The sequence below is a fragment of the Camellia sinensis genome, chromosome 9, assembly GCF_055761805.1.
Source record: "Camellia sinensis isolate YWXY chromosome 9, ASM5576180v1, whole genome shotgun sequence".
Classification (NCBI taxonomy): Eukaryota; Viridiplantae; Streptophyta; class Magnoliopsida; order Ericales; family Theaceae; genus Camellia; species Camellia sinensis.
In genome coordinates, this window is record NC_138969.1 from 51,755,533 (window position 1) to 51,827,621 (window position 72,089).

A 72,089-nucleotide genomic window follows, 5' to 3' on the forward strand; every position below is an offset into this window, starting at 1 on the left:
GATTAAATCTTTAGCGCTTGTCTTGGGTTGTTTAGTAGTTAAGGTTAATCAAATTGCTTGTTTTTTTTATTAACTGCAACTAAGGAGAGATAGGAAAATAGTTCCAACGGTGAATATTCAAAGTACGAATTAATATAATTTTGCATCAATGATCAGTTGAAAAATTCCGATGGTGAATGTTGACTTAGACCAAGTCTTATTCTTTTGATTGATTTCAAAACTTTAATTTGAATTGTTCCTCAGTTGTTCTTCTTAAATTTTTTTTTTTTATTCAAACCCTCATCTTTATTTACGTTGCATAAAAATTAGGATAAACACTCTCCATGGGAACGATCCTTACTTGCACAACTACATATATTTTGAGTGTAGGTTTTAAATTTGGTTGCCTACGACAGTACACCAGAAACCATTTTCAGGTGCTGGTGGTATGCTTCCTCTAAAGACATAGCTTGGGAAGACTCAGGAGTTGAAGGCTCCGTTTGTATTATTTTTTTATTTAAATGTTTGTTCAAGTCAAGGGCTTTACATGTATAGAGCTTATGACCCTCTTTTGTTGTAACCAAGTGATAACTTGGAAAGACGTACGCCCGTAGAGCATTTATTTTGTTGTTATTAACTTGTATTACATACTGTAGACTCAAGATGAACGTTTATGAATGTAACGCACGTAATCCTTTTTGTAATACGAACTCTGACGAATGAAAGTGTATCATTTCTATTATATTCTTAAATCTCATGGAATGGATTAGTTGTATTTTTTTTAGGGTGTGACAAATAGGTTTTTTTGGGCTTTTTGCCTTAAACGTGTTTGCCAAACAAGGCTTTGTAGCAAAAGTCACTGGACTGGACTATGCACAAAATGTTTTACTAACAAGTGTTCTTGAAATGTAAGAGAGAAAAAAAAAATTAAATTCAATACATTTTTTACTGAAATTTAATCACTATTTAACTTTTTTTTACTTCATTTTAAAATATTTTTCACTTCAATTTCAACAATGCCTTGTGAATTTGCTTAATTTTTTTTTAAAAAAAAAGAAGTATTTGGAAAAGTGGAAGAAATTAAAGGCTCAGTGGATCTGAAGATTCTTTTTTTTTTTTAACAGAGGTCAGCCTCAATCGGGCCATTTATTTACCTAATACCAACTCAAACTAGTATCATTGATGTTGTATATAATATTATCATTGATGTTATATATATATATATATATAGAGCAAGGATATATATATGTATATATATAGAACAAAAAGGAAGCAGTGAAAGAAAGAGAGACAGAGAGAGAGAGAGAGAGAGAGAGAGAGAGAGAAGAGCACAGAAAGAGAGCGAGAGATAGCAACGTGAGTACCGACGAGTCGACGACGACGACGAGAAGAGGCTAACAGTGGTGAGCCGATCGGCAAGCGAAGAAGAAACTAGCAGCGGCAGTGAGGATAGACGAACAATGGTGAGCCGATCGGCACAACAATGGCAATGAATCTATGTATGTGAATCGATGCAATGTTGTGCACATCAACGGCGATGTGTGTATGTGAATGAGATGAAATTGAAATGTGTGGGCATTAGGTTTAATTGAGGAATTATTGTGTGTGTGTGTGAATGAGATGAAATTGAAATGTGTGGGTATTAGGTTTAATTGAGGAATTATTGTGTGTGTGTGTGTGTGTAACAGGTGGATTTTTCTTTTTCTTTTTTTGAAACATAGGTGGGTCGGGTCGGTTAGACCTGCGAGTTGGGAAATTTCACTTGCCACCCGCGCCGACTCGCCAGTGCTGGGCCTCCCATCCGCCCCCAGGGTTGAAATTTTGCGCGGTTCGATGCTGTTCGGAGCGATTTGGTGCGGTTTTTGGCAGTATTATGCACAACCCTAGTTATCCATGTGGTCATAATCATGAAATTAACTTGCATCGTTGCATTTGGAGCAAAATATTATTTTAAAAATACAATTAATTGTAGTTATGCAAGCAAGATGGACCCAATTGGGGGAGATGGGTGACGACCTCCAAATTTCAAAACCCTTTTATTATAATAATAATAACATTAATTATTAAAAAAAACCTTTAAATTATATAAGTTGGCCTCCTATTAGAAAGATATATTTTCATCATACACCGTACAGTTTGGTGAACCATCAACCTAAACTGTAACGCCCTCAAAATAATAACATTAAACCCATCAGATAAGACATGCATTCACATATAAACTAACCACATTCCTTTATTTCATTGAATTTCATTATAAAAGTATTACATGTTAACATCATAACAAAATGCCCTACGGGCTTACAGCTTTCCAAGTTAACACTTGGTTACAACAAAAGAGTACTAACTCGATTACACATTAAGCCTTGGGCTTGAAGTTACATGTAATACATCAAAAGTTAAGCGACAAAAGTATGTCCGCCACTAGCCTCCCAGCTATGTCCTTGGAGGTGGCATGCTTCCTGCACCTGAAAATGATATTCCCATATAGGGTGAGCCACAGCCCAGTAGAAATACACTAAACCAACCATGGACAATGACTAAAACATTAGCAATTGATAGTTGGTCAACACTGATACAATCACATAAATTACATATTTATGTCAACGACTTACAAGTCCCAATTACATTTCATTTTCCCTTTTTCAACAGATAAGCATACTAGCTCTATCATCATTTCCACAGATACGTATAAATACTATATCTCACATTCAGATAAGCATAAAAACTATATCCACATTCTCAACAGATATGTATAACAACAATATCCACAGATAAGCATACAAGCTGTATCCACACTTCACAAAGATAAGCATATGAGCTCTATCTTCACTTCTCTAGACAAGCATATGAGCTGTGTCTACGGAGTTCATCCCCTATCTCCTCCCAATACCTATCCGGTTTAGAGGTACATCCCCTATCTTCCCCTAAACCGCGGAGTACATCCCCTATCTCCTCCTCTACACATAACGTATATAAACACATTGGTTCTATATACAATCACACAATACATACAATTAATGTATTCTATCAACCGTCAAGTTCCATGACACATTCCATTGATTAGTTTCCGTTTACCTAATCATCATGCATTGTCTACAACAATCTCGACTATCCTCCACCGATAGCCCAAAGCAGTTATTTCTAAAACAGAAAATAAATGCACAAATAGATATTCAATCAACATTTCATTTCCTCATTTCTCACCAATTAATTATCCCAATTAATTAAACAATGTAATTAGGCCATTTTCCATAATTACTATTTCAACCCTTAGGTCCCATTTTCATCAATGATTCAACAATCATTCCATTTTTTTTTATGCCAAACATGCATCTAGGTTTATTATGAATAAAACCCCAACTTTTGTAAAATTACACAAAAGCCCCAAACTTTCACAAAATTACCAAACTAAGCCCAACATCTCAAAATACCAAAATTTAAAGACAAAACCCATAGAGAGGAGTAGGTTATCCCTACCTCAAATTCGGAGTCCCAAAGGAGAAGACGACAAAACCCAACGTGCTCCAAAACCCGAGATTTTCAGATTAAAATGAAGCCCTCGACGATCAACAACTTTTTTGTAAAGGCCAAAGGTGAGTAAATCACTCCTACTAGATCAAAACCTAGAGAGAAGGTAGAGTCTAGAGTGAGAGGCTCAACAATGGTGATTTTGGAAAAGTAAGAGAGAGAAGAGAAAGTAAAAAGTGATTTGAAAAGTCACAATTTCGGGACTTAAACCCAGTCGTCCGCTCGAGCGTAAAACACCCCGCTCGAGCGGCCACTCACAGACTTCCGCTCGAGCGGCCAACCTCCCGCTCGAGCGCAGAATGCACTCGCCCAGCACTTTTGCAGAACCAGGCCTCCGCTCGAGCTCCCAACCCTACGCTCGAGCGGCACTCAGACAACCCCGCTCGAGCGGCCAATACCACGCTCGAGCGTACAACGTTGCACAGGAAAATACTGAATGGGTGTAATCTCCGCTCGAGCGCCAACACCTCCGCTCGAGCGTACAGGCCAAAATCTGGGCAACTAGTTTTGGTTTCTCAACTCAACCAACCTGTAACAAACTCGCCCAACACATCCTATAACTCAAATACAAAGTAAGAAAGGATGTAAACAAGATAATAAACAACTACCAACATCCACGGACACATGTCCGGATCACTATACAACAAGGGTAAACCCGGGATCGCTATAACCTCCCCCCCTTAAAGAATTTCGTCCCCGAAATTAAACACAAGTTTTCAAAAGCAAGTTTTCCTCCATTTTAGACAATGTTACATTTTAACATTCAACAATTCGACCCATTACCGGTCATCCCATCCCTTTAACAAGAGACATATCACAATATGTAAACAACATATGTACTTTCAACATGCACCAACATTATGCACTAACTTTCCAATGTCAACAATATATTCAACATATATAGTGTTACATCCAACTACCATATGAGGCAAGTTCCAAGACATGCTTCCAATAATCAAAACATTCTCAATGTTTCACAACTTAGGACATATATAAAAGCTCTTAAGTTCAACATAATGTAAAATTTAAATACATGATCACATATCAACAAACAAGTCCGGATATTTCTCACGGACTTCCAACTCACGTTCCCAAGTGGCTTCCTCCACTCCGTGATGTTTCCACAAGACTTTCACCAAAGGAATGGTCTTGCCACGCAGGACCTGATCCCGCCTATCCAAGACCCGAACCGGTCTCTCCTCATACGAGACATCCTCATCTACCTCTAAATCGCTCCAATCCAGCACATGTGATGGATCTGGCTCATACTTCCGAAGCATACTAACATGAAACACGTCATGCACTCCGGACAACTGCGGTGGTAAGGCTAATCGATAAGCAACCTCACCAATCCTCTCAAGGATCTCAAAAGGACCAATAAACCGAGGGGATAACTTCCCACTCTTCCCAAACCTCATCAGGCCTCGTCTAGGTGATATCTTCAGAAAGACATGATCACCTACCTCAAACGCCAAAGGCCTCCTCCTACGGTCGGCATAACTCTTTTGTCGACTCTGGGCTGTAACAAGCCTCTTACGGATAAGCTCAACTTTCTCCGTCGTCTCCCTAACTAACTCTGGACCCAACAAAGGTGCATCACCCACCTTGGCCCAACACACTGGAGACCTACACGGTCGGCCATACAAGGCCTCAAACGGTGCCATACCGATGCTAGACTGAAAACTATTGTTGTAGGCAAACTCTACCAATGGCAAGTGCCTCTCCCACGTCCCACTGAAGTCCAGGACACAACCCCGAAGCATATCCTCGAGGATCTGAATAGTACGCTCGGACTGCCCGTCAGTCTGAGGATGATAAGCCGTACTAAAGGTCAACTTAGTACCCAAGGCACTCTGCAAACTCTGCCACAACCTAGCAGTAAAACGAGGATCTCTATCTGAGACGATCGTCACTGGGACCCCGTGCAATCTCACTACGTCCCGAATATACAAATCGGCAAGATGATCTACCGAATCTCTCACGCGCATAGGAATAAAGTGCGCCGACTTAGTCAACCGGTCTACAACCACCCAAATAGCATCACTACCCCGCTGAGTCCTCGGAAGACCTACAACGAAGTCCATAGTGACATGCTCCCACTTCCACTCGGCAATAGGCAAGGGTTGCAACAAACCCGCTGGCCTCTGATGCTCGGCCTTCACTTGCTGGCAAGTAAGGCACTTCGATACGAAAACAGCCACATCTCTTTTCATACCCCGCCACCAAAACTGGCGACCCAAATCCTGATACATCTTAGTACCTCCCGGATGCACCGCAAGACGCGAATAATGAAACTCTCGGAGTACTTCCTCACGGCAAGCCTCCGGTACAAACAAACGGTCTCGGTATCTCACACTCAGGTCGGGATATACTGTCAAACCCTTCTCAACTTTCCCACTGGAGATCTTCTCTCGGAGGGATTCTACCTCAAGGTCACCTTTCTGTGCCTCCAACACTCTAATCACAAGTGTAGGTTGCGCAACAACGGAAAACAAGGCCGCAGCCTCGACAGATTCGCCCAGTAGCAAATCAAACTCGCCAAGTGCTCCCAACATCTCCCATTCCCGGATGGCTATACTAGCAACATCACTAATGGTCTTCCTACTAAGGGCATCGGCCACAACATTGGCCTTTCCCGGATGATAATGTAACTCAAAATCATAATCCTCGATGAACTCCATCCATCTCCTCTGCCTCAAATTCAAGTCTCTCTGTGTAAACAGATACTTCAAACTCTTATGATCCGAGAATACCTCGAACCTCTCACCATAAAGGTAGTGCCTCCAGATTTTCAAGGCAAAGATCACAGCTGCTAACTCTAGGTCGTGTGTGGGGTAATTCTTCTCGTGTACTTTCAACTGACGTGAGCCATAAGCTACCACTTTCCCCTCTTGCATCAACACACAACCCAAACCCTCTCGTGAGGCATCACAATAAACCGCATAACCCAACCCTCTCTCCGGAATAATCAACACCGGAGCGATGGTCAATCTAACTTTCAGCTCTTGGAACGACTTTTCACAAGTCTCACTCCACACAAACTTGACTCCCTTCCGAGTCAGTCTAGTCAACGGTGACGCTAACCTGGAGAAATCTTTCACAAACCGACGGTAATACCCAGCCAATCCCAGAAAACTGCGGATCTCAAACACACTCTTAGGCTGTGCCCAATCTTGCACTGCCTCAACCTTGGATGTATCAACAGACACCCCTTCCCCGGATACCACGTGGCCTAAGAATTTAACTTCCCTCAGCCAGAACTCACACTTCCCAAACTTGGCATACAGCCTATGGGCTCTAAGTAACTCAAGCACCACTCTCAAGTGTTCCTCGTGCTCCTCCTCAGAAGGCGAATAGATAAGGATGTCGTCCACAAAGACAACCACAAATCGGTCTAAGAACTCCCGGAAAATCCGGTTCATCAAGTCCATAAAGACTGCCGGTGCATTGGTAAGCCCAAATGGCATCACCAGAAACTCATAATGGCCATACCGCGTACGGAATGCCGTCTTAGGAATATCTTCCTCCCTGACCCTCAACTGATGGTAACCCGATCTCAAGTCTATCTTAGAGAAACAACGGGAACCCTTCAACTGGTCAAACAAATCATCTATACGGGGCATAGGATACTTATTCTTAACCGTAGCCCGATTCAACTTCCGGTAGTCTATACACAATCTCAAGGCACCATCTTTCTTTTTAACAAAGGGTGCCGGTGCTCCCCACGGTGAAACACTAGGGCGAACAAAGCCCTTATCGAGCAATTCCTGGAGCTGAACTTTCAACTCAACCAACTCTGCTGGAGCAAAACGGTAAGGTGCCATAGAAATCGGCGCCGTACCAGGCACTAAATCAATAGAGAACTCTATCTCTCGGTGAGGTGGCAAACTAACAAGATCTTCGGGAAAGACATCCGAATACTCACAAACCACCCTCGGTAACACAACCTGGGTCTCACCACTCTCACCACTCTCAAAGCTGGCAAGTAGACTACTAAGCTCACTTCGCCCTCGCGAATCATACCCCGGTGGCAAAACACTACCAACCCGGTCTCCCAAGAAATGGAACCACTCCCCGCTCAAGGTACATAATGTAACGCTCTGGCGGTAGCAATCAATAACAGCCCGGTATGACGATAACCAGTCCATACCCAAAATAACATCAAAACCCTTCATGGGCATGACAACAAACGGAAAAGGAAGCCTATAATCGGCGACCTCAATATCACATCCTCTAACACCTTGTTTCAGGATCAACTCACCGCCCAAAGGCGATACCACACAAATAGGAGATGCTAATTGTGCTAACTCCAATTCCAAAACCGATGCAAATGCAGCAGATACAAAAGAATGAGATGCACCCGTGTCTATCAACACATTAGCAACCGAGTTGCAAAACAGAAAAGTACCTCTCACTACTGATGGAGCTGGTACTAAATCCTGCGCGGTAACAGCATACACGCGCCCCGTAGGCCCCTGGTCTACCTGCTCACCTCTCGGAGCAAAAGACTGCTGCACAGACTGGGATGACGAAGCTCCCGGATTGGCCCTCGAGGCCTGCACAGACTGAGCTGGCTGAAAACCCTGCATCTGCCTAGAACCAGACGCTCCCGAAGTGGCACTCAACTGTGGGCAAAACCTCTTCATGTGCCCAGGTTGTCCACACTGATAACAAGTCAAGAGCTGCCCCCTGCCCAAACTCTGACTCTGCGGTCTAGCTGAAGAAGAAGCAGCTTTCTGACCCCCACCCTTCTGCGGGCAAACAGATACCTTGTGACCCAGCTGGCCACACTTATAACAGGTGAAATCCCCCTGACCACCTCTCTCGGAGCCTGCACTCGGCACTGGGAAGGTCGATCTAGCAACACCACCCTGCGACTGCTGAGGGTTATAACCCTTCTGTCTCCTGCCATCACTCTGACTATCCTGGCTCCTCTTGGAGCCTCTCTGACCCTCATCCTCCTCCTGCATCATAAGCTCCATATGAGTTGCAGCGTCCACTAGATGTTTATACTCTCGAATATAAGACCCACCAATTCTCAACTTGAGGCCCCGCCTCAACTTTCGCTCAAACTCATAGCAACGGCGTTCCTCAGACGCCACCAGTTCAGGTGCAAACCTAGACAGACTGGTAAAAGTAGCCTCAGACTCGGCCACTGACAAGCCCTGCTGATTAAGCCGGCTAAACTGATCCCTCAGCTTCTCCCTAGCTGCTGCTGATAAAAACCTCTCCTGAAAAGCATTCACAAACGCCTCCCAAGTACCACCAACACGAGCTTTCTCGTACTTCCACCATTGACCCGCATCTCCCTTCAGTTGGAAGGATGCCAAGGTCACTTTCAGTGCTCCGTCCTCGATGCCAAGCATCTCAAACGTCTTCGTTGTCTGTTCGAGCCATTCATCTGCCTTAAGCGGCTCTTTAGGATCCCCGATAAACTCGTCCGGATTACACCGGAAGAACTCCCTCTTCAAGAAGGAAGGCCCTGTCTCAGCTGCCTGATTCCCAGCTCTAAGAATACCCAAAGCTCCTGCTATCTCTCTGGCCAAGGCACCCATAGCCTGCTGACCTACTGGCTCGGCCACATTGGCCTGCCCAACTCCCTCCTGCACTGCCGGAATCTCACCCTGTAACGGTACTTCCTGCCTCGCAGGTCTACCACGCCTAGCACCTCTTCCTCGTCCTGACATCCTAATAAAGGCAACACAGAACGTTAGCACATTCATAAATGTGCCGAAACTAAACACTCACGTCCTAATGCATGGACAACTGTAATTCATTCCACATAAGCACATAAACACATAAGCACTTACGAACTTCATTTCCGGATAATGATAGTCCCGAGACGTTACTAGAGTTCCGGTTAGAAACAGCATTGATCAAGTGCTTTTCCAACAAGACTCCCAGAAACTCAAGGATCCAATCAACATCCCAGAAATTAAATCCCATACCCACATAGTCACATAAGCATGTTATCAAATAAGCACATAGCATATGGTACTACATCTAAGTCTCTATCAAGCGAGACAAACCCATTGTGATACTAATCATTTCCCACGTACCCAAAGTATTCGAACCCGGTACGCTCTGATACCAAGTTGTAACGCCCTCAAAATAATAACATTAAACCCATCAGATAAGACATGCATTCACATATAAACTAACCACATTCCTTTATTTCATTGAATTTCATTATAAAAGTATTACATGTTAACATCATAACAAAATGCCCTACGGGCTTACAGCTTTCCAAGTTAACACTTGGTTACAACAAAAGAGTACTAACTCGATTACACATTAAGCCTTGGGCTTGAAGTTACATGTAATACATCAAAAGTTAAGCGACAAAAGTATGTCCGCCACTAGCCTCCCAGCTATGTCCTTGGAGGTGGCATGCTTCCTGCACCTGAAAATGATATTCCCATATAGGGTGAGCCACAGCCTAGTAGAAATACACTAAACCAACCATGGACAATGACTAAAACATTAGCAATTGATAGTTGGTCAACACTGATACAATCACATAAATTACATATTTATGTCAACGACTTACAAGTCCCAATTACATTTCATTTTCCCTTTTTCAACAGATAAGCATACTAGCTCTATCATCATTTCCACAGATACGTATAAATACTATATCTCACATTCAGATAAGCATAAAAACTATATCCACATTCTCAACAGATATGTATAATAACAATATCCACAGATAAGCATACAAGCTGTATCCACACTTCACAAAGATAAGCATATGAGCTCTATCTTCACTTCTCTAGACAAGCATATGAGCTGTGTCTACGGAGTTCATCCCCTATCTCCTCCCAATACCTATCCGGTTTAGAGGTACATCCCCTATCTTCCCCTAAACCGCGGAGTACATCCCCTATCTCCTCCTCTACACATAACGTATATAAACACATTGGTTCTATATACAATCACACAATACATACAATTAATGTATTCTATCAACCGTCAAGTTCCATGACACATTCCATTGATTAGTTTCCGTTTACCTAATCATCATGCATTGTCTACAACAATCTCGACTATCCTCCACCGATAGCCCAAAGCAGTTATTTCTAAAACAGAAAATAAATGCACAAATGGATATTCAATCAACATTTCATTTCCTCATTTCTCACCAATTAATTATCCCAATTAATTAAACAATGTAATTAGGCCATTTTCCATAATTACTATTTCAACCCTTAGGTCCCATTTTCATCAATGATTCAACAATCATTCCATTTTTTTTTATGCCAAACATGCATCTAGGTTTATTATGAATAAAACCCCAACTTTTGTAAAATTACACAAAAGCCCCAAACTTTCACAAAATTACCAAACTAAGCCCAACATCTCAAAATACCAAAATTTAAAGACAAAACCCATAGAGAGGAGTAGGTTATCCCTACCTCAAATTCAGAGTCCCAAAGGAGAAGACGACAAAACCCAACGTGCTCCAAAACCCGAGATTTTCAGATTAAAATGAAGCCCTCGACGATCAACAACTTTTTTGTAAAGGCCAAAGGTAAGTAAATCACTCCTACTAGATCAAAACCTAGAGAGAAGGTAGAGTCTAGAGTGAGAGGCTCAACAATGGTGATTTTGGAAAAGTAAGAGAGAGAAGAGAAAGTAAAAAGTGATTTGAAAAGTCACAATTTCGGGACTTAAACCCAGTCGTCCGCTCGAGCGTAAAACACCCCGCTCGAGCGGCCACTCACAGACTTCCGCTCGAGCGGCCAACCTCCCGCTCGAGCGCAGAATGCACTCGCCCAGCACTTTTGCAGAACCAGGCCTCCGCTCGAGCTCCCAACCCTACGCTCGAGCGGCACTCAGACAACCCCGCTCGAGCGGCCAATACCACGCTCGAGCGTACAACGCTGCACAGGAAAATACTGAATGGGTGTAATCTCCGCTCGAGCGCCAACACCTCCGCTCGAGCGTACAGGCCAAAATCTGGGCAACTAGTTTTGGTTTCTCAACTCAACCAACCTGTAACAAACCCGCCCAACACATCCTATAACTCAAATACAAAGTAAGAAAGGATGTAAACAAGATAATAAACAACTACCAACATCCACGGACACATGTCCGGATCACTATACAACAAGGGTAAACCCGGGATCGCTATATAAACTATGATAAAAGCTTCCAACTTAAACTATCCCAACTTAAACAATTCACTTTTTTTTTTTTTTCTTTTTCCGATATGTGATTATCAAATAAAAGTTAGCCAATGGAGATCTTCCTAATTGTTTAAAATTAAGAAAATTAGAATGGGATATTGAAACCCTCACAAGGCTCTTCATTAAATGTGATGGGAGTATAAGATTTTTTTTATATGAGTAAAACAACTCATTTTTTTCTCTTCTTTTTCCGATGTGGGATTATCAAATAAAAATAATTATTTAAAATTAAGAAAATTAAAAAAATTAGAATGAGGGTTTGGAGCTGCTAGAAGGTTTCTCACTAAAAGGTTCATTTTCTTCATATATAGATTATTATTATATTATATTATATAAGCAAAATGAGATTTTTTAGTGAAAAACTTTATGATCAATATCTCATACTATTTTTTTTTTAATTTTCTTATTTTTAAACAATTAAGATCATTTATAGATATAGATAGATAGAGTGGGGTGCTCCTTGTTCATCCTCAACCCCCAACCCCCCCCCCCCTCAAAAAAAAAAAATCACCCTCAAAATGTTTATTTATTTTTAATATGGTTTGACTATTATGGCTCAATTTGGCAAGAAGTTAAAAAAGTCAGTTTTTTAATTTTTTTTAGCTAAAAAAGTTAGCTTTTTAGTTTTTTTAGTTAAAAAAGTCAGCTTGTTTACTCAGAAGAAGTCAATTTTTTGCCAAAAAAATTACTAAAAAAATCAAAAAACTAAAAAGCCATCTTTTTACCAACTTTCCAAAACATTCCTATATGTATTTTTAAACAAAACAGAACTTCAACTATCAATGAAAAAGTGATAGTACATTCAACCAAAAAAAATAAATAAAAAATGATTAAGTACAATTTTGTTTTTTTTTTTTTTTTTTTTTTTTTTTTTTTTTTTTACACAATATTAAGAGCCGTAGGTGGTGCATTAAATTTTTCAAAAATGCTAGATTTCAAGAAAGAGAAAAAATTTAATGAAATTTTTAGAAATAATCTAGTGTGGTAGGTAACAAAATAAATATTAATTTTTTTTTTACCGTAATATAGATATGTTTTAATTTCGAAGTCTTAGTTTGTAAATAGTATAAATTTTGATAGTATTTTATGATTGATAAGTTGTAGCATAGTGTATATAATTGCATAATATATAATAAAATACCACAAACTAATTCAATAGTGGAGAATCTTTATGATTATCTTCCACAAATTTTTTTCTCTAGTGTAGTATGGCTATATTCTATTTTCTTTTATTTGATAGAGTTTCATAGTCAACATATATCTTGTTCAATAGATTTCGATCAGAAAAGTTCAGAAATAGTTTTTTTTTTCCCTTAAAAGGGCATATATAAAAAGGTATGAAATTTTGCAATTTTAGTTTAGTAAATAAAAATATTTTAATAATCGTAATGTACAGTGTATGCGATGTCAAATTATAAGTTAATAATCGTGTCAAAATCTTATTGGTAAGGATAAAATCTCAAATATTAATTCAAAACTCCAAGCATATGGGGCTTGATGCAATGTTCTCAAATTGGTACCATGAAGTAAAATTGAAAAAGAGATTCAGTGAAGGAGTTCCCAGTTTAACAGTCTAGTTAAATGGAATCAAATAATGACATTATAATTATTTCATAAATATATTTTAAAAATACAAAAGTAAAATATAAGTACTAGAATTACAAGTAAAATTATATATATATATATATATATATATATTACAAGAAGGAATTTTTGTATAGTATTTATTAATAATATTTTATATTGTCACAATCCAAAAAAAAAATGTCATCAATTTTGATTTTGGAGTAAATGAAACTTCTAATAATTTCTGAACCAATTATTTAAAAATTGGAGCAGACCAATTAATTGAACCAGTCGACTTTACCAACTATTCTAAGAAATAGCCGAGTCAAACCATCAAAACAATTCTTAGCCTAAAATCAGAGAAATTAATTAGGGATGACAATTTATTTTCCAACCTGCATCCTCCATCCGGTGTGAATTTTGATGAAGTGAGCAGGGACAGCTTTTGCTTTTTTGGGTTCGTTTGGTTAGTGGGTTGATTTTTTAATTTTTTTAATTTCTTTAGTCTAAGATTAAAAAGTTTAATTTGAGAAGGATTTTTGATTTTTTTGATTTTTTTGTGAGAGAAAGAATGTAATAATTATGGTTGAATATGATATTTTATCTTATTAGACTAAAAAACTTATTTTATTTTTTGTGATTATTTTAACCCGAAAAACTTCAAAATCAACTTGCCAAACGGAGACTTTATCTCGTTCTACTCCACGCTAGCATCAATTATATTTATTAAATATATATGAATATAATATATAATATCTAATTTATGTTTTTCATACATAATATTATATAAACATTAATCTCTATTGTTATTTATAGTTTTAAAATGGTAATGTTACTTAAACCTAAAAATTAAACCGACTCTCAAACTCAATGATGTGGCATAGCTTTAAAATATTTAAAATAGTGCTTTCTTTTATATATTGTCTAATTATCAACTAATCATCTTACTTATTGTTGGAGAAAATACCAGAAACTAAACAATATTATTGATAAATGATGCAAAGAAAATGAGATACAAATAGATCAGGCTGAGGCACGGATATCTCGTTTTCTTTAAGGAGATCAAGCCCACTGCGGTAGGAAGAATCCAAATACCGATGCAGCAGTCACAATACTATGACTTGTCCCCTCCAGGATACAACAGCCCGACCACTTGTCGTATGGTTCAGGCCAACTCTGCACAAGATGGTGAACCCAAAGCTCCACTAATAAAACACCCTTCTTTGCTAGTAATCTCTCTTGTATAGAAAATAGCTTAATCTCTATAGATAGAAAATAGTAGACTATATATATAGGCTATAAGGACCTTACAGTTACACCAAAAATAATGACCATCAACCAAGAAAATGGTTACATCAAAATAATGACCATTAACCAGGTTCATAAATTCTATTAAACCTCTATTTATGACCAAGAGGTTACCAAAGTAATAAAACCCCATTAATGAAAAAGATAAATCAATAAATAAATATAAGATATTAAAATGGTCCAACAATCCCCCACTCATTTTAATATCAACAAGGATAAAAATAAAAATAAGAGAGATTACCAAACAAAGATAGATTAGTATGCATCATGAAGGTGTGCTCTGCATTGAACCTTCATTAGTGAAACAGCAACCTCTACTCCAGAGTCAGTAGTGGTCTCAGACTTGAATTATGACTGCTTAGGGGAAATAAAGTATTACTGCTCACACATAATAGTCCAGGTGTTGACATGAGCTTTCATAGCCAGCACATTACGGCCTTGTGCTAATCCCAGTTTTCATGAGCATATTTGAGAATAAGCCTAGTTCTCATAGAAAGCGGCCCCACTTTCATGCTCACATAGGTGAAATCTGTCAAGTATGTTCCTGTAATTTACACACCCCACTCAACAAGAGCTACAGAATTTCATTAAGAGTATAAAAACTCAACCCTCCAACATTACAGGACAAATGCACTTACATCATAGGGATGGATAACAAAATATTAAAGAGTGCATTTTTACAACCACCATATGATTCGTTCTTCCCATTGAACCTAGTTACAGGATCTCTGGTCCCTAGGTTGGGTATCCTCATACATGGTTTTTTATTTTATAGGCTTCAAACCCATCCCCCTCGATGTATTCCAGACCCTATCTCTCGCCAAGGCCTTGGTTAATGGATCCGCAAGATTATCACAAGATCTTACATAATTCACAGTTATGATGCCATTACTCAAATAGGATCTCACATTACTGTGTTTCCTTCTAATAGGTCTGGATTTACCATTATAAAAATGATTGTTCACTCTACTAATAACAACAGTGCTATCACAACGAATTAACACAGGAGGAATTGGTTTTTCCCAAAAAGGAATTTCATATAACAAATCTCTCAACCAATTCGCTTCCTCACATGCTGAAGCTAATGCTATAAGCTCAGCTTCCATTATAGAATTAGCAATTATCGTCTGTTTTTTAGACTTCCAACATATAGCACCACCACCCAAGGTAAAAATAAAACCCGAGGTAGAGAGAGAATCACCTGACAAAGTGTTCCAATCGGCATCACTATATCCCTCAAGTACCGCAGGATACTTGTTATAAAACAAACCATAATTTTTTGTTCCAAATAAATATCTCATAATTCTTCCCATGGCTAGCCAATGATCTCGACTTGGTTTGCTAGTAAACCTGCTAAGTACTCCAACAGCATATGCAATGTCAGGTCTAGTACAGTCAGTAGCATATCTCAAACTACCAATCATACTAGCATATTCCTTTTGATTAATCACTTCTTTTTCATTTGTTACAACAGATAAGTGTATGCTTGCATCAAAAGGAGTAGCAACATATTTACAGTCTAGAAAATTATATTTCTTTAACATTTTCTCAACATAATGCGACTGATCAAGAAAAATGCCATCCTCAGTCTTGGTAACTTTAATTCCCAAAATAAAATTAGCTTCACCAAGATCTTTCATATCAAAGTGGCTATTAAGCATATTTTTAGTCTCATTTATAATATGCAAATTAGAGCCAAAGATAAGTAGATCATCCACATATAGACTAATAATCACATGTGCATTCTCACAAGTTTTATAATATATGCACTTATCACATTCATTAGTCTTATAGCCATTCTCAAGCATGCAGGAATCAAATTTCTCATGCCACTGTTTAGGAGCTTGTTTTAAACCATAAAGGGATTTAGTTAGCTTACACACTTTGCTTTCTTGGCCAGGCTCCACAAAGCCTTCAGGTTGGTCCATGTAAATCTCCTCATCTAGATCTCCATTTAAAAATGCTGTTTTTACATCCATTTGATGAATTTTTAAATCATGAATTGCAGCCACTGCAATCAACAGTCTAATGGATGTTACTTTAGTAACCGGAGAAAAAGTATCAAAGAAATCAAGATCAACTTGTTGCTTAAAACCTTTAGCGACAAGCCTCGCTTTATATTTATCTATAGTTCCATCCGGTTTAAGTTTTTTACGAATGACCCATTTACATCCAATAGTTTTACAACCTGGAGGTAAATCCACTAACTTCCATGTTTTATTTGAAAGTAGTGAGTCTATCTCATCATTTACAGCCTCTCTCCAGAAAATAGCATCAGGTGATAATAAAGCTTCTTGTACCGTATGAGGAATTTCTTCCACATTGTAAAGATAATAGTCAGGGCCAAAATCTTTTTCAACTCTAGCTCGTTTACTTCTTCTTGGTTGAATTTGAAAATTTTCTTTTTCTTGAAAAACTTGAGAAGGAGTAGAAGAGCTAAAAATATTTTCAGATATTATTTGACCCCCACTATTTCTAGATTTGAAAGGAAATTTATTTTCATGAAAAATAGCATCACCTGATTCAAAAATAATATTATTTTCCATATCAAAAAATCTATAAGCTGTACTATGCAACGCATATCCAAGAAAAGCACAAGTGGTAGCTCGTTCACCCAATTTAGGTCGTTTAGGATCTGCAAGCCTCACAAAAGCTAAGATAAATCAATAAATAAATATAAGATATTAAAATGGTCCAACAATTATATATATACAAAACAGATCTAAAAAATAGACTTATATATTATTATTTTAAATACAAAATTAATCACTCTTGTCTCACCCCAAATGCAAGATAGAAGCGAAGCATAGAGGATCTGGACTCACCGTGTTGTCATTCCTAAGCCTCCGTTTGGGAAGTGAGTTGGCTTTTTGGCTATTTTAGCCTGGTTTGGGAAGGATTTTTTGGCCTTTTTGACTTTTTTTGTGAGAGAGGATTGTAATGATTATGGGTTGGATTTGATGTTTTATTTTTTGTGGCTAAAATAGCCTATTTTGTTTTTTGTGACTAAAATAGCCTATTTTGTTTTTTGTGGCTATTTTAGCCAAAAAAACCTGACTTTTTTCTTCCTAAACGGAGCCTAAGTTGGACGACACTTCTTTTTGTTCTCCTCTTAATTTTTTTTTATATATTATTTTTCAATAAAAAGTGATTTTAAAGTGATTCTATATTTTTTGTATTACCATTTAATAATAATTTATTATTTACTTTTCTATGCATATGCGATAAGATAATTTTATCTAAATAGAAAGATTCATTCTAACTATAGAGATAGAATTTATTGTTTATTTGTGATATGAACAATGTTGTAGACCATTAATTTGTTATCATTAATCTCATCACTAGTAAAAATATTCACCACCGTTAAATTATATATATAAAAAAATATCACATACTTATTAAGTAATAAAAAATTTTCATAAAACATATTTTTTTTTATGATCTAAGTATTATTCAAACTGTCGCTATTGTTCTTTCTTTGTCTATCAGGCTGGCAAAGTTACACCTTTTATTTATTAGCGTAATGCTAAAATCCAAAAGTTCTAGACTTTTATCAAATTATTTATATGGACGAGATTCATTTGGATCCCACGTGAAGAAAAACTAAAACTATTATTTTATAATACATTTTTCCATTATCTACACCGATCATTCTCAAGTCTATATTATTATAGCTAGCTAGCTATTTTAATCATCTCTAATTCATTAGGCATATAATATTTGTTAGTTAAAATATCTAATATGATTTATATTTTTCAATTCTAATATATTAGACATATATGATTAGGCATTTTGACTCAACTTACATTCACTAATTAGAGCATCTCCAACCCACTACGCATATAATACTTGTTACTTAAAATGCCTAATGTGACTCACTTTTTTCAACTCCAATGCACTAGGCATATAATTAGACATTTTGGCTTAACTCACATTCACTAAATACATGTAGCTAACCTTCAAGATTAGGCAAAATGTATTTAATCATTAAGATAATTTCCCTCAATCTTTGTTGCTGACGTGACATTCTATAAAGTTAATAGTATTTAGATGAATAGCTAAAATAAAAAACATGATTAAAATAGAACCATGAAACAGTTAACAGATAAAATAAAATATATATTTTATAATAATATTTAGATAGGTAAAATAACTATTACCATTGAAGATATTCATCTAACTAGTCTTTAAAATTAAGCAAAATATATTTTTTTCAATTGCCAAAAATGTATTTTTTATATTTTATAGTAATTTTTTTCAATTACTACCTTAGTGGTGGATTAACGATGACAAATTAATGGTCTAGATCATTGCTCTTTTTCGTGATATTTTTTTCCTTTGACGCCTAGCGTTACTCAGTCACTCTCCCATATCCAGGGCTCCTCTCTCCTGTCTCTCTCCACCTCCTCCTCGCTTGTCTCTCTTCAACCACTCCCATTCCCTTTCTCTCGGTACCGCCAACCACCACCGCCTCCTCAATCTTCTCCGCCGCGTTTCTCAGCCCCTATCTCTTCCTCATTTGTCGCAGACCACCGCCTCTATCTGCCTCCTTCGTCGCAGACCACCACCTCTCTTTCCTCCGCCGCTGTCTCCCATTCGCCTCTGCATCTCTCTCTCTTCGCCTCCGCCGCCGCAGTGCCGACTAACCACCATCACCGCCGTCCCTTTCGTCTTTCTCTTTCCTTCTGGATCTATCGCCGTGCTTCCTCGCCGTCGAGCCGTCGCAGGAGATTTGTAGATCGACCTCAGATCCATAGATCTGCAGAAGTAACCCAGGTCACACAGTTCTTCCTCCAATTGCTTTTGCTACCCTAGGTTTTAATTTTGCATTTTAGCATACAAATTTGTATATAAAAACATGTTTGAATATGTTTTTGTGTATTCAGATTTAAATGGGGAATTTTATATTTGTGTAAATTGATGACTTATTTGTGTTTGATGAATTGTGAATTGTTCTTGTTGTTGATCGATTTTGATCCTACAGAAGGAAAGGATTTGATTGGTAAAGGATTTGATTATATGAATGTGTTTGTAAAAGAAAATTGATTTCAATATTAGCTGTTGATTGTTGTTTAACACAGAGATGAGGGATGAGTACGTAGTCTGGCCAGAGAAAATGAACAAATTTCTCTTGCCATGACACAGAAAATTAAATCAGAGAGAATTTCTCTGGTTTGTAAGTAAATGCCATTGATGTAAAGCCCTCTCTCTCACTCTCTGGGCCACTGTAATGGTGAATATACAGGTATTCCAAATGGAGCACAGTGAATTGCTTTGTATTTGTGAAGTTTAGTTTCAAAAATTAACAGTTTTGTTTAGAGAAATTTTCAATTTTCTCTGGTTTGATTCCAGAATAATTCTCTGCACGCAATCAAATATTTTGTGAGTTACTTTTCTCACTCCACTTCACTCCAAATACTCTCTCTTTTTTGTCCTTATTACATGTAGTTACATCAATACCTTTCATACAAAATATGCCTCTTGAAAAAAAAAATTAAAATTCCAAAATATTAATATAACTATATAATAAAAAAAATTAAAAATAAATTTAAAACAAAGTGGAGCTCCCTATTTTATATCTACCATTATTGTTTTAATGATACTATATGCACCAATTAGTGTACTAATTAGCGTATCAATTGATTATGTGACATAATTTAAGAAATTTTTGATATTTGTAATTTGTATAATGAGTGGAGTCAATAATAAAGTCATAATTAGTGTTGGTACACTAGTTAATATATTAATTAGTGCATGTAGCACCACCATTACTGTTTTAATAAATGTGACGTTAATAACGGTCGGAGGAATGAGGTCACTGAGCTGAAATATATTCAAACTACATTTGTGATCCCAACTTGTTGTGTCTTTGGAAGAGGAGAACTTCTTGTCTTATACAGGTTCACCCCCCCCCCCCCCTCTCTCTCTCTCTCTCTCTCTGGCTCTGTCTTTGGGCTTGAAAATGTTCTTTGAAATGTTGTGTATCTGTAACTTATTAGTGCTGTTAATTTCAGATTCAAGAAGACTCAAGTCTTGTGGAAAATGCAAATCCAACAATACAATCATCACAAATTCCCAAACTTGCTAATCATGCTTCGATAATAGTTATAATTTGGAATGTTCTTAGGAGACAGATCTTCAAGAATCTATAATTAGGACACAGATCTTTAAAGATTGCTTTCAATTGACTCATTCTTAGCCCTTACAATTCTGCATATTACAAATAAATTGAATTCCAAAAGTTAGAAACAAGCCATGTGAAATACTATTTATTGAATGGGGGTAAAAGAATCATAAATGTAATATATTACTAAGATCAAGCAATAGATTTTCTTGAATGTCCTTGAAAATCTTACCTTGATATTAATTTTACTTGTTGAACTTTATTTTTTATTTTATTGTGGATTGTTGAACTTGCTCATGTCAAATTTTGTAAATCTGAATTTTCCCAAATTATTTATTTGTTGGATCTCTTGTGTTTGGTTGAATTATTAGATTTAATTTAAATGAATATATGCTAACTTGTCACATAATTTTCTTATGCTCTTGGATTCTAACAATCCCATGATATATCCTATCTAAAATCTGTCCCTTTAATTCATATATGATGAATCAAGAAAAAAAAATTAAGTCCAAATTCTGAGAATTCCAACAAATCTAGCTAGTTTCATACACATTCTGCAATGACCATATCACAAACCCTTGTGCACTTTGGCCTAAAAGAGGCACCGAACAACAGTTCCAATCCAAATACATCACTAGTGAGTGATTTGAAAATTGTGTATTTCAATCCTAGATGTAGTAATTGTGGTTGTCATTGTATTTTAGTAAATCCATTTTGGTCAATCCTTATTAGTACTTCACTGAAATATAAAAATATAATAGTAATCCATCATAACTAACTTTCTAAAATGCTAATTGGTTTCTTCTAAAGACATTTCTTGTTCTGCTTTGTTATGTTTATCTCTAAACTGGCTACTTGTTTTATTGATTTGGCTATCATTATGTTACTTGTGTTCTTACTTATATTCACATGCCCAAGTATTATTATTTACCTTTTGCTTTCTGCATATAATGGCTGTAGTTGATTTGAGGAGACTGATTTCAAACATTTTTTCATTGTTTTTGGAGTTTTGTTGTTAATTAGAAGGTTCTCTAACATTTTGTGTTCTATAGCTCTTACATGAGGTGTACGGTGCATCTATATTTGTGTGCATAAGATCAAATGTTCATGGATCTACCAATTTATAAGATACTTCCATGTTTTGTCATCAATTAGTGGATATTAAATAATATGTACTCAAGATATTTCAGTGACTGTTCTAAACCAAACAAAATGTGATTAGTCTAGTCTAGTCTAGTAAGCTCTCTCTATCACCAATAAGAAAAGGTTGGTTGTATGCAAAGTCATCCCAATATATATATATGTATACCTACACAAATTTGCTAGCATATATAAACTAAAATTACTTGTTTTTTAACCATTCCATACACAGAAATCACTTAAAGTATTAAGTGATAAATCCAATTTGAAAATATTGGCGGTGTTTGGTAACAATTTTTGTTGGGTTTTTGTTGATTTTTTTCACTAAAAGACAAACTTTTTGTGAAACCAAAAAAGACAAATCCAAATAAAATATCACATCCAACCCCATAATCATTTCACTTTTTCTCTTACAAACATCTCATCCAACCACAAAAAAACCCAACTATCTTCTCAAACACAAAAATTTTTTTCTCCAATGATATCTTACAACTAAAAACACCTACACAAAAACCCACTTCCCAAACACCCACATTATATTAGTGAGTGAATTTATTATAATTTGTTTTTCATAATAATTATAATATTGTATTTTGTGAGTAATTTCCATTTGACTTTTATAGTTGACATAAATTATAGTTCTTAAGATACACATATATCATAATTTTTGAGATAAATTTTGGACTCGATGGGTAACATTATTAATTTATTCAAAAAAATTTTGACATAGGCAATTGAATGTAAAATTGATCAACTTCAGCTTAAAATTTATTTATCTAGAGGCGATATAACTCGTATAGTTATTTATAAACAATCCATACATTTGGTAAACAACCATCTAGTACTTTTAAATATTTCACCACTTCAATTGTTTTTTAAATTTTTTCTGTAAAACTTCATTTTTATACTACTAATACTACAACGTAATGATTGGTTCACTGGAATGAAACTAAATAGAAAGGAATGGTTATTCCTTAGCCTCTCTCTATAGAATGACTATTCTCTCATAATAATAAGAAATGATTTTATTTGTAATATATATTTTTATAATTTTTTTAGTGAACCAAATGTGAGAATGGACATTATGTGGAATGATTATTTCATCCACTACATTGCAATGAACCAAACATGAGCTAAAATTATTTGGGGTCCCTCTTTCTTAGATAGAATTCCATAGCCCAAGGTGGCCATGCCCTCCCTGCCTCAGGACCGGCCCTGGTTGTATGGTTTCTAACTTTGGTGAAAGAGTTAGCAAGGTTTGGGATAGTGACCCATTGGTTAATAGATCAGTAAAATGGGGCATAGAAATTGTGGTCTTGTTCATTATTTTGGAATTTGGGACCACATTGTTGTTCAAATTAGCTCCAACTTGGAAGGTCAATCTATTGGGAAGTTAGGATTCAAAGTAACTTTTTGTTATTCTTGTATCATCTTCAATTAGAATGTAATCGCATGATTTTTGAGAATAGTGTGGGTGTAAGGTTTGAATGCTCATGATGTAAAGATGTTTGTAGCAGTCCTTAATTGGGCCTTTTTGGTTGAGTTTGTTTTGATCATAGTATTGATTTCTGTCATAGGACTTACCATTTTCCGGTTTTCTCAAAGGATGTTCCTCTACTGTGGCTGCGCTTCTTTTTTAAATCTTTGTTGTTCCAATAAACTCGTCTTCTTACAGAGCAATCAATTCAACACATACATACATACATACATACATACATACATATATATATATAATATAATAAATATGATAATGTTTATGCACGTAGCAGATATTGGATAATATTAGCTGAAAACCATGCAAAGTTCATCGCTTTCATTTTTGTTGTTTCAATAAATTTCTTAGACTGGAGATTATAATATGTATAGAGATGATACTATATATGTATTGTCGATGTTGGATAATATGAGCTGTGAAACATGGAACAAAGTCCATCTTTCATAATTTAGATGTCCTAAATATATCTAGCATATATATTTTGTAGAGTATTATTAAGCACGTTATTGTCTTACAGTTTGTAGAAAGGAAATTTCAGATGTATCGGGAGTTTGGACCCATAAACAAACAAACAAAAACAAAAGAAAACCTGAACTTCCATGTCTGCCTATTTGCATATCAATTCTGTGAAGTTTAAAGGCACTTGAATTGCATTTCATCTTTTTATTTTTCATCATTACTGATTACAGTATCTAGAATGAAGTGCTTGTATGTTTTTCGAATGTAGTCAAAGTAAGTGGGGAACATGCAATATTTGATGTTGCCAACTTGCTATGGTACTGTTTTGTTTCTTCTGGTTTTTCATTACCCTGGCAAATACCAAATCTATGTTCTTTTTTGTCTCCGTTGTGTTGAAATTTATGATTAAAATTTTTTAACATAAAAAATTATGCAGTGGGATTTATTACATCAGCAATGTCTCCGAGTACAGTTGCAGAGAGGAAAAGAGAGTTATTCAAACTGCTGAAAGATAAAGAAGTCCCAAGGATTGTTCTGTTTGGGGAATCTGGAGTTGGAAAAACATGGACAGCCAGAGAGATGAGTCTTCTCGCAAAAAATAAGGGAGTAATTGACATTGCTCTCTGGGTATTTCTCAACAGACAACATGACAGGGCCTCTCTTTGTGACAGTATGGCTCATCAGTTATCCTTACTTTCCACCACCCGGGAGGCAGAAGTTGAGGATAAAAATGAGGAATCAGAGAACCCCAGAGACTTGCAACATCAAATAGAAGCAACAGTCGCAGGAAAGAAGCTGCTTCTAGTTTTGGATGACGAGGGAAATAAAATGAGCGCACAAGAGATAATGTCTGAATTGGAAACACTGTTGAATGTCAACCTACAAAATCACAAAATTCTAATCACTAAAAGAATCAATAGAATCAATTCTCAGGAGATCATTGGGTCAAAGATTGAGGTAAAGCCCTTGTCAAAGGACGAGTCATTGTCCTTATTGCAAAAACATGTTAGGACTGGAGTTTACGAGGTTCCAGGCATTAGAGCTTTAGCTGGAGCTTTATTCGAAAAGACTGAAAATTTGACTAAAAATTTTCCTGCCGCAATTGTCTTGTTGGCAAAAGCATTCAATTATTTTGCTCAACAAGATAATGGGTTGCAGAAGCTGAAACGTTCTCTGGAGGAAGCATCTGGCAATGACATCTACAACATCACACATTTACTACGCAGTGGGTATGATTTGCTGCCAAACAGTGTTTTAATTGACTGCTTTTGCAGTGGTAGCCACTTCTTTCGCGATTGTCGGCGCATTCATTATAATGAATTGATAGCTTATTGGATGATGGAAGGATATTTTGGTCAAATCAATTGTATGGAAGAGGCTTATGAGAGAGGACATCAAGTTTTGATGGAGCTTATAGATTGTCAGATTCTGAAAATAGTGGAGGCTGATTGTGTTACAATGGAAGGACTAGCTCTGAATTTGGATGATATTGTAATGGAAAGGGCAATAACGAACTTCGATGACTGTTACCGTTGTGGTTTTGGGGGCACAGCCAGTCTGGGATTAGCTAATGTGTTTGGGTATGGGAATTGGCAGGGCCTTGGGAGAATCACACAGAAGGATGGTGGGATGAAAACACTGCAGAGTCGCAAACAAGGTCAGAAATTCTCTACACTACTGCTTGATGGGAATTTTCTGAGCAGGGAATTTCCTCGTAGTTTCTTTCAGTCCAACCAAGAACTGCAAGTTCTTGCCCTTTTTAACCCTCCATTGAAGACATTTTCTCCTTCCTCATCTATGATGCACGAACTTTTCATACTTGTGCTCAGAGGCTGTTCTTTCATGGAAAAGATTGACCAGGTAGAGTTCACCCTAAAATTTGAAAAATTAACTGTTCTTGAGATATCAGGTCCAAACTCCTTGACGACAATCCCTGATGAGTTTTTTAAGCACCTGCCCCAACTTCGGAGCCTCAACCTATCTGCACTTCAAATTGAGTCGTTACCCTCATCTCTTTATGAACTTAGTGAACTAAGCTGGCTCATCCTAAGAGACTGTTCTCGCTTGAAAACTCTGAAAAGTTTGAGAAACTTTAAAAACCTCACGGTGCTAGATCTTTCTGGTGCTACATCTTTGGAAAATATCCAAGACAAAACTTTTTCGCAAAATGGGAAACTTCAAATGCTTAATTTTTCCAAAACAAAGATTAAAAGCATACCATTGATTAAGAATCTTAAATATCTCACGCATCTCTTGCTAAGTGGCTGCCCAGAGTTGGTTCGACTGCGCGGCATTAGTTCAGTAGCAAGTCTCCAAGTTCTTGATCTTTCAAATGCTAGCCAATTTAATGAGTTCCATGATCAATCGCTTGAAAATAATGTAAGCCTTAAGATTCTTGATCTATCAGGAACTATACTTGATCATGGCAATCCTCGTCAACTCAATTCAAAAAATTCCCCTCCGGAAAAATCTCTATTATGCATAGAGACACTTGGAGTCCTAGAAGTACTTGATCTTTCAAAAACCCATATCCGAACTCTGCCATCCCTTTCCAATCATTTGAACCTTCGTCGACTATTACTATCCTCTTGTGCATACCTGGAGGAGTTGGTAGACTTGAATCCCCTTAAAAAACTGGAGGTGCTTGATCTTTCTGGTTGCATTGCTTTGACAAAACTACCTGATGGCATCTTTGACCAGATGTCTTGCCTATGGAGACTTGATCTTTCTGAAACTAAAATCAAATATTTGCCGTCACTTTCAAATCTTAGCAACCTCCGCCACCTCTTACTGAAAAAATGCACCGAGCTGCAACCCCCTCTACACCTAAAGTCTCTTTCAAAACTTGAGGAGCTAAATTTGTGTGGCATTACCTCTTTGCTAGAGATTGGAGCTGATTTGTTGGGAAATATGAGTCACCTTCGGATTCTTGACCTCTCTGAAACCCCACTTCAACAACCACCATCCATGTCAAACCTCAAAAACATTCACCAGCTTTATCTAAGGGATTGTTCAAGCTTGGAAGCAGTGCCCGGTTTGGAAGCATTGACAAAACTGGAAGTCCTGGATCTTTCTGGAACTGCAGTTGATCATCTTCCATCGCTAGAGAACTTTAGCAACCTCCGGCAGCTTCTGCTTAGAGATTGTCCTGGCTTACAAGAGTTTCTGCAACTAGAATTGCTTCATCTACTCCGGGGCACTGTTAAAGATCTTCCCAAAGGGATCTCAGAATTGACTCATCTTGAGCTCCTTGATCTGCCGAACATGAGGAATACACAGGGAGCTGGCAGCAACAAGTTAAAGGAGCCAAATCAGTATGGATGGGGCATCTCCAGTTTGCCAGCTGAAACAGTTGGGGACAAGAACAAACCTCCTGTATCTGTAAGTAGCTCCCAATTTCTTCAATTTCTGGAGAACAATCCACTGTTGCGGAACACAATCTTCAGGCAATTCCACATCTCTGTTCATCCCATCGAGGAGCGTGATAGAAAAGGAGTTGTATCTTTCTACCGAGATGATTTTATGTTCAGAGATATCTACTTCCAAACCAAGCAGTTCTCTAATTTTGAAGAGCAAGGTTCATTGGCAATCCGTGGCTTCCGTCATTCCCCCAAGGGCATCAACGAAGTTCTCTCTCATGCTGATTGTGTTTTTTTGGTCGATAATGCATTTCAAAGATGGATATCTGATTTGGGTGCGTCCAACCTCCAGGTACTGAAAGGCTGTTGGATAGAGAGATGCAGAGAAATGGAGTGTGTTTTTCATGAAGAAGAGGTAGAAGAAATGGTGAAACTAGAAAGTTTAGAGGTCTTATGGGTTTCTAATTCTGTTAATTTGAAGGGTATATACTGTGGGAGCTGGCAAAGTAAGACCTTTCAAAACCTCAAGCATCTGTATCTAGACTGTTGTCCGAAGTTGTCGATTGTCTTCTCGTCTTCCCAGCTGCCAATAAACCTTCAAGTCCTTCAAATTAAGTTTTGTGATGAATTGGAGGCTGTGTTTGAACATGCATCACCCAAGCCTGAGTTGCCACATTTGAACACATTGTATCTGTGGGAACTGCCCAAATTGAAGAGGATCGGGTGTGCATTGCCACCTCCACTAACTCCAAAAGTTTGGGGATGCCCAAATCTAGCGGACTTCAAAGAAAATGTCAAATTGGCCAGAAGTTCGTAGACTGTGTATTCCCTACTTTGCTGAGATTATTTCCAGTGTAATCTCGCAATAAAGTGGAGAGTGCATTTGGAGGCAGCATCTTTACGATCATACTTCGCCATATCACACGCTGTATCTTCAGGAATTGCTGAAATTGGCGATCTAGTGAGCACTGAATTGCAGCCACCTCTAATATTAGATCCTATTCTCCTGGGAAGAAATTGACTTGAGAATGGAAATTAGAATGCAGATGATAAATACCTTGCAATAGTGAACAACTCTGACCTTGGTGTGTACAATATCTCACTTCAGGTTCTTTTTTTACTTCATTTCCTTTTGAATTTGAAGCGTGTTTGTTCTCTCTCTCTCTCTCTCTCTGTCACACACACACACACACACACACACATTTCCGCCCTGTCTTTTTTATTCGGTAGCAGTGGAAGAAGATAGTGTTAGAATAAAGGCAGATAATGTTTTGTGAATGCACTCTCAAAATCTGTTTTCCGAAATATTCTTCCCCAAAATTTGCCATTTCTGATATAAGTTGTTTATATTTGTTTTCAAATATTTTTGTAACTTAAACAAATTATATTACTTATGTGCATGACTATGTAGTGGTGTGGCTGCCACAAGAAGCGACTTTGTGTGTGGAGTGTAGCACACAAGCATGGGTTTTGGAGCAAACAACAGCTGGATCACTTCCTAGTCAGAGCTAGCTGGTGGAAATTAATTGACCAACTCAAAGCTTTTATTTTAATTTTGTCACAAACTCAAATACTTGGCTGGTCCATTAGTCAACCCAACTTGAATCTCGTATATGTTGAATTTTAGTGAGTTTTTATATGTATTTAAATGTGAGACAAAAGAGGGACCATTTTTGGGACGATGATAAGATGCCATACATATTTGTATTAGACATTTATATGTAAGATGAGTTTGTGTGCCTTTCATTTGTGTTAAATTTTTTTTTTTTTTTAAATTTTATATTATAGTTTAATTTATAATTCATAACCTACACCATCAAAACTATTTTATTTTTATTTTTATTTTTTGTTGACAATTACCTAATATTCCTAACTTTCACATGCAAAAAGATTGTAATAATTAATGGAAAAATTGTTGAGAAGTCATTTTGGAATGTGTATGGCATTAGGTTCAATGATCTTTTGTTTTGGTTATAAGGACATGATTAATGAAATTGTTTGGTGAGAATGACAATTTATTATTTTGAAGAATAATTTTTATTATTTTTACTCCTGGATCAGCCGTTGATGGAAATGTTGCCGGAGGTGGCCGGCAGCAAAATGGGTCATATAGACAGATAGGTAGATTACGTGAACATATAGGTCGGTAGTTTACCATTAAAATGCATCATGTGATGAGTTTAAATGCTCTTGTGATGTTATTTTATTGGTCGGAAGTTTAATTTTTATCATTTTAATGAGAAACGAGTGAGAGGCAGTGAGTTTGGAATCTGGTGGGAGGGAGTGGGAGGGGATAAGGGGGAGAGGGGTTAACAGGTTTGTTCGGTTTTCTTTTTTCAACAAATAAATCAATTGCCAAGATCAAAATTTTCACGATCAAATGGTTTACATGTGGGGTGCATACCATATGCATCCCACAAGGGGTTGAAGGGGTTATCTGGGGCTTTTTCCAAAATGAGGCAAAATATTAAATTATTTCTCAAATTAGGCCTAGTTTGGACGAAATTTTTAAAATAAGTTAAAATGTTATTACAAATCACGCTTTCACCGTTTTTGTAACCCTGTTGCGAAAAATTTGTAAAATCATAAAAGTGTGGTTACAAACCACGCTTTTAATTAAGAAAACGTGGTTGCAAACCACGCGTGTAAGGCAATTTGTTTTCTATAGAAAGCGTGGTTCCTCACCTGGATTTTAATTTTTTTTTTTTTTTTTTTTTTCAAAAAACGTGGTTCTCAACCACACTTTAACTATTGACCAAGGGAAGCGTGGTTAGCATCCACGCTTTTAACCAAAATCCGATTTTAAATGAAAGCGTGGTTTGTAACCACGCTTTTACAACTTATACAAAATTCTCCCAGCTCCCTCATTTAAAACCACGCTTTTTACAGTCAGGTTTTTTTGACTTTCGATTTGCTCTCTCGCTCTCGCTCTCGCTCTTGCTCTCTCTCTGCTCTCGCTTCCTCTGCTCTCACACTCTCTCTCTGCTCTCTCTCCGTCCGTGGGTTCTCTGCTCTCTCTCGTTGGTATGGTGTCTGTCTGTCTTTCTCTCAGTTTGAATTTTATATGTGTTTATTGTGTTTGTGAAAATGTGAATGTGGGTACAATGTGGGTAATAGGGTTTATGAATGTGAAAATATTGTGAATTGATGAAAATGTTGGTAGAGTAGGGTTTGTGAATGTGAAAATGTTGTGAATTAAAATTGATATCACTGTGGGTAGAATAGGCTTTGTGAATTGAAATTGTGGTTTTGAATTGTGAAAATGTTCTAGGGTTTTCAATTGAATGTGAAATCATAAATTAGAGTTAGGGTTTCAGAAATTAGGGTTTTGACTTGTGAAAATGTTCTAACCCAAAGTTTTTGTTTGAATTTGTCTGACAATTCTAGGGTTAGGAATTCATATCCGTATCTATATTTATATTTGATTTGTTTGGTATTATTATTATTATTATTATTCAAAATTAAAGAAAGGTTGACACACTTATATAATTTCTATTTTAGTGCAAAAATAATTTTTAAAATTAGGAAAGAACTTTTTATTGTTTCCTAAAATGACTAGCTAAAATGAATACTAAAAAAAAGTAACTCTTAAGCTAAAAATATAACTAAAAGTTTAATTAATCTTATGGAGATGCTCTTGCTATAGTAAACAAGAAATTATTTAGTATTCTGAAAACACAATGTGATTATATGTCACTCAATAACACAGTGTAACATTTCACAAATTTTTTAGAAAAAATAAGAACAAAAATGATCATGTTATTGTATCATAAATCACGTTGAAATTCTTAACGCACCAAATGATTTTTGTAATTATTATACAAAGTATAGTTGTTAATTTGCATCATAGTCCATTGTGGTTTACTTTTTATTAGATTGTGATCAAAAAGCCACTACTACATTAAAAATTAAAAAAATATTTGGAGAAACAATTTTTAACACTTTCCATTCATATTTATATCCATATCCATAATTGGTAATAAAGTAACTCTGAAGTTAAAAACATAACTAAAAGTTTAATCAATTTTATGGTGATGCTCTTGTTATAGTATACGAGAAATTATTTAGTATTCTGAAAACACAAAGTGATTATATGTCACTCAATAACATAGTGTAACATTTGACAAATTTTTTAGAAAAAATAAGAACAAAAATGATCATGTTATCGTATTATAAATCGCGTTGAAATTCTTAACGCACCAAATATTTAATTTAGATCAGCAGAACAAAAAGTTAGCTGAATTACTCTTTTTCTTTTTCTTTCCAAGTTCCTTTCCAAATAGAATTACTCTTTTTTGGGGTCTCTAGCATTACACTTTTTCTTTTTCTTTCCAAGTTCCTTTCCGAATTCGTCAACCAAATACAGCATTAGTGACTAAATTTTGAAAAATAAATAACAAAAGAAAAGAAAATAACAACTTCAAGCCAATGAGATTAGTAAATCTGACAAACCTTGGAGCATAAATCAAGATTTATCAAAAGAAAACAAAATAATGTTTTTTTAAATTGCTCCCACTTACACACGTACGATTAAATTATTGCCTAAATTAAGGGTTGTGTAGAGTTGTTATTATTTATTTATTTATTTATTTATTTGGAGTCAATGCCTTTCAAAATTTGATCATATTGAGGGAGGGAGGCCCTTGCCGCAATGGTAAGGTTGTTTTATTATACTGATAAAAATATAAAATAAAATAATTCTATTATAATTCGAGTGTTATGGATTCAAATCATAGAAATAATGTCTCTGTATACTCAATAAGGCGAGTGCATATATCTGATCTTCCTCTAAACTCCGCCATGACTGGAATCTTTGGAATTGCCCCTTTATAGATCTTATAAATCAAAATGGGTCATTAGCTAAAAATCTTATAGTTTTGTTATAAACAAACAAAATTGATCATAAAATTGAATATAAATACATATATACGCATAAAATTTTATAGAGTTTGTTAGTATTTTGAAAAATCTTATCCATCTATATACATTTTGTGTCCAGTTCTATAACCATTTTTGTGTTCTTAGACTTATTCAAAATCTGAAGTTATTGCTGCTATGTGATTCAAAATTTCTTTTTGTTTCAAATTCAATAAACATTTTTGTATAGGACATCTATACATGTGTATGAATTCAAAAAGGATCATATGAACAAAGCATATCCAACCTCAAAAAGAATGAGAAAAAAAAGAGCAATGAGAACAAATAATTAAGACAAGAAGTATAGTTATTTTTATGTTCTCAATTCATATACAACTGTAAAATGAGAAAAGTTCTAGAACTATTTTGTATGTCTTAAAACCAACACAAATTGCCTAAATTTGATATGCTCTTCAAAGTTTCTTCTGTACTTTGGTAGTTGGTACAAGGTTCAAGCACTTATACAACAATTTGTATGAGTTTATTTTTTAAGAAAAGAAATGTTTTGTTGTCGCATAGAGTGACTTAATCATATACAAAAGTTACCATATTATAAAATTAATTAGGGCTTTTTAAAATAAATTAAATTAAATTAACGGTAGTGCATGGATGGCTCCACTCGTTTGATGCATTTTAAGCATTTTAATAAATTTATATTATTATAAGGATGCTTAATCCAATGGAGAAGGCTATTACCCATCAAATTGACTATCTTATTGAAGATAATTGATGATTATTCCCAAGTTCCATGTGATGAGAAATATACTATCTACATGAAATTTAATTAAATGAAAGAAACTTTCCAAAAGTTTTTTTTTTTTTTTGTGAAGTATTTTTACCAAAAGAAATAGAACCAGGTTTTCAAACTGCAACAGTGCATTTAGAGGGTGGCGATGGGTTGTGGGGCAAGGGGGAGGGGAGGATGATTGTAGAGGCAGTGTGGGTTTTGATGGTGTTAGGCTGTAGCAGGAAACATGTAGGTTTCAGTGGCGAAAGAGATAGGGAAGGAGAGAGAGAGTTTATCCACTGTGTGAGGTGCATGGTAATATTTAAATGGATGGTTAGGATAGTTTGTGATCTAGTATGGTCAAGTTTAAATATGGTTTTACAAGAAGTTAAAAGAGTAAATAATAGATTGCCACATGTATTTTAAAAAAAAAAAAAATTGTTAAACAAAGTAACTGAGATGGACATGAGTGTAGGTTGTGACACAGAATGAAGTTCAAAATTTAAATTGATGAAATTAAACTTTCGCATTTGAATTAAAAAATATGTAAAACTCTGGAGTTTTTTTTTTTTTTTTTTTTTTTTTGTAATTTGTCCAATATTTTAAACATGTTTATGTTCATTTGTTGGCAAAAATGAAAATAAAAATATATTTAGTATACACTGTAATGTAAAAATTTCATGCCACTAATAAATGTATTTTTAAGAACCAAATAATTTCATGCTAAATGGTATAACTTTTTTAAAATAAAATTTTGGTTGTGACATGATAGTAATTCATTACGAAATGTCTAATTTCATCCTTAAATAGTAGAGACAATTGGAAAAAAATTTATTTCAAAGAGGTATAAAGTATTAGATCTAAGATAAAATCTTGTTTGGTAATAAGGACAAGGTGAAAATTGTTGACGATGTTGAAAAAGTTGCCGGATAAATTATGTTAGTTTTTATCACACACCATAGATTCGTCATTGTATTTGTATCATAGAATAGCATAACACACTTTTAATAATTCTAATTTTTATCATAAAAAATTAGAAATCTCTTGTAAAATTTATCCAAAATTAATAAAAGATCTTCAGAATAAAAAGTTAGCTGAATTATGACATATTTTCTGAGCACCAACACATGGCCAAGGTGATGCCGACGTGTCAGCCGAGGTGCCACGGGTCTTGGTCGTGACGTCGAGGTAATCTCAGCTAGGCCGAGGTTATCCCCGAAGATATCAGAATCTGGGATAAGCGGATAAGGGACAAGAGTCCTAGAATGAGGAAGGAACTCAGCCTGGATAAGGATAAAGCTCTTAGGGAGTTTATCTTTATCTATTGGAGAGTCCAGGATAAGCACTGAGCAGAAGTCCATTGAAAGCTAGGCTTCTATTGAGACTAGGATTGAGTTGGCTATAAAAGAGAGGCACCCCCAATGGGTCTAAGGTATGCAATTTATATTCAGAACAGTGAGTTAAGAACTATTGTCTTTGAGAGATATTTGATTACTGACTTAATCATCGGAGTGCCCCCGGGTGGACGAACCACCGCCGGAATCTTTTCTTTCTGTTGCAGGTCATTCAGGCACCATCTATTCTACCAGTGCTTTCCAGCTGAATACTGAGTTGGCAGTGTGGTCAGAAATTCACTCACACAACTTGGCGCCGTCTGTGGAAAAAAAAGGAGGATAGATGGCCAGCGACGGACAGAAGGAAAAGGTTGGGGACGAAATCCCCACTGGGAACGGTAAACATGTTGACCCTAACATGGAGGAAGATGGTTGCAACGAGGAAACTCGGGACCAGAATCACGGCAAGAAAGATGTCGGCCAGGAGGGCGACGTACCAAAGAAATCGGATCGAAACGGGTATTACAATGAGGACAACCTCCAGGTATGGAAAGATAGATGCCTGCGAAGGGATGAAGAGGTGAAAGAGATGGCGAACAAATTGGCGGACTTGCAATCGGTCGTCAATTTCATGATGCAAAACAACGTCATGCAGCCACTATTCTAGTGGCCGATGCCTAGAAGGGAGGGTAGAAAACTATCCTTGTAGCCCCCCAGCACACCAGGAGGGAAAAACACTCTCACCGGCCTTCAAGGGAGGTCGGGCGAGGAGAGTCGAGAAGGGAAGAATCTCGAAAGACACATCGCACCAAGGAAGCAGACCCCAGAGAACATCGACATATTCAAAGGCAGGAGCTGTGCTTCGACACAACTCATGGAGAAAGGTCGAAAAGGGCTCACAACGAAGCGGAGAGCAGTGCACCGAAAAGACTGAAGTCGAGATAGCCGAGCTCCTGGGCAGACTAAAGAGGACTTGAGAGATTACCTCAAGAGGAAGCAACAAGATGCCGAGGTAACTTCCCCAGTTAAGCCGAGAACACCATTCTTGGTGGAGTTGGACAAATTTGAGGCTTCGAAAAGATTCAGTATGCCGAGGTTCCAGATATACGATGGTAAGTCGGACCCCAACTTTCACGTCGGATTATACCTGAACTCGATGGCCTTGTACACTGGAAACGATCCGTTGCTCTGCAAAGTGTTCCCCTCATCGTTCGGGGAGATTGCATCGGATTGGTTTCACAAATTACCGAAAGGAAGTGTGAAGACCTGGGAAGGCCTGGCCGAGATGTTTGTGGCCAGGTTCGTGACAAACAAACTACAACCCTTGAGGGTAGACGCCCTAATGGCTCTGAAGATTGGCGAGGACGAAAGCCTGAGGGCCTACGCCAAGAGGTATTACGAGGTGTTCAACCGAATACCCGAATGTACTCAAGAAGTGGCCATTGTATCATTTAAAAACAGCCTAAAAGATGGTTGCCTACTCTAAAAATCACTGTCAAAGACATTGCCAAAAAGCATGGAGGAGCTCATGGCCAGAATTGAGAAATATGCCAGAGCCGAGGAAGACACGCCAGGGACTAAGGCGACAAAGCAAGAGAAAGGAAATGGCTCGCTGAAGCGAGGTCGAGGAAACAACGGATCCAACAAGCAAGAGGTAGGACTGAGGGCTGCATAGGTAGTCACAACTGTGTTCCGAATCTCAATTCACAAAGTCCTGGATAAAATTCGAACCCAACCCTATTTCAGAGCACCAACAAGGGTACCAAGAGAGTTTATGGGATGAAGCCTTGGTAAGCATTGTGCTTACCATAACGAAGATGGGCATATGACTCAGGGTTGCAGAGCCCTGAAGGCACACTTGGAAGACCTGGTAAGGCAAGGCCATTTGAGGGACCTTGTAGATGAGGCTAGGACAAGGGAAAAGCAGGCAAGACTGCCTCAGGCACCAGCAGCTCCGCCTCCCCCAGCACAGCAACCGCAGGCAGGAGGACCTCGTGTAATTAATGTAATTCACTCGAGGGTCAACGAAAACGAAATACGGGGAGAGACCCAGAAGGTAAAGCACTTGCAACACGTGTACCAGGTCCAGCAGAAGAGACCTCGGACCGAGGAGTGCCAGGGACCAGTGGTGTCCTTTATTGAAGCCGACCTAGAGATGGTCCAACATCCGCACAACGATGCCTTGGTAGTATCCCTCCAGGTTGGGGAGTACCAAGTAAAGCGCATTTTAATTGACCAAGGCAGCTCTTGTGACATCATGTATGTCAGGTGTTACAAGGAGCTCGGCCTTCACCCAGACGATATGGAGCAATCCAATGGCCCAATGATCGGGTTCAATGGAACGCCGACATGGCCATTGAGAGCAGTAAGCTTGGAGGTGCAGGCCGGCACCAGGAAGATAAAGACAGAGTTCACCATAATCGACACACCCTCCCCTTACAATGCTATCCTGGGAAGGCCATGGTTGCATGCAATGAGGGCTGTTTCCTCAACATTGCATCAACTATTGTGGTTCCCAACAGAGCATGGAATAGAGGAGGTTAGAGGAGATCAACTGTAGGAAAAGAATTGCTTCATGGTAGCAATGAAATCCACCTGCAGCATACGAGAACCAGAGAGGGCAGAGATCGAAGATGAGGACGTAGAGGTCCTAGATGACGTCGGCAAGGAGCTAGCCGAGAAGAGTGAAGAAGCACTGAAGAAAATCCTTGTCCAGGAGGGAGATGAATAACGCTTCTTCTTTCTCGGCTCAGGCTTAACCAAAGAAGAGGAAAAAGAATTGGAGGCTTTCTTGAGAGCAAACATTGAGGTGTTTGCCTGGACGCCTTACGAAATGCCTGGCATTGACCCCGAGGTCACTTGCCATAAACTAAACGTTAACAGGTCGGCCAAACCTGTAATCTAACGAGCAAGAAGACTGACATTGATGCACATCGAAACAGTGAAAGAGGAAGTAGATAGACTTCTAGAGGCCAGGGCCATTCCAGAGGTAAATTACCAGACATGGCTATCAAACACAGTGGTGGTGAAGAAAAAGAACGGTAAATGGAGGGTCTGCGTGGACTTTACCAGCCTAAACAAGGCCTGTCCTAAAGATAGTTTTCCTCTATCCAAGATTGACCAACTGATGGATGCCACTTTAGGGCATGGAAGGATGAGCTTCCTGGATGCCTACAGGGGGTACCATCAGATAGCCATGTACCCCCTAAATGAGGAGAAGACTACATTTATCACCCCAAAAGGGTTGTATTACTACAGAGTGATGCCTTTTAGGTTGAACAACGCAGTAGCAACTTACCAAAGATTGGTAACCAAGATGTTCAGACATCTGATTGGCCGAAAGGTTGAAGTTTACATCGGCGACATGTTCGTAAAGACCAAGGAACATAAAGGTCATCTGGCCAACCTAAAAGCAGTCTTTGATATCCTTAAAACATATCGACTCTGACTCAATGCATCAAAATGTGCATTTGGAGTTGGATCTAGTAAGTTCTTGGGATACCTGGTGACCAGAAGGGGGATTGAGGCTAGCCCAGATTAGATCAAGGCCATTTTAGAGTTAAAGAGCCCGACGTCGGCAAAACAGGTGCAAATGCTGACTGGAAGGGCCACAGCCCTGAATAGGTTCATAAGCAGAAGCTCAGACAAGTGCAAACCTTTCTTCAACTTAGTAAAGAAAGCCACAGACTTCTGAGTGCGAAGCTGCCTTGTCCAACTTGAAGAAGTATTTGACCACAGCTCCAGTTCTTTCAAATCCAGAACCTGGAGAGGAGTTGTTCCTGTACTTGGCAGTTTCGAAACATGCGGTAAGTGCAGTGGTAATCCGAGAAGAAAAAGAGGAACAAAGGGCTGTTTACTATGTAAGCAAAACCTTGGCTGATGCAGAAACCATGTATTTGCCCCTAAAGAAGTTGATGTTGGCTTTAGTAATGGTTTCAAAGAAGCTAAACCATTACTTTCAAGCCCATAAAATTGTGGTGCTAACTGAACACCTTTTGAAGTCCCTGTTGCAGCAAGGAGATCTGACAGGCAGAATAGCCAGATGGGCAGTGGCCTTGGGCTAGTATGACCTGGAGTTCAGACCCAAAACAGAAATCAAAGGCCAAGTTTTGGCCGACTTCGTGGCCGAGTTCACGCCGGAATCCATCATACATCGGGCTTTGTTGAGCTGAGGTGAACGATGTCCAAGAAAGCAAGGAGGAGCCCAGCCGAGAGCAACAGAACAAAGGAAGGAAGAAAAAGTCAGACCCTATAGCATTTACATCGGCGACTCCTTTCGACTATTTGTCGATGGAAGTTCAAACCGACAAGGAGCAGGGGCAGGAGTAGTACTGGTCTCTCCAGATGGACAGATACTGGAACAATCCATTCGTTTGGGGTTCAAGGCCTCAAACAATAAAGCAGAGTATGAAGCACTGAAACTGGCAGCAGCAGTAGAAGCAGATGAGGTGATAGTCTTCTGTGACTCCCAACTTATAGTCAACCAGACAACGGGCGAGTTTGCAGCCCAAGATGAAAGGATGTTGGCCTACGCAAAGGAGGTCAACAGGTTGGTGGCCTTGTTTCAGAATTTCCGACTACATCAGGTTAGCCGAGATGATAATAGTCACGCTGATGCACTGGCCAACCTGGCTAGCGCAATACAACCAAGAAAAGCAAGGATGATAATGGTCAACTACTTGTCGGGCCCGAGCATCGAACCACTGACCACAGAGCGTGAAGCAATGTGTGTGGACACGGGACCAAGCTAGATGGACGCAATAATAGCCTTCTTGAAAGAAGAAAAACGGCCAGATGATCATAAAGAGGCACACAAGATCAGATTGAAATCAACAAGATTTAGTCTGACCACAGAGGGACATCTCTACAGAAGATCCTTCACTGGACCCCTTTTGAGGTGTGTACATCCATCACAAGTTGAAGATTTTTTGTACGAAATGCATGAGGGAATATGCGGAAGCCACGCTGGGGGCAGATCACTTGCTCATAGGGCCATTACCCAAGGGTATTGGTGGCCCTACATGTAGAAAGATGCAGAAGCCTATATCAAGAAGTGTGAAAAGTGCCAAAGGTTTGCACCTCTGATACACCAATCGGCAGCAAACCTCAACCCAGTATCCAGTCCTTGACCGTTTCCCCAATGGGGCATGAATCTTGTCAAAAAACTGCCTCAAGCAACTGGGCAAAGGAAGTATCTATTGGTAGCAACAGATTACTTCACCAAGTGGATAGAAGTTGAACCCCTTGCCAAGATCCGAGACGTGGATGTAAAGAACTTCATTTGAAAAAATATCATCACCAGGTTTGGGATCCCAAGAGCATTAGTTATAGACAATGGAACACAGTTTGACAGTAAGCTAATCAAGAGCTTCTGTGCAAAGTTCAAAACCAAGAATTATTTTTCCACCCCAAGTTTTCCTCAAAACAATGGACAAGCAGAAGCATCCAACAAAGTCATCTTGGATGGGATTAAGAAGAGGCTATAAGCAGCAAAGGGAAAGTGGGTGGATGAACTGCCAAGTGTACTCTAGGCATATCGGACTACGCTGAGAAGATCAATTAGGGAATCCCCATTTGCCATGACTTATGGCACAGAAGCAGTCATTCCTCTAGAAGTCAACATCCCAGGAATCAGAACCCAGGGAGTAGAGAATGGGACTAGTGATGTATTATTAGCCCGAGATCTGGATCTGCTAGAAGAAAGAAGGGAGAGGGCTACAATTCAGCTGGCGGCATACCAACAGCAGCTTGCCAGGGCTTATAATAAAAAGGTCAACCCAAGGGAGTTTCAAGTCGGTGACCTGGTCTTGAGAAAAGTCGTCGACAACAAGAAGGATCCCAGAGAAGGCAAGCTTGGCCCAAATTGGGAGGGACCCTATAGAATCATCTCGGTATTGGGCAATGGGGCATATCGGCTTGAAGATAATGAGGGCAAAGAGTTACCAAGGCCCTGGAATACTTGCAATCTTAAATTTTTTTATCATTAAATTTTCTTGTTCTTCGTTATTAGCCAAAATAATGAATAAAGCTTGATTTTTCATACTTGTGACTGATAAGATAGTTGATAATATTTCTAGAACACATGCATAATGAGAACCCAAGTGGAACTTAAGTTCATATTAGGGGGCAGAAAGTTGGAAAATGCTTCCTGGCAAGGTAGAATAGACAAGCTGAGATCATGTTTAACACTTGTTGAAATTTATGAAAAATTTACAAGTTGAAGTTAAACCGAGATCATGTTTAACACTTGTTGAAATTTGTAAAAAATTTACAAGTTGAAGTTAAACCGAGATCATGCCTAACACTTGTTAAAATTTGAGAAAAATTTACAAGTTGAAGTTAAACCGAGATCATGCCTAACACTTGTTGAAATTTGAAAAAAATTTACAAGTTGAAGTTGAACTGAACACTTGTTGAGATTACAAATTAAAGCCAAGGTTGCATTAAAAGAAGTACTTATGTACTTACCGAGGTATATTACCCCGAGGAAATTACACATATAAGGTGTATGCTTGAAAGCGTGCAAAATTATTCTAAAGTATGAGAGTCATACAAGAGCAGTAAAGGGAAGATAAAGATACAAGTATTCAGGAAAGGAAGCTGTATTAACATTCAAAAGAAGGCACATTGGCCACATCGGCCACATCGAGAGCTTGCATTGTCTCAAAGAAAGAAAAAATACAAGGTACAGAAAGAAGAGAAAAACATAAAACTAAGATTCTTCGGCACCACTGGCAGGTTGGATCTGGAGCTTAGAGGACTGCTGAGAAGACATCTCGGCCGACTTTTCAGCCGCAAGTTCGACATCTATTTCTTGGAGAGTTTGGTCGAGGCTCTTACCGGCAATAGGCGCGTCCGATGTTGCCTTCTCGAGAGTAGCATCTTTGGGACCCTCCTCACCCTCCTCATCTTGAGTCAAGTCCAGGACTTGCTCATTTGAAACAGGGGACTTGGCCCCAGCAGCTTCCTTCGACTTCCTCACCAAAGCTTCCTCCTCAGACTCAGAATCGTCGTCGGATTGGCTTGGAGTTGAGGGGAATGGCAAGGAAAGAATGTCGGTGTTCCTGAGGAGGGAGTCCTTAGGGATTTCAAGCTTTTTTAGTAAAGCCATCTAACCAAGGGCGAAACCTTTGTTGTATGCCTGCTTCACCTGTTTCTCGTAGTCCGTCGCGACATCGGCCACCCCCTCAGCATATGCCTTCTCATCGGCGGCCTTGAGCTCGGCGTCCTTTGTGGCCAAGGGATCTTGAATTTCTTTCTGGGGCTGGGTCATCTTTTCCTCGGCCTCTCTCTTTTCGGCCTCGAGAACCTTCTTGATGGCCTTTGCAGTGTCTGCTTTCTCCTTGGCATCATCTTTGGCCTTGACGGTTGCCTCGGCCTAGTCTGATAAAGTTTTCATCTTGGCCTTAGTCTTTTTAAGGGTCTTCTGTAGACCAGAGGCCTCTATTGTCGGCCAACGCCTTCCTTCTCTCAAAGGATTGCATTGAGAAGGAGTGGGCATGCTGGATTGCCTGAACAAAAATGGACAGAGCAGAAGTCATTAGAAAATTTTCTAAGTATGAACTAGAGAAAGAAAAATTAACAAATGACGGAGCTTACTTTAGCAGAGTGCTGCAGCATCAAGGCGAAGTTTTCATACTCAGTCATCTCGGCGTTGCGGTCGAGATCCTCAAGGAGGAGCAAGGCTGTAGTAAGGGCAACACCGACGTTGACGTCATCGGCACTATCAACAACAAAGACCGGTTTGTCCTCCAAAGTAATGGGTGGAGCCTAGGGGGCACCAGACTTCATGGAGCCCGACGCTGTGGCTGACTCTGACCTCGGCCTTTTTGACCGAGTTGAATGGGATGGTTCGGTCTCGGCAAGCCTCTTCTTGGGAACGAAGGTGGTCTTCTCGCTCGAAGCCAATTTGGAAATTGGCAAGGTGTCCTCTGTATCAACCTGAGTCACCGTTGCTTTTGGCTAAGCCTTCTTTAGCCTTTTTTGTTTCGACTTTGGCTGAGATGGTGTTAGTTCAGCATCAACAGTGGACGGGATGTTGGCCAAAAGGTCCTTAGCAACTGCTTTCTGGCGGCCCATTTCAGCGGTGAAAACAGTTCGGCGTCGTCGACGGCGTTGAGATGGTGGGATCAACTGTGGAGCCGAGGTAGGTGGTTGTTCAGCTGGATCTAAGGTCGACCCCTGATCCAGCCGAGATGAAGAAGCTGTTGGTGGAGTTGTGGCGGAAGGAGGAGACTTGCTTTTCTGCTTCCTTGGGACGTCGGGAAGCACCGACTTGTAGGTCGGGATGAAGTTGAGTACTAAAGGGTCTGCGCTTGTGGACTGGAAAATCCAACAGCTTCTTCAAACCCTTACTGGGGAAAAAGGACTTGCGGAAGCCTTTTTCTGGTTGGGGAAGAGCTGCAAGAAAAACAGACATTAGAACAAATGAAGTATTGAAGACTTTAAAAACAAGTAAGTATAAACATTGGGCTCTTACCATTACCCTCTACAAAAACTGTTCGAGGAAGAGGGTAGAGGTGGAGGTCCTCATTTGGAGCGAACTCCCAATTCCTCGAGATAATGAAGTAATCATCTCCAGCTCCCTTGTTAGAGGCTGGGAGGTCGGCAACAATTTTGTACTCCGTAGACCTCGGTTTGAGGTAGTAAATATATCCTGTATCTTTTTTGAGGCCACACATAGTGTAGCGGTATTGGATGTCGGCTAAGGTAACCCTAGCATTCTCTTGTTTGGCTAAGGCTATTATACCATTTACGACTTGGTAGGAATTGATGGCAAGCTGCATTAGGTTCAACTTATAGTAGTGGATTATCTCACGAAAGAGGATGTCAAGAGGGAGCCTAAGTCCGCACTCGATAAAAGCTACAACGGGGAAGGGCATAGAATCAGTTGTGGGCATGATGAAGTCATCCTCCCCAGCCAACCTCAAATGGACGTCGGCGGGGATGGAAAACTCCCGCCTAAAGTATTCCAACTTGGTCGGGGTGTCTACCCTATGCCTCCACATACCCACGATATCAGCTTAAGGGGAAGGTATGAGACTTCGGAAGTGAGTGTTTTGTAATGGTCTCAAGTGACCTCGGCTAAAACCTAAGGGGAATTCGTTTCAGTTTTTCCTAAAAATTTGTGGATTCTATAAGCAAATCCCAAACCTAGATCTATGGAAACAAAGATTGAAGGCACGAATCTGGAAAAGACATAGAAAACAAAAAACAAGAACGTGTTTCAGAATCAAGAACAGTGATGAACTATCAAGAACACTGTGACAGAGTGTGTGCAAGGGTACAAGACTAAGAACAATGGAAAAAATGAACAAATGTGTGAGCAGTATGTGAATACTCAAGAAAGGATTGGGCGAAAACAGAATCGTGAAGCAACCATACTCAAATACATGAACAGATTAAACTAATCAAAGACATAAGCAAATTTGCAAGAATGACAGAGTTCGTGGTAAAATCAAGAACTGAAGCCAGGAGGAACAGTGGCTTACCAGAAAAAGTAAGGCCGGTATGGGGATTGCCGAAGTCTGAAAACGGTTGCAAAAGCGACAGAACGGTGAGAATAATGCCATAAGAGGTGAAGGAAGCAAGTTGCAGAGCTAGGAAAGCTTGAACAATGGCAGATCTTGGAGAAAAAGCTATAGAAAGAGAAAAGCCCCAGAAACGATGGTGTAAAGTGAAAAGACGAAGAGAGGGAGAAAAGTTTTGTCAAAACTCGAAACGACAGCAGAAAGGCAATTAATATGCCTAAAGCAGACGGCGCACACAAGAGCAAATCGACTTAGTGACACGTGCCGAGTGCAGCCCAAAGACAGAGAGATGCGTGGCAAAAACGATTGGGTAGTCATGCGTAACAGCTCATACGCGTGTTGAAGCTCTTAGAATTCTTGATTTAAACGGATTAGAACCTCGGCTTGGAGGATGATCTCGGCTGAGAAACTTGAAACGGACTTGGTCAAAATTTTTAGCCATTGATGAAAGCAGATTGTAAGTTCTTGGTCGTATTGAGCCGACATATTATGACCTCGGTAAATGAATGATACAACAAGATAGCCAATATGCTATACGATATAACGATATAGGTTCCATCACCTCAGGATGCCGAGGTAATAGAACCTAGGGGGCATTTGTGGGGATATATTTTCTGAGCACCAACACGTGGCCAAGGTGACGTCGAGGTGCCACGTGTCCTGGTCGTGACACCGAGGTAATCTCGGCTAGGCCGAGGTTATCCCCGAAGATATCGGAATCTGGGATAAGCAGATAAGGGACAAGAGTCCTAGAATGAGGAAGGAACTCAGCCTGGATAAGGATAAAGCTCTTAAGGAGTTTATCTTTATCTATTGGAGAGTCCAGGATAAGCACTGAGCAGAAGTCCATTGAAAGCTAGGCTTCTATTGAGACTAGGATTGAGTTGGCTATAAAAGAGAGGCACCCCCAATGGGTCTAAGGTACGCAATTTATACTCAGAACAGTGAGTTAAGCACTATTATCTTTGAGAGATATTTGATTACTGACTTAATCATCGGAGTGCCCCCGGGTGGATGAACCACCGCCAGAATCTTTTCTTTTTGTTGCAGGTCATTCAGGCGCCATCTATTCTGCCAGTGCTTTCCAGCTGAATACTGAGTTAGCAGTGTGGTCAGAAATTCACTCACACAAATTCTAATTTTTATCATAAAAAATTAGAAATCTCTTGTAAAATTTATCCAAAATTAATAAAAGATCTTCAGAACAAAAAGTTAGCTGAATTATGACATAATGTGATTAGTTATAACATATTGTGAGGTCAATTATGGCATTATTTTGATTATGATATAAGAGTTATTTAGTTATTAAGTGTGTGAAAATATAATTTCCCCGCCCCCACCCTATTTTCTCATTGAAGTGATATTGGAAAAAATTACCATCTCTATTCAAAACTCAATTAAATTATTATATTTGAATAGTGTGGTGTGTTCCTATGGGTTTGATTGAGATTTTTCTTCTACGTGGACCTATGATGAGCTCTTACCATAAAAGTTTTTGAAGTGGACAAAAAGAGAGTTTTTTTTGGGGTAGTATACCAGTTTTCTAACAAATGTAAAATATACCTAATTCATGTAACTCAGAAGTAGGTGCAAATGTTATGAATGTAAAATTTTATATTTAAATTTGTAGATAGTTTCTGATGAATCCTTAAGAAAATATTAAATGTGATAGTGATTGTATGCAGGGAGCGTTCTTTTTTTTTTATTTTTTTTTATTTTTAAATGTGACATCCTTCATTTATATAATAGAATACATTGCATGTCTATTTGTGTCAAAATTACAATATGAAATTTAAATTTTAGTACAAGTCTTAATTGTTTATTTTTATGTTTATTTTTTTTTATGACAAAACACAAGATTTAATATATTATACATCTAACAATAACTCATCTAATAAAATAAATTTGAGTACAAAATATAAAATAAATCCTAAATGCAGAAAAAGAACCTTCACGCAAAAAAGATATGAGTCTCCAGGGAGTAAAAAAACTCCACGTAGAGATGAAACCTCAGCCATTGCTTTATATGAATAAAAATAAGTGAACAAAAATGAGAAAATAAAAAATAATAAACAAATAGAGAAAAAAATAAAAATGGGAGAAAATATAAATTGAAGTAATGTTTAGTGGTGTTGAAATAATGTTTCACCTCTAGAGTTCCTTCTACCCTGAAAAATATAAATTGACAAAAATGAGAGGGCTGATTTTTATTGGAAAATGTCACTTATGATATACATGTCACTTATAGGAAAATATAAATTGTCTTTTGACTCCCGCAACTTCCTTTCACCAAGTGTCCGCCTAAACAAATTCAAATAACCAACACAAAAATAAAAGCAGGTTAATTTAAAAAAAAAATCAAATCAACACTCAAATATTACCAAAACAAATAAAAAGAAACATGGAAAAAGAAAATTTTACATTTACCGTGCACAAGAGCATGATGTTAATCGTAATAAATAATGAAAAAAGCAGAACACAAGAGTTCCATAGACAGTTATGTCAAAACAAACCAACATTCTTTGTGTTGTAAGCTTTTTTCTTAAAAAGCTAAAAAAACCCAAAACATAATAATTATTTTAACTCAAATTTTAATTACCAAGAGTCAATAATGATTGTTAGATTACAATTGCTGATTACTTAAATAAAGTTCTTGCCTCACAAGTAATTGTAATTGAATGAGTTAAAATTTATATAATTCTTTTAGAAGTAAAATTCGATATAAGTATATTGTTGATATTTTAATATTTTTTTTCCATTGTAGCAAGTATATAGAGACTGTTCCAATTATCTTCTACTGGAGGGGAGGAACATAATTCGGGATCCCGATGAAGGTGTGTCATATGATGCTGAGCCGAAAGGAATATATGGGGTGCAACTTGGCACCACGCTTAGCAATTTGGAGGAGATGTTCATGTCCAAGGTGGCAAATTACGGGGAAAGTGTCTGATTGAACTTCAAATGTAAATATCCTTATCGACAGTGGCAAGCAATCAGCAAATACAAGATATTATCGATCAATGACGATGAAGCGTTGAACATCGTATTAAGTATCGGTGCAAGTTTCCAACCACTAAATTGTTTGGATGTGTACATTGATAAAAAGGTTGTACACAATGTCCCGAATATGACACATATGGATTCTCGTCTGTTCACTACATTGCTGACACATGGGATTGACACGACAGCGTTTCGGTCTCCTATATATGCATCAGATCAATGTTATGCAGTGGGCTACACACAACAGACATTTGAGGGTCATGGTGTGGAATCAGGTTCATGTGGTGGATATGATTATGAATTTCACAATAACACAAAAGATGTGCCCACCTGCAGCCATCATACCACTCCAGTTGAAGTTGTGGGTAATATGGATGAAACGGTGAACTATGTGCAGTTTGCTGACAATGACATGTATGGTCCTGATGTCGCCCTAGACGATGATGAGAATGAAATGTGTGATGAAGAAAATTTATTGGGCGGACTAGATGATGATGATGAAGAAGATGATGCCGACGCTCCCGTTGACCCTGAAAGTGCCCCCATTCCACCTAGACCTAAAATCCTTTTCTATGAGAACATTCACATGTGTGGTGATTTTGACATGAGTAGCCGTGATGTCATTCCCCGTAGTCGGATCTAGAACGCTGAAAATCCAAAGTTGGATAAAGGGATGGTTTTCGTTGATAAGAAGCAACTTGTACATGCTGTGAAATTGTACCATGCAACAAATAATCGAGAGTATAAGGTCGTAACCTCCAAGCTAGACCTTTGGGTGTCTGCTTGCAAGCACGATTGCAATTGGTGGTTGCGTGCATCTCTTAGTAGGAAACATGGTCTTTTCGAAATAAAGCAGTACAAGGGTCCTCACCATTATTTATACCCACAAATGAATATGGACCACACTAATATTAGCTCCAGTTATATTGCTTCTCATCTTTTGGGACAAGTTGCGGTGAGTATAAAAAATAATCATTTTCATATATATACATATTTGTTTGTTTATAGTGTTTACACCCAAATAATCCAACTCATATTTGATTGTCGTATGGAGAATGAACCTGATATGCCAATTAAGAATGTCATCGAAGATATCAAAAAGACCATGAACTACAGTATATCATACAAGAAGGCGTGACATGCAAGGGGAAAGGCAATTAGAATTGTATTCAGGAATTGGGATGAATCATATAGGTAGTTGCCTAAATTCATGCATGCATTACAGACATCTAATCATGGCACCGCACCATTGTTCAATGGAAGCATAGATATACAGGAGGTACAACCATTATGCCCGTCTTCCACTTTGTTTTCTGGTCTTTCAAACTCGTCATTGATGGATTCAGATATTCTAGGCCTGTTGTTACTATAGATGGTACATTCTTACATGGCAAATACACTGGTGTGTTGCTTATAGCAACCATCGTCACTGCCAATGGCAAAGTATTACCGCTTGCATTCGTTGTTGTCGACAAGGAGAGTTTGGAGTCTTGGTCGTTCTTCATTTCAAATATCAAGGAACATATTGTCATGGATCGACAGGGAGTGACTTTGATATCTGATCGAGCTGAGAGTATTTTAGCTGCTGTGAGGCGGCATTGGCTGAATTCGTCGCTTCAATTTGTTGGATATCATCAGCATTGCCTTCGACATGTTTGCAGTAACTTTAATACAAAGTTTAAAAATAAGGAGTTGAAACAACTTCTATGGAAAGCAGGGAGTGCTCATCGATAGCAAAAGTGTAATGCTTACTTAGAACAAACATAGGCTATTAACCAAGATGCCATCGATTGGGTCCGCAAGATGAATCCTGTCCAGTAGGCCCTTACGTATGACGTTGGATATTGGTGGGGGGTATTGACCAGCAATGACGCAGAGTGCTTCAACAGTGTCTTGAAAGGTGCAAGGAACTTACCTATCGTAGCTATGGTTGAGTTTACATTTCGACGGCTCGTAAAATATTTTCACGAGATGGGAGCCCAAGCATAAATAGATGTACGGAATGAGTTCCAATATCCTAGAGATATGCAAAAAACTATCGATAAGGGCATCTCAAGGGGGAATACTTTCCAGTTGATATCGTATGACAGGTTAGTTTGTAATGTAAACTAAATTGTTATTATTATGTTATGAAGTTAATTACACCTAAAAACATGAACTTAATTGTTTGATAGGCCCCGCCGCATATTTGAGGTGCGAACATCTTTTCGCCATGGACGAGGTCGCAATACACAGATTGTGCGCATGAATCAACCCACGTGCAGTTACGGTAAATACGAGATATGACACTATCCATGTTCTCATATGCTCGTTGTTATGTTTGAATGCGGTGACAATCCATTCGAGTACGTTGATCCAGTATATAGGCTTCCTGCATACATGAGGGTTTGGGAAACTAAATTCAATCCAATTCCGCATCAAGATTATTGGGATGATCCACAGTGGACCTTAATGCCTAATGTACTTCGTCTGTGAGAAGTAAAATGGGGTCGTAAATCTATGTCCCGTATTCCGAATGAGATGGATATATCAGATAGGTGTTTGACCGCTCGTTGCAGTGAGTGCCAGCAGACAAGTCATGATAAGCGAACATGTCCGGCGCGGCTTGGTCGATGAAGACTATGTAATGCTTACATGATTTTCGTGAATTGTGAAATTGTAAAATGGTTGTGCTTTTTAATTTTGAGATTGTAATTGGACAACCCATGTGAATTTTTAGCTTGTAATGCAAATGACCCCATGTTAAACTATATTGTAATTGTTAATTCTTTAAATAGATCATTTTTTATTTGTAATAGATCATTTTTAATTTTTTAATTCTTTATATATTGTAATTGTTTTATATTAAAAAAAAATTTACAACTAACATACTAAGCAAATAAATTAAACTAAATATGTATGCAAAAATATTTAACTGTAGCACATAGGCCTAAGTTTTTTATCGTGTACTTGATTGAAAATGTGTATTACAAAATTCTATACTTAATCAAATAGTTCTTCTATCATTTGAAAATTTAATATTTATGAATAAATTTAATATTTTCGAATGCTGCAACCATTTTTCACATTTACAAGTTATGAATAAATTTATCTAATTCAAAAATTTTATAATTTATTCAAACTTTTAGCATTACAAAATCAATAATTAAGTTTTAACAAATATGCCATAAATGTAATCATCAACCTATTATTAGAAAAAAAAATTTCTCATTCAATTTTTTGGCAAATATTTATGTAGGAAAACTATCCACATGTTACTGCACTATGTTCATGGTCATTATTAAGTTTACGTAACTGAGGCCCTAAAATTATTTTGGAAAAGATTTCTATATTAGTTATAGCATACATAACGGTAGGTTCTGTTGAATTTTAATCATATTTAATGACACATAATTTTAAATCTTAAAGTACAAATATATATATATATATATATATTTAAAAATCATAAATTATGGAATAATTAGAGTTTATTTATTTATTTTATTCATTTTTTATGATTATAATTAGATTTTAGTGAATTGCTTCCATGTTAGTCACACACAAATTTATAATGTTAAAATAACCGAGCACATTTTTTTTTCAAGTCGTCGTGTATGGAATTAATTAGAGTTTAATTGTTATAGTTAAATTACAGTTAACCAATAGAGGTTTTTGAAATAAAAATTAATTACATTTTAGTGAATTGCTTCCATATATAATATCACACAAATTTAAATTTTGAAATAGCTAAGCATACTTTTCTTTTACAAATCGTAATTTATGGAATAATAACAGTTTTTCTGTTATGATTAAATGAGGCTTTTATTGTTATGATCTAGTATTTCACTTGTACAGGCTTAATGGCACATCTACCTGAGGAGGTCCCACTTTTCAGTCATCCATATTGGGTTGACAGTATATGGGAGCATCTGGTATGCAATAACGTTTGTTGGACTTTACGCTTACAAGTAAAATACCCTGCATTTTGTTTTATATTACGTGATAATGCTATTATTTAAACTAGTTATTCTATTATGCAGGACGAGGCACACACTGTGTTGACATGTCGCTGAGCAGATTCTGGCTTGTGGGAGCATCCGTTGGACCATAGAGTCTTGCAGTGTATACTACGCGCGGGATTTTATGGTGTCTACCATATCGGGCATATTAGACTGGACCACCCACTCATCACTGCTCTCGTCGAGAGGTGGTGCACAGAGACTCATAAATTTCATTTCCCGATCGAGGAGGCCACCATCACATTGCAGGACGTATCTGTCCTATATGGTCTACGGATTGATGGGTGAGCAGTTACAGGAGTTGACCCATCATTGACGAGGGAGCAATGGATAGCCCTATGTGGTGAGCTATTAGGAGTAGCACCTATACCTGCAGACTTACAAGCAGGTAGACTGAGGGTGAGGTAGCTGGCCGAACAGTTTGGTCCTCTTCTAGATCAGGCTCCAGATGAGTTGGTACATCAGCATGCCCGAGCATATATTCTGTGTCTTATTGGGGGGGTACATCTCCCTGATAAGTCACAGAACCTGCTCAAGCTGATGTACTTGCCACTGCTGAGAGACATTGACGAGATCGGCTAGTACAGCTGGGGTGACGCGGCTTTGGCATGCTTGTATAGGATGCTATGTCGACCAGCTCAGGTGGGTACGAAGGAGATCAGAGGACCACTTGTCTTGCTACAGGTTAGTAAGAATTTTATTACATGTCAATTCATATTGTATGACATAAATCAGTATTGTAATTGCGTTCAAACTATTGCAGATTTGGGCGTAGGAGAGATTCATTCGCATTGTCCTATTTAGGCGGCAAGTGGTTGCTCTTGGTGAGCTTCCCATGGGCCAGGGAGACATGCAGTTGCCACCCGGACCTAGAGGTAGCCGGTGGAGGGTTGACTTTGGCCACGAGGTCATATCGACCTACGTAGTCGTCGTTTATAGAGACCAGCTCGACCGGATGATCGAGGGTGAGGTATGAAATTTTGCTCTCAATTTTAGTTGTCTTATTCATTGTATATGTTTTCAGTTCACGAGGGAATTTAATATACTTGTCGTTATTGTAGTTTATTTGGCAGCCTTATGCTGGGGTCCTCAGTACGCTCCCCGACTACTACTGACTAGGTTAGGAGATATGGATGGCGAGAGTACCACTTATTTGTTTTGACGTGGTTGAGTGGCATCTCCCCTATCGTGTCCTCTGACAGTTTGGTCGGGTCTAGTCTGTGCTGGATTGGTTCTACACCGAGTGGCGATTGCATGTGATTAATAGGCCGAGCTGGCACTGATTGGAATATGTTTTATATGCGATATATACAGTTGTGGGATGCCCGTCGAGACAATATTGTACAGGCTGACTGGAGCGATGAGGTGCTCCTCTCTTCCGACCCTTACATGTTGTGGTATCGGCGACATATACACTTACTAGTGGGTAATCCGAGCCACCTGTCTGAGTCCGGATATCAGGGAGTTGGGCCTTCTCTTGAGGCATTGGTGAGTATCATAGTATGTGTCAGATAATTATTAAGATCATAATTGATTTACTTTCAGTCAACTGTAGCCTAATGCGTCCGAATTTTTGTTCAGGTGGTTGGAGCTGGGAGGTCATATCACTTGGTTCAGACGTGATGGACAGCATGCCTTGCAGACCATTGTAGAGATCCAAGACTTATTGTACGAGGCGATCCAGCATGCCCATTGGGGAGATCATCTGCATTTTGGCCACTACGGTGTACATAATGCAGCAGCTGCTCCAGACACATCAGTGTCGTCCACGTCAGTGCCTTCCACTTCAGCGCCAGCCACATCAGGTCCTTGGACATCAGTCACCCCACCACATGCTACCCCATACATATCTCCAGATTCCCTCCACGTACATCCTACCCAACATATTGACATACCTTATGTAGCTGACCCTGATTGGACACCGCCCTGATACATGTATGACATTGTTACCCCACCCACCCAGTTACCACCACCAGACCGTTCAGGTGTGTGTAGTGTTGGGGTTGATACATGTACATCACATAGTCCCACACTACATACACCTACTTTTGTAGGGACTAGTTCGGCTGCGACCATGAGTACACATGATGCAGTTCTCACTGACATCTCCCACGTTGAGGATGAGGCCCATATTAAGGACCCTCCCAGAGCGCAAGGGAGAGACCGAGGTTATGGTCGTGGCGGACGTTGCGGCCGAGGTCGGGGTGCGGACAGAGGCAGAGGTTGAGATGCAGCTGCAGATTGTGATACAATTGCACCAGATGAGGGAGTTTTACAGCTCACAACAGTATCCGATGTTGGACTAGAGAGAGGATCAGGGGCAGCACAGGCAGGAGAGGGAGGGTTATAGTCACAGGCTCCATAAGCAGTCAGTGGAGGGCCACATGCAGGGGAGAGAATGCCACAGGATACACATTTACGATTGGGGGAGCCACATATTCAGAGAATATACGGCAGGAGACCGAGGAGGGAGGTCCACGGGCAGGGTTATGGTACTGGGGCAGGTTAGGGCATTAGAGGGTGTGATATGGAGTGTATAGTTTTGTTATTTATAGTTTTTATAAATCAAATTTGTACAGAGGATGTAAATGTGCTATATTTATTTATTCGAAAATAGAATTTTATAATTTTTGATTCTTACTTATTTTGAAAATTTCCTAAATATTTCAAATATTCAAATCATGATGTCGCAATGGGTTTAAACAGGATGATTATATACATAAGAGATTGAAGTTATGCTGCATTTGGTACCATGTGGATTTTCGTTTTACAATAATAAACTATATAATTTTTTATACTGTTTTTTTTTTTAAATTTTTTTTTAAGTAGATCATTATTTCCTTACAAAAAACACAAAATAAATAAATACATAAATTTTATTTCTTATTCTGTACTTTTTTTCCCCAACGAATTTGATAACATAATGGAAAATTTAAGAACACTTTTTTTTTTTTGAAACACGCATACACAAATTTCAGATTATATAAAACTACCCAAAAAAAAAGGTACAGTATTAAAAAAGTTCATGAACAATATTGATTTAAAACAAAGAAAATTAAAGCCTATGTTTCATTTTATGATTTAATTTATTATTTTTTGCAAACACCAATTTGTACTGAAATCGTCAGTTCGAAGTGACAACTTACTGTATTAAAAAAGCAAGCATCAGAAAACAATTTACTGTGGCGATGTGACAACTCACTGCATTACTGATTAATTTGACAACTCACTGCTCAAATATGAAGGGATTAATTGTGAAAAAGTAGACTCACAATTATGATTTTATCTGACAACTACGTTCGTGACTGCATCACAGGTACACAAAGTCACGGGTACTTAGGATTGCATGAAATGAATAAGATAAAATAATATCATGGGTATCACTTCTTCCATAGTGCCCCAACATCTCAATTATCGTCACCAAGTCATCTTTTTTGCATGTCTATAAATAGCGCTACCCCCAGTATGATGTCTTCAAGAGGTGCAGGAAGTTCACGGGGTCTCTTTTGCATCTTAATTTTTTTATTTTATGAACAATGTCTTCAAGAGGTGCAAGAAGTTCACGCCGCCAAAGAAATCCAAAAGTGTGCCTACTACCTCCGTTTACTTATGACTATAAAAGCAAAAAGTACTTGAGTCCGAAGGATTATTATGCTGGTATTCGAGCAGAATGGGCGTTCAAGGTAACGGAGCAAGAAGGATTATTTAATGATTTACGTAACTTTGGGGCACCGGTACCTCATCGTCATTCATTGACCATGGCTAGAAAAAATGTGAGTGACTATGAAAAAGCAGTTAGCAGAATTAAGAAGGAGAACAACAGAATGTTGATGCGGAGATGTCGACATTTCATGCGTTAGCTAGCCACTGAAATGGCAGAAGCAAGCAACAGAGAATTGACAGTGCCTGAGCGAAATAATGTCCTAAACAATGAAAAATATCTCTCTGACTACTACATATCAGATGAGGAGTGTGAAATCAAACACCTTTATCTTTCATATATATTTGTATGTTATGTCGTATCTTTGTTACTGGAGTGTAAGACAATGTTGTTATTCAACTTGCTTACAAATGTATTTCAACTATTTGTTATATGAACCTGAAGTTTATGAAATCACTATATTTATAAGTACACATGTCAAGATTCAATACGAATTTCTCTTCCTATTGATAACTCATGTATAAGCATTGCAAAGCCATTACAACGAATGAAAACGTTTGGTCATACATGCAACCAAGTTCATTCAATATCATCATTATATTCCACATCAATAATGCATGAAATCATGAAAGCCTAGTTCAATTAGCGTTCTTCAAAATAACAATAACGGAGAGAAAGCAAAGGTATTTGTTATTTATAGAATTACAAGAATTATTCAAAAACTATTGAAATTTCTCCCTTCATTGATAAGTCATGGATAAGCATTACAATTCCATTACAAGATAAATGGTTTGGTCATTCATCCAAACAATTTCATTCATTATCATCATCATCTGATATCTCAATATCAGATTTATACATAGCATCTATGCTCCAGGTGAAGTACTGGTGCGCATCATCCATTAACCCATCTTCGGCACGCTCATTTGCGGTTTTCATTAGTTCGGACCTTTGCAAACGTTGGGTCATGCGATTAACTTCGTCGCGGATACGATGCAATGCCCTTTGCAACAACTGTGGAGTGGTAGTTGGCATATGCATGGCTAACCGGCAAGGAAATTTAATATTAACTTCACGACATAGCTCAACAAGAACGTTTGTTTGAGTTATGCGAAATTCCCACTCATCTCTTATGGTATTGACGGCGGCATGTGAGTAACGCAAATTTGGATTTAATGGGTATTGAAATTCATCTCCATCTGCAATCCAATGGCGACCCATTATTGAATATAGATCAACCACCGTATATCTTATGATGATAGCGCTCGAAATAGCTATAAAACTTTTGTTGTGGTATAATGCGATATTTATACCACATATACACATGGTAGCTGTATGTTTGAAATTATTGTAAACAACTATGCATCAGAGTTGGCACGTTAACTTTTATGACCTGAACAACTATGCATCAACTTTATAGGAGTTGTCACTTCGACTTTTATTTACTACTCAGTGCATATCTAAACGTTTTAAGCAAAGTTCAAATCCGCTTAGAAATTTAATTCCACTTTTCCGCTTACAAATATAATTCATTTATTTTTCCTTGACAATATATTTAATTTCACTTTTCACCTTACATATTTAATTTAATTTAATTGGAGAAATTTGACCAATTTAATTTCAAGTTAACTATGTGTTGATTTAAGTCGGTGTTGTTCTTGTCTTCATACTAGGCTAGCTTTTATCTGTAACACTTTCAAGTTCTATACGTCGAAAAACCCATTCATTTTAACTCTACTACAAATTCATCTTCAATACATTCTAACTGTATAATATTTTATCTTCAAGGTTTATGAATCTATTTGGAGCTGCATAGGGTGGCTTTTTAAACACAAATGGTCTAATTATTTTGTTGTTTTGTTCTTACACCCCTTCGTCCCATTATGAACTGCAGAAATTCACATGGGCACAGTAGCTATGGTACGATAATAAATTGTAGCTCGGCGCAGTGATACGTCCAACATTTCTTAGTGATGTAGCGACTTTAACAGACGTAATAAATTGTATGCTTTGTTTTTTCCTCAGATGCTATGTGACTTTGTGCAGCGATGCAGTGATGCATGTGACTTTTTTCCTCAGATGCAGTGCTGCATGTGATGCATGTGACTTTATGCAGTGATGCAGTGATGCATGCGACTTTCTGACTTTGTAAATTATATACTTTGTGACTATTTTCCTCACATGCAGTGATGCATGTGACTCTGTGCAGGGTGACTTACATGCTTTGTTTTTTCCTCGCATTTCAGAATTCATCTAAGTCACATTAATACGATCACATGGCAATAGTGTTGACAAACAACTATATAAAAAACTGAAGGAGTGATGGTAAACACACAACCTTTCCACTCAGTTCGCCCTAGGAAACTATCATGCATCTATTCAGAAAAAATCAAATGGAGTATAGATTCATGACAGGGGGTAGGAATCACAGAGGTAAGAGTTCACGACGAGGAAAAGGAACGGGAAGGGGACTCGCAGGGGGTAGAAACTTTGAAAGAGATGAGAGTTCATGCCGAGGAAGAGGAACGGGAAGGGGAAGTGGTGATGTTGAAGATGAAACACCATTTACTTTGTTAGATGCCTCTTGTGCTTATCATGATAGGTTTGGGAAGCAACATTCTGTCATGCCCAAGTACTATCGAGATCCATGTGGTTTCGTGGAGGATCCATGTGCTAATCAAACAGGATATGGTTTAGCAAACGCTAGACTTCTGAAGTGGCCCACACTATTTATAGAGCGAGTGCAAATGGAAAGATTATGTTGGGAAAATCGACTGAAGGTGCCGAAAGCACGTTCAGTTCAGATCCAAAAGGAAGATCCAGGTACTGTTGATCGACTATGTGAAAGACTTCGACGTGAGATTTCTCAAATGCGCCGTAGGTCAGATCACGATATGAAACTATCTATACTTAAGTTGGATGCCAAGAAGAACGGAACAATACCAAATGCTGCGGCTATCAAGGCTATCAAGGACGATCCTACACTTCTCTCTGACCCTGAGCTCTCTGATTGTTTGGACTCTGAGATTGCTGATTTGAGCGAGGATTAGGCGCCTATCTGTCTACTAAATTATATTAGGTTATCCATAATTATGTGTTGTCTGTGTTAAGATAACTCTTTCAACAATGAGTTTGTGAAAGGTTTGTCTAATATATTTATCTATATAATGGTTACGTATTGTACTCGTCGCTTTATTTTATGTTCTATGTTATGTTAAATGTTTCCACAAATTATTTTTGTGGGATGTTTATGTTTGAACTAGTTACGGCGTTCTAAAGTGTTATAGTCATTATTGAATGTTATAAGTGTTTGAACTAGATACTTATCTTGAATGTTTCCACAAATTATTTTTGTGTCTCGAGGTCATTATTTTCTTATTCTTTTTTAATTTTTAATTTTTAATTTTTTATTTGTTATTTTTATTTTTGTCCATCATCGATCTTTTTTAAATTACATTTGAATTATATAACAAAATAAAATTTTATTTCTAATTTTATATTTAAATAACAATTTAAAAAATATAAGGTAAATTAAGCAAATGTTTAATTTACATTTTTTACACAATTCACTACTCTTTAGACAATACATGCTGTTTATTTTTTAAAAATTTTATGTATAAATTATTTATGTAAATATCAAATTGATCCAATAATCGTATATATAATTTTATCATTTTTTTTAAAAAAATAATGGATGTGAAACATAATTTCAAAATTACAAAATTTATTTTTAAATATTAAAATAATAAAATTTGGTGGCTAAGATTGTTTATCAATACGATATTTTATATGAATAATTTATATATAGAGATTTACAAGATGACTGAACGAATTATAGAATGTGGATTGAATAATAATAATAATAATAATCAACAATGAGTGGTTATAAAAGCGTGGTTAAAAGCGGATTTTGGTTAAAAGCGTGGATGCTATCCATGCTTCCCTTGGTCAACAGGAAAAGTGTGGTTGTGAACCACGTTTTCTGAAAAAATAAAAATTTATTTAAAAGCGTGGTTAGAAACCATTCTTTCTATAGAAAACAGTTATCCTCATATGCGTGGTTTGCAGCCACGCTTTCTTAATTAAAAGCATGGTTTGTAACCACGCTTTTACGATTTTACAAATTTTCAGCATCAGGGCCACAAAAACGGTGAAAGCGTGGTTTGTAATAGCATTTTAGCTTATTTTGAGAATTCTGTTCAAACTAGGCCTAGTTTGGAAAATAGTTTGATATTTTGCCTTATTTTAGGAAAAGGCCCGGGTTATCCACCCATCTCTTCAACCCGGTTAATGGCAAGGAGATGTGGCCAAAAACAAGATGTATTCCAATATCTCCACCAATAATGTTTTGTGGATGTGCTCTTGAAAGCTTCTTTCCAAAATTTTCTTCCTCAAAATTGTCATTTCTCAAGAATTATGTAGTGGTTGCTGCCACAACAGAACGACTTTGTATGTGCAGCGTTGGACACAAGCATGGCACTATGGCTTTCGAAGCAAATCAACTCCTAGATTATCACATAGCTTTGAAGCAACAAAACACACACACAAAAAGTCAAACAGCTCCTACCAAAACACACATAGAAGCATGGCACTATGGCTTTCGAAGCAAATCAACTCCTAGATTATCAAATAGCCAATACTAGAAAGTCAAAGAGCCAAAAAAACAACAACAACAACAACAACAAAAAAAGAAAAAAAAAAGAAAGAAAAAAGAAAAAATTACAAAGATGAATTAACAAACAGAACTGTATTCCAAATCAAATATTGTTGTTTACATTGGTGGTGAGGAGAAAAGACCAAGCACATTCATGATACCATTTGTTGCTATTGCTTCTCTCATCGTTTACTTCATGCACACAGAATTATGATCCTATTTATTTCATAGAGGGCTATTTACTAAATAAAGTGGAAAAACTTCATTTCATTTTATAAGATTGCAATACATCGTCAAAACTCAAAAACAATTGATGTCATTATATGAAATAGAGATATGTATTCCGTCCCTTAAATATAAAATATCTGAATCCATAAATACTTGACTATTGTCGATTGGGAACCAATTGAGTTTCGAACAGTTTACCATCTCTAAGAATTTCAATTTTGGAAATAATTTTTACAGAGCACTCCAACCCATCTCTAAGTCATCTAAGTACTTCAAACACAATACCTCGACTTCCCACTTGTCCTTCTCAGCCTTATTCATCAAGTTTTTGGCCCAGATCACATAATTGACCTCCTCTGATATTGAGTTTCTTTAAGTTGTTGAGATTGCAAGCCCTCAGCCAACTAGGTGTAGTCATCAAAGGGAAACACTGAACGTGTAATTTTTTTAGTCCCAAAATTGCCAACTCTGCTGGCTTAGAGGTAAATGATCTTGTTGGAGCTCTTGGGAGACACGGTTTCTTGGTAGCTACTGTTGGTTGCACAGAGCCCCTTGCTCACATAATTGTCAGCTTGTTAGGGAAAATCTATGATTCCCCACAAGTAAACCAATCAATGGGAATAAAAACTAATGCGGAAAAATTAAATCAAAGGCAACACAAGAATTTTTACGTGGTTCCCTCAATGTGAGGTACGTCCACGGGATCGAAATCCGATTCCACTATCAACCAAATAAGTTCCAAGCGATTACAAACGAGACACTAATGGTCTCACAAAACCACCCTTAGGTGAATTCCAAATAATCACAAATAAACAAGAGGAAAGACTTCACCAAATAGATGAACAAAAATCTTCAGAACCAGAGTTGTAGAAGATCCAAAATAATGAACCAAATCAACACCGAAAACGAAGCAAAGAACCACCCAAATTAATTTCACTGTTCACACACCCAAAAAATTGATTTCACCAAAGTGGAGTATGTGTAGCAGCCGTTCTCTTCACCTCGGGATGAGCAAAAACAAAACCCTAAAATATTGTGAATCTAGGGTTTATTATCAAACCTTAGTTATTTCCAAATTGGATTGGGTCTCCACAAATTAAATATAATATATAAAAATATATTATAATTAATACTAAACCAAATTAAACTCTTTTTCCAAAACCAATTGGGTCCCACACTCCAATAAGGAGGTATACCCAACAATTCTCCCCTTACCGACTTAGGTGGAGAAATCAACCATACCCGCCAAAGTTCGACACTTTAAAAGTTTATCCCTCGACAAAGTCTTTGTCAACATATCTGAAATATTATCATCTGTGTGAATCTTTTCGAGTTGTAACAATTTCGAATCTAACACATCACGAATCCAATGGTATCTCACATCAATATGTTTCGATCTCGAATGAAAAGTAGAATTTTTACACAAGTGAATAACACTTTGACTATCACAATAAAGCACATACTTTTCTTGCTTCAAACCCAACTCTTGCAAAAATTTCTTCAACCATAACTCTTCTTTACAAGCTTTCGTAATGGCAATGAATTCAGCTTCGGTAGTTGAGAGAGCAACACATTTTTGTAATTTAGATTGCCATGCCACAGCTCCCCCTGCAAAAGTCATCAAATACCCCGAAGTAGATTTCCTAGAATCAATATCACCGGCCATGTCAGAATCTGTGAACCCATCAAGCATCGGCTTACCATCCCCAAAACACAAACACACCTTCGAAGTCCCTCGAAGATACCTTAGAATCCATTTTACCGCGGCCCAATGTTCTTTACCCGTATTAGAGAGAAACCGACTCACCACACCAACGGCGTGAGCAATATCTGGCCTTGTACAAACCATGGCGTACATCAAAGAACCAACTGCTGAAGCATAAGGAACTTTCAGCATCTCTTCCTTGTCTTTCTCACTTGTAGGACATTGATTCGAACTAAGTTTGAAGTGACCCGCAAGTGGACAACCAACCGGCTTTGCTTTATTCATGTTGAACCTCTAAAGAACTTTTTTAATGTAGCTTTCTTGAGACAACCAAATCAGCCCCTCTTTGTGATCACGAACAATTTTCATACCAAGTATTTGCTTTGCCGGCCCCAAATCTTTCATAGCAAAAGACTTGCTCAACTCCAACTTCAACTTGTTAATCATGGTAGAATCTTGACCCACAATTAACATGTCATCAACATAAAGCAAAAGAATAATAAATTTGCCATCCGGAAAATTTTTCACAAACACACAATGGTCCGAAGTGGTTTTAGAAAAACCATTATTCATCATGAAAGAGTCAAATTTTTTGTACCATTGCCGCGAGGCTTGCTTGAGGCCATACAAACTTTTCTTCAATTTGCAAACAAATTTCTCTTTCCCTTTCTCCACAAAACCTTCCAGTTGCTCCATGTAAATTTCTTCTTCAAGATCACCATGAAGAAATGCGGTCTTCATATCAAGTTGCTCAACTTCAAGGTTCATACTTGCAGCCATGCCAAGTACAACCCGAATAGAAGACATCTTTACAACCGGTGAGAAAATCTCGTCAAAGTCATTACCTTTCTTTTGCCCAAAGCCTTTCACAACAAGACGTGCCTTGTACCTCAGATTCTTGCCATCATTCTTCAATTTGAAGACCCACTTATTTTTCAAAATTTTCCTCCCCTTAGGCAACTTCACTAAATCATAGGTGTGATTTTCAAGTAAAGAATTCATCTCCTCTTCCATGGCCTTTTTCCAATCACATTTTTTTGCATGCTCAATTACTTCTTGATAGCTCTCAGGCTCCCCTTGATCAGAAATCAACACAAACTCATTGGGAGGATACTTTCTTGAAGGTTGTCGGTCCCTTGTAGATTTTCTCAACTCAAGTTGTGGTGGCAGTTCTTGAGTTGGATGCTCTTCCTTAATTTCTGGCTCAACTTCATTAGGATTAGCATCATCCTCTACATCTTCAATAGGCGGCTGCACATCTCCCCCATTTTCATCATTAACTGAAGATGAAGGAGATGGATCCATGTCAATGAGATCACTAGTTTTGGCTCTGGTTGATCACCTTTGCCAAAGTCTTCAATTGTTTGGTCTTCAAGAAACACAACATCACGGCTTCGAATGACTTTCTTGTCGACCGAATCCCACAATCTATACCCAAATTCATCACACCCATAGCCAAGAAAAGTACATTGTCTTGACTTACTATCAAGCTTGGACCTCTCATCTTTTGGAATGTGAACAAAAGCTCGGCAACCAAACACTTTCAAGTGCTCATAAGACACATCTTCACCGGTCCAAACTCTTTCTAGAACATCACCATTCAAAGGATAGGAAGGAGACAAATTGATCACATCAACCGCTGTCTTCAATGCCTCACCCCAAAAGGATCTTGGCAATTTAGCTTGTGAAAGCAAACACCTTGTTCTTTCCACAATGGTGCGGTTCATCCTCTCGGCAACTCCATTTTGTTGAGGAGTCTTTTTAACTGTCTTTTGATGCCGAATACCTTGGCTGTGACAATACTCATCAAATGGCCCAATGTATTCACCACCATTGTCTGATCGGATGCACTTCAATTTCTGCCCTGTTTCTCTTTCAACCATGGCCTGAAAAAGCTTAAATACTTCTAGAACTTGATCTTTAGTTTTTAGTAGAAACGCCCAAACTTTTCTTGAATAATCATCAATGAAAGTAACAAAATAAAGTGCACCACCATGTGTTCTAACTTTTAAAGGACCACAAACATCCGAATGAATCAACTCCAAAACATTTTCTTTTCTAGAAGGAACATTTTTATGAAAAGAAACTCCATGTTGTTTACCCGCCAAACAATGAACACAAGTTTTAAGATGTGTACCTTTTAAACCGAGTAGAAGCTCTTTCTTGAACAAAACTTGTAGCCCCTTTTCACTCGTATGGCCAAGCCGCTTGTGCCATAATTCGGTAGAAGTATCATCTTCAAGTGCATTGGCAACACCTTTACAAATTTTTCCTTGCATCGAATAAAGTTTATGAGTCTTCTTGCACTTAGCCACCACCAAAGAACCCTTCGTGAGCTTCCATATTCCATCACCAAATTTGTTGTTGAAGCCTTCACCATCTAGCTTCCCAGTAGAGATCAAATTGAGGCGAATGTCGGGAACATGCCTCACATCTTTAAGCAACAACTTGCAGCCCAAATTTGTTTCCTAGCAAACATCACCCATGCCAATAATCTTGGACAAACCTTCATTACCCATTCGAACAAAACCATAATCTCCTTCGGTGTAGGTAGTGAAGAAATCAACTCGAGAAGTCACATGAAAAGAAGCACCAGAATCAATCACCCAATTGCTCTCTTGGCCCACAAAATTGATACAATCATCTTCACAAACGACCATGAGATCATCGGTAGTAACTGCCGTTGTGTCTTCTTGCTTCTTATCCACACTTTTTTCACACATTTTCTCCTTGCTCTTGAGCTTTCGGCATTCTCGCTTCATGTGCCTTTTCTCATGGCAATAATAGCACTCAATGTCTTTCTTTGAAAAAGAACCATCTTTTGATTTATCACGGCTTTGATCATGACCATGAGGAGTTTTACTCCTCCCTCTTGTTTTACTTCGGCCTCTCAGAACAAATGCTTCTGAATAAGAGGAACCTGCTGATTTTCTTCTAGTTTCTTCATTCAACAGGCTACTAGTGACTTGGCCCATTGTGACAACTCCATCGGGCGCCGAATTACTGACGGTCACAACCAAAGTCTCCCAACTTTCGGGCAAAGAACTAAGTAGCATCAAAACCTGCAACTCATCATCAAAAACAATTTTCATAGAAGCAAGTTGGTTAACAATACTCTTTATTTCATTCAGATGTTCCGGAATAGGACTGCCCTCTTTATATTTTAAATTAACCAACTTACGAAACAGAAAAGCTTTATTTGTGGCTGATTTCCTATCATAAAGGCCCTCTAATTTTTTTCATAAATCATGTGCCGAAGTTTCAGTAGCAACATGATGAAACACACTGTCATTAATCCATTGACGGATAACACCAACGACTTTTCGATTAAGCCTATTTCATTCATCATCTTTCATACCCTCGGGTTTGCCACTATCACCCTTAATGCGTCCATACAAATCTTTACAAAATAATAGGTTCTCCATTTTAGTTTTCCAAGTTACCCAATTGCTTCCATTGAAGCTAGACATACGACCCACATTCCCCTCCATTGATTTACACAAATAAATAAACCCAAATAAACCGTAAGCTTTGATACCAGTTTTTAGGAAAAATCTATGATTTCCCACAAGTAAACCAATCAATGGGAATAAAAACTAATACGGAAAAATTAAATCAAAGGCAACACAAGAATTTTTACGTGGTTCCCTCAATGTGAGGTACGTCCACGGGATCGAAATCCGATTCCACTATCAACCAAATAAGTTCCAAACGATTACAAACGAGACACTAATGGTCTCACAAAACCACCCTTAGGTGAATTCCAAATAATCACAAATAAATAAGAGGAAAGACCTCACCAAATAGACGAACAAAAATCTTCAGAACCAGAGTTGTAGAAAATCCAAAATAACGAACCAAATCAACACCGAAAACGAAGCAAAGAACCACCCAAATTAATTCCACTGTTTACACACCAAAAAATTGATTTCACCAAAGTGGAGTATGTGTAGCAGCCGTTCTCTTCACCTCGGAATGAGCAAAAACAAAACCCTAAAATATTGTGAATATATGATTTATTATCAAACCTTAGTTGTTTTCAAATTGGATTGGGTCTCCACAAATTAAATATAATATATAAAAATACATTATAATTAATACTAAACTAAGTTAAACTTTTTTTTCAAAATCAATTGAGTCTCACACTCCAATAAGGAGGTATACCCACCACAGCTTGGTAAGCGCTTTAAACTGATTTAAAGCACACAAATCTCTGTCTGAAGGAAATCCATGGACAACTGCGTAAATGCTCAACTTTCTCAACCTTGGATTTTTTCGTAAATCATCAAGAGTACATGAGTTTTTACCCTCTGAAACGAAGAATCCTTTGAGGACTTGGAGTTTGGAGAGCGATGCAAGCGCCTTGGGCATCTGATCTAGCAGGTAACATTCAGACATGTCCAAATGTGTCAAATTCTTGAGCAAGCCAATTCCATCGGGAATCACCTCAACGTTGTGACACGCTCTAATGTCAAGGATTGTAAGATTGGTGAGCTTTGAAATCGACTCGAGAAGCTCTGAAATTCTAGAAATTCCACCAAGGTTCAAAAACCTCAGAAGCGTGAGATTTCCCAACCCATCCAAAACATTTGCATTTTTCTTCATGTCCTTAGTGTCGGTGAATTCAATGTGATGTGAGACCGAGGTCTGCCACCTTCCCAAGTAAAGAACTTTGACATTTTTCATCTTTGAAAAACATTCAGGCTTGATTTCAAGAATAGCCTCATTAACATCAAACATTGTATTAAGCTTTTCCAAATCTTGAATCTTTGTTAACCCATCACCCGTTAAGCTTCTCCGTTGTCATCAAACCTTCCCCGATCCACTAGTACATCATGACCCTCTTCTTTATTTTAGCATTTTCCGGGAAAACAGAAAAGAAAAGTAAACAGATTCTGACACTTCATCGAGATGATCATAACAGGCCCCAAATTCTTTGACTGTGAATCTTCGCTTTGAAGCCTGGTTTTTTAGCGTATTGTCAGCATTACCTTTGTTTGACCATTGACGGCGATGAGGATCGGACTCTTCACGATCATCCTCATGATTCGAAGAGATCTGCTGCTTCAATTTCAAGATATTCCTCTTCAATTCCCCAAATTGGTCTTCAGTTCCACCCTCTTGTTCGAGCTTGTTGAACTCCTCGAACATGGCTTTGATTCGATCTTTGTATTTTCTGATCTTCTTCGAAATCTTGTCAAGGGAATTCAGATCTACGATAATCAATTTAGAAAGCATCTCAACCATACTGCGACTTCTGTTGTTGTTGTTGTCGTTGTCGTCATTTTATAGCGATCCCGGGTTTACCCTTGTTGTACAGTGATCCGGACATGTGTCCGTGGATGTTGGTAGTTGTTTATTATCTTGTTTGCATCCTTTTTACTTTGTATATTGAGTTATAGGATGTGTTGGGCATGTTTGTTATAGGTTGGTTGTGTTTGGGAGCCTAGTGCTGCTGCCCAGATTTTTGGACCTTCGCTCGAGCGAGGAGTTGGTCGCTCAAGCGAGAGTTGAGTTCGTGCCTGGTGGATCGAGCCAGAGTGGCTTCGCTCGAGCGAGCGATTGCGTCTGGTTCTGGACCTGAGAGTTGCATTTCTTGGCTCGAGCGAGCTTTCTTTGCTCGAGCGGTCTGGTTGTTCTTCGCTCGAGCGAGAAGTCTGTCGCTCGAGCGTGCTTCTGGTTGCAGACCTAAGGGTTTGTGTTGTTGGCTCGAGCGAGCATTCTTTCGCTCGAGCGCACTTTTGAGTTTTCGGCTCGAGCGAGAACTTCTTGGCTCGAGCGATAGTTTTCTGTGTCTGGTCGCTCGAGCGACAAAGCCTTCGCTCGAGCGAGCGTGTTTTATATCAGCGGACAGTAGCATTTTTGAACATCACTTTTTCACTTTCTTTTTCTTTCAAACCATAGATCCGAGACCCTCTCTCTCTAAACTTACACTCTCTCTAAGAATTGATCTCCCTAGAGTGTGAATCTAGCCTAGGGCCTTTGTTAAAAAGTTAGAGGGCGTTGAGAGCTTCGATTTAATCTGAAAAAGTTTGGATTTGGAGCACGTTGATCTTCGAGCCTTCATCTCCTTTTTGGCTCAAACTTCGAGGTAGGGATACCCTACTCCTCTCTATGGATTTTGTCATTAAATTTTGGTATTTTGAGATGTTGGGGTTGGTTTGGTAATTTTGTGAAAGTTTGGGGCTTTTGTGTTATTTTACAAACGTTGGGGGTTTTATTCATAATAAACCTAAATGCATGTTTGGCATAGAGAAATGGAATAAATGAGGAAGTGAAATGTTGATTGAATATCCATTGTGCATTTATTTTCTGTTTAGAGATAACTGCTTTGGGCTATCGGTGGAGGATAGTCGTGATTGTTGTAGACAATGCATGATGATTAGGCAAACGGAAACTAATCAATGAAATGTGTCATGAAAATTGACGGTTGTTAGAATACATTAACTGTATGTATTGGGTGATTGTATATAGAACCAATGTGTTTATATACGTTATGTGTAAAGGAGGAGATGGGGGATGTAGTCCGCGGTTTAGGGGAAGATGGGGGATGTACCTCTAAACCGGATAGTGTTGGGAGAAGATATGGGATGAGCTCCATAGATACAGCTCATATGCTTGTCTAGAGAAGTGAAGATAGAGCTAATATGCTTATCTTTGTGAAGTGTGGATATAGCTTATATGCTTATCTGTGAAAGTGGGATATTGTTGTTATACATATCTGTTGAGAATGTGGATATAGCTTATATGCTTATCTGTTGAAATAATGATAGAGCTAACATGCATATCTGTTGAAAAAGGGAAAATGAAAAGTAATCTTGGACTCATAAGTCGTATGACATAAATAGGTGATTTATGTGATTGTATCAGTGTTGGCCATCTATCAATTGCTAATCTTTTAGTCATTGTTCATGGTTGGTTTAGTGTATTTCTACTGGGCTGTGGCTCACCCTATATGAGATTATCATTTTTAGGTACAGGTTGCATGCCACCTCCAAGGACATAGCTTGGGAGGCTAGAGGCGGGCATACTTTCGTCGTTTTATTTTTGATGTATTACATGTAAATTCAAGCCAAGGGCTTAATGTGTATGAGTTAGTACTCTTTTGTTGTAACCAAGTGTTAACTTGGAAAGCTGTAAGCCCATAGGGCATTTGCTTTTGTTGTTAACATGTAATACTTTTTGTAATGGAACTCTGAGAAATGAAAGAATGTGGAACTTTTGAATATCAATGCATGTCTTATTTAATGGGTTTAATGTTATTTTTTTTGAGGGCGTTACACATTTGATGTGGGGTCGATGCGGTTGTTAACGTTATGGGATATCGCGATCTGGGTCGGATTGTTGGAGGAGAAAGTGTGTCTTCGATCGGCATGATTTCGTTGCTGGTGCCAGAGGAGGAGGGGATCGACATGTTCTTTTGAAAAAGAGAAAAGCTGCAGAAATGATTCCAATGAATTGAGCTCTGGAAAATGAGTGATTATCACTAATGATGTGGCAGTGGGTCTCACCATAAATGATTTGATGTTTTGATCTTGGTGTTATATTTTTTTTCTTTTTATATTGAGTGTCATGTCATTAGTGATCTTTTTAGAGTTCCAAAATTAGTGGTCTCTATCATTGTTGTTGAGCTTAGCACTGTGAATTACTGTGACAAACCAGAACATGTTTATGGTCGTTTATCATGACAAAATTTATAGGGTAAAATTACATTTACCTTCACTAATATTTTTGATAAATACAGAAATTTCTCCTATAATTTAAATAATTATAATAACTTCTCCTGCTTTATCTGATAATGTCAAGATTTTTTCAAAATTTGACAACTTATTCACCTAACAAACCTTGCTGATGTCATTAAATGCAAACACTTAAATGCCCTTAATGTCCTCAAGTGCCCTCAACCCATATATATATACCAAATGCTAGAGTTCTCCAGCTTCAGCAAATCCAAGTGAAAGAGGTAAAATTACAAAGGCAAAAAAAATTGAAGAACAACAAAATGAAGAAAATAGAGGTCCAAGCACAACACAGGTATGTTCCCACTCACATCAACTATTTAAAAAAAAATACATGTGAATAACAATTAACCAGTCAAAATAATAATAATAATAATAATTTGAAAGCACAAAGCACAAACAACATCAACCATTATTGACAAATAAATCACAAACAACAAATAAAGCACAAACATCCAACATAGGTGTGTCCCATTATTCAGAAATAAAGCACAACAACAATAAAATGCAATATATGCTCTGAAAATGCATTATAACTCTCACATTTCATGAATGTAGGTTCATTGGATGGATATGTCATCATCTAATAGAGGAGGATTGATGAAATATAGAAGCAAGCTCTGCTACTGTGAGAGCAAAACTAACAATTAAAGTCACTGAATCAGGAAAAAAAAAAAAACAGAGGCAAATTGTATTTTTTATGCCTAAATGGGAAATGCTCATTTTAGGGTTGGTGCAAACCAGTAAACTCATCTGTTGGAGGAGAAATGATGATAAAAGATACTTAAGCAGTTGTTAACAGACACACTTTATCCTATGAAGAAGAAAGTCATGCAATGAATTTAATGAACCAAATGGGGGTTATGCAAACAAGGATGCAAGTACTTGAAGCAAACATGGGGTTTATGAAGATAATAATTATCATGAATGTTGTTTTATGTTTGATTTCCCTGATGGTTGCTCTCAAAATGTAATAGTAATGATTTACCTAATATTTTGTAATGGACCTTATGTAAGGTTTTGTAATATTTTGTAATAGACCTTATGTTTTGTAATGGACCATATATAAATATGATGAAGTTATTTCAGCATTATGTCAATATGCACATCTAATTTGACTAACATAATGACCTGTAAACATAAAGACCATTCCCTTACATCATATAAACATCAAGTAGGATTGTTTAATTACATCATTCCCATCATATATGTTCAATTAGTTTACTTACATCATTCCTATCATATATGTTTAGTTACATCATTCCATGGACCATATTTGTCAAGTCTATGCAATTACATCATGTAAGTTCCCAAAATGAGTATTTATAAAATACTTCATGGCCACTACAAAAAAACAAAAGTGGCCACATCATCATATTGCTATTCTTAGCATTGCATGTCCACTACAAAAATACAAAAAAGTGGAACATGATCCTCACTAATTGTATAGTAAAGCAACATATATTTTATACCTTCAACCTATGTTAATCTTTGTATCCAAAATATCAACAGCTTAGCTAAGTCGTCTGCAAAAAAAAGTCAAACAAACAAACAAATAAACAAAAATGCAATGTTGGATTCATGCAAGCTGAAAAAAATAAGAAAATAAATTCATAGTAACTTCATAACTAAGTGCATAACTAACATGATGTTGTGTGACCTGTGTCACACACTTAGTAGGCATTGGGGAGGTCCCTCTTGGAATATCCTAAATTGAAAACCAAAGTAAGGTAATAAATATGCATATCAATATCATAAATGGATAGACAAAACAAATAAAAATCACAAATGAAAAGGCAAAAGAAATAGAAAAAACTTACTTGTGCATGCTTGGCCTTGGCCTTGTGTCACGGGCCGACTCCTTTAGAGGCGCAGCGGATCAATTTTTGCCCGTGTGGCGCTCAAACTCCACCAAGTTTAAGCCCGCCATAGCTCACTAACAAATCGAGTGTTGATGATCTCACCCGTTTGAACATTAGGGCCCAGTGCTTTGTCAAGCAAAACAACTTCACAAAGAAGGCCACAAGTAGGCCTGACGCCTCAAGTGTACCAAGCACGGCATAAGTCGCTTCATAGCGCCAAGCTTACCTCAAGCAAGGTGCTCGCCCAACTTAGGTTTATGTCATCAAGGTGCCTAGCCACACAACAATGTGCTAGCGAAGGTCCTCAACTTAGCCGACAAGCCAACATTGCATGTTGGGTCTTTAATAGCGTCTCAAAGTGTCGGCGGGTCAAGCATGCCTCAATAGATGCATATTAGATGGCCAATTGGTCATGCGAAGCCAGCAAACCACACGGCGTAGTCCTCGTGCCAACACGTGTGCTAGATTCCGTCTAAGGCCATTGCGTACCTTAGCGTTGCACCAACGCATAGCATGAGTAAGGCGACGTCTCAATCTGTAGCTTGCTTGTAGCATAATGTAGTCCCTCAATGGACGTAGTCGTTGCATAGCTTGATGCCTTCATTCGATAGCCCACATATGCGGTGTCGCCTTCCAACCGCTTAGCTTAAGCCACGGGATCCCCTCGTGCAAGGTTGAACCCAAACCAAGCACTAGAGTTGGCACACGAGGCCTTTAGTGGTGCCTCGATAGCCCATTCGGTCCAAAACGAGTCCCAAAGATACCATATTGCGTGGAATAATGGAAACAATGTAGTGGACCTCCCCTCGGGAGGACTCGCGCAGTGCTTACATTATTGCACCGTCCACGGGGCTCCCAAACCCACGTGGAGACTCTAGGCACCCCTCTAGATGCCTAAAGCCCGCCCTTGAGTTGCCCCAAGGTTGCTCACTTCAAGCCCAATTTGGGCGGGGAGGCAGGTAGGTAGCACACCACATCCCCTTATAATAGCTTGTTAAGCAATTTTCCATCTGGCAGGAGGAAACATCATACATGTCTGAGGAGTCATAATGACTTATATAGGCTGTGGCTTTGTCTTTTGTTGGCTATTAGTGGCTTACATGCCTTGGGCTACTTGGGGCCAATGTTAGGCCACGTTGGGGCACTTCCAACGGCCACTCTTGAGCACTCAAATGGCCACACCACCGGGAGCGAAACGTCACGAAGTTAGCCTTGCAAGGCAACCCATGACACTCTCCTCCACTTCAACTATCAACGTCCTCGTTGATGTAGCACAAAGCTGATGCTACAGTGCGTGTACCTGCTCCTCTGATGAGTTTAACACCTTTATGTTGATGGCCTACCTTCAACGTCTAACTCTCTTAGCCAAGCTCCCCTCGTTGTTCTCTACTCAAACCCAGCTGAAATGCACTCCACTTGTTACACCCTTTGCTGGGTGCACCCTCTGCTGGTGACTTCTCTAGACAATGTTCCTCTAAACTCAAGCTCCTCTGAGCTGACTCAAAATGGCCTCTCTGCCAATGCTCCTCTGAGCAAACTCAAGCTCCTCTGAGCAAACTCAAGCTCCTCCGAGCAAACTCAAGCTCC

The 72,089-nt window shown here is 38.1% G+C and overlaps 2 protein-coding genes across 3 annotated transcripts; one reads left to right on the forward strand and one right to left on the reverse strand.

The window, feature by feature from the left end:
- The first annotated feature begins 18,882 nt into the window (after positions 1 to 18,882).
- LOC114323003 (putative disease resistance protein At4g19050) lies at positions 18,883 to 28,888 on the forward strand. 2 transcript variants are annotated; one of them, XM_082886814.1, is made up of 3 exons: positions 18,883 to 19,346; positions 24,225 to 28,255; positions 28,559 to 28,888. In XM_082886814.1, the coding sequence occupies exon 2, from the start codon at positions 24,245 to 24,247 to the stop codon at positions 27,962 to 27,964; it is 3,720 nt and encodes a 1,239-aa protein (XP_082742940.1). In that variant the 5' UTR covers positions 18,883 to 19,346; positions 24,225 to 24,244; the 3' UTR covers positions 27,965 to 28,255; positions 28,559 to 28,888. The 2 variants fall into 2 exon arrangements, with proteins under 2 accessions (XP_082742940.1, XP_082742941.1); XM_082886815.1 differs by having other exon boundaries at positions 18,893 to 19,346; positions 24,225 to 28,232.
- A 35,943-nt stretch (positions 28,889 to 64,831) lies between these two features.
- Positions 64,832 to 65,641, reverse strand: LOC114323005 (uncharacterized). The gene is made up of 2 exons (XM_082888997.1): positions 65,066 to 65,641; positions 64,832 to 64,894 (listed from the first exon to the last, which is right to left on the reverse strand). Exons 1-2 carry the CDS (start codon positions 65,639 to 65,641, stop codon positions 64,832 to 64,834), a joined length of 639 nt encoding a protein of 212 aa, XP_082745123.1.
- Between the last annotated feature and the right edge of the window lie 6,448 nt (positions 65,642 to 72,089).

What these genes read in the sequence shown, in the direction of transcription:
- LOC114323003 (XM_082886814.1), top strand. Translation starts at nt 24,245, where the DNA reads ATGTCTCCGAGTACAGTTGCAGAGAGGAAAAGAGAGTTATTCAAACTG.
- LOC114323005 (XM_082888997.1), bottom strand. Translation starts at nt 65,641, where the DNA reads ATGTTTGATGTTAATGAGGCTATTCTTGAAATCAAGCCTGAATGTTTT. An exon ending in CGCTTACCAAGCTGTGGTGG is followed by an intron (nt 64,895 to 65,065) that starts GTATACCTCCTT and finishes ACAATATTTTAG; the next exon opens with GGTTTTGTTTTTGCTCATTC.